Here is a 70,278-nt window from a genome sequence, read left to right as displayed (position 1 = left end):
CTGTGGAGGAGCAAGGCCCTTCCTGCAGCTAGAAGGAACAGCTCAAAGAGGCTCAGGCAGGAAAGTCTCACATTCATGGCCCAGTATCTGCAAGGTCCCCCCAGAGTCAGCAGTTCCAGTATAGGAACAACACCAAGGAAGAGGGCGTGCTCGTGGACTGGACGGTCCTGCCTTCAGCTTCTCTACTAAATGCATTTTGATTGTTTTTTTCTTCTATAAAAAAATGAAAAAAAAACACTAAAACAATAGGGAAACTGAGTTGGAGACTACGAAAAAGCCTACATGCAGAGTGTAGATAAGGATATGGGGAAAACAAATGGTAAAAAAGCCAGCACCAGGTACCGAAAGGATTACAATTATTGTGCAAGGTCAGTCACAGCGTGGCACAAATCTCCTAGGGGCTAAACAGATGTCAGTGGGAGCTCAAGGTGTTCAAAGCAGAGCTACCTGCATGTAGATGTTTATGGACTTAAGCTGTAAGCATAGAAGAGTTATACTGTCCCTGTCCTGCGAAAGAAAAGGAATATAAAGCAAAGTTGGGACCCCAGTAGTGAGACTGAAGGATGCTCCAGCCTGGAAAGCTTAGATGTCAGTTCGTCAAAGTCCCTCAGAGTATTTGCCTCTTCTCTTCCCATCAAATCTTATTCTGGCTCCTCTGCTGAGAGGCAGCACTCTCATAGGGAAGTCGCTGCTCTCACCAGACACAGTGTTTGTTTATGGCAAGATGCAGCTGCATTTCCAGTGTCCTTGCCCTGGAGGTTCACCAGGAAATGTCCTCATCTGGTAAATCCATCAACTGTCCCCATTGCTGATGCTTGCTGTTTATACACTGTTATTACCTTCGCTTTAAATTACTAACTCTGTGATGATGGTTTGATGCTTTCTCTAGTTCTTGCTGTTTCAGAGGATACCAAAACAATATGTAAACTCATGGGTTGAAATTGGAGGACTTCTCACAGTCAAAACACTTTTCAAAGACAGTTGGCAAAGCTTTCTGGAGCAGGTTCAGTGTCTGTTAAAGTGACCTAAATGCACCCACATCTGGGGAGAAGTGTGGGAGTTATCTGGAAAGCATGATGCGTAAATGGGGAAGGGCTCGTGAAACAAGTGTAAAAGGAAAATTCAGGACCTTTCTGCTGCCTCCCTATTTCTTGCTGTGTGTAGAAAGCTGCTGCTTTTCTACCTTATGGGCACTGAAATGAGTGCAGAGTGGGGTATTTTTTTTCTTCTTTATATTTTCTCTGGAGGTTGGAAGTCTGGGGTCTTTGTTTAGCCACAGTTTAAAACATCAGGGCTGCTAGGTCTTTAAAGAAAACATTTCAGGGTCATTCCTACTGTTAATATTAAGTCTTGCATAATCCCTGTTCTCCTCCAATACCAAATTTTGCAGTGCAAACTTTATACAAAGCAGCTTGCCTTGCTTCATAGTAAGTCCATGGGGTTTTGAGTGGCAGTACAGTTTCCGAGGCAACTTTCAACTCTGAGCACTGATGGCAAATGCTTTGGCTCGTGCTCTGTCTGATCGTTCATGTGAGCACTTAAGGCTAGAGGTTTAAGTCTCTTGACAGTGAGTGTGAAGTGTCAGTGCCGTTTCATGAGCCATCAGTTGGTGCTATTTTCTCTCTGTTTTGTCACTGCCAATATTAATGGCAATTGTAATTCTAATCTGTCTCACTTCAGTACGATGAGTGGTTGGTTTAGAAAAAATTAATACATGCACTCAGGTCAAATTCTTCACTGCTGTAAGTTCATCAAAGTCAACCAAGTTCCTCACTGCTGTAAGGTCTTCAGAGCCAACGAAAGTTACAGTGGGGTGAGAATGGGCCTTGATGTCCTAGAGAAATATACTTTATGAACAGTATTTTAATTAGCCTTCTTCTCCTTAACTAGTTGATGGCTTCCAGTGCTCCTCTTTGCTAAGGGGAGAGATGTTGCCCTCACTCCTAATTGTCAAATTAGGAAAAGAGCAAACATCACCAGTAGCACCATGGTGCGTGCTATAAAAGTGGGTCAGTCCAGGGTATGGGTTAGGCACAGGATCAGAAGGTCAGCTGTGTTCTCCCTCATGGTGCATGAACCCGCTGCAGTCATGAGTTTGTGAATTTGGCTCTGTCAAGCATTTCCTCCACAAACAGCTGGTCTGCTGGAAGCTGTGTGCTGCAAAGGTGAATCAAAGGAGGAGGTAGCAAAGTTAGGGAGATGCGAAGAGCAATGTGTCGTGGCGGGCTGCACTGACAGAGCTGACAGTTTGGACTGGGTCTCAGTCTCTGTAAATCAGATTCTTGCCCACCCAGTGCAGTAGACTATGTTACTGAGCTGTTCGACTCCCAGCCAAAGCATGTTGTGGGTGCTAAAAATTGATGTAGTTTCAAAGGTTAATTGGATAGACTCATGTAAGAAAAAAATGCATCAAGAGCTGTTAAATACAAATCATCATCTCTGACTCAGTAAGTTCCCAAGTGCAAAATCACCAGTGTTTGGAAAGATGCTCTTGAGAGGTCCAAACTTCCTGTGATCCTCTGCTGTTTCCTAGACATTCACAGTCAAAGATGTAGCTCCAGCACATCCACTAGGTATAATTTCATCTGACTTGACCTAGCTGTTCTTATGCAGCTGGCTAAGAGAAAAGGGCTGCCACATGGATCTCCCCCCAGGAATGGTTGTTCTCTGCTGATCTGCTGTCACAGCAAGTGGAAAACCAGAAGGAAAATGAGCAGAGCTTTTTCTGTTGGGGACTGGTAAGCCCAGGAGTGTGAAAGTTGCCCTTTTCACCCATTGCAGCTCAGGACTTGGCATCCTGCCTTGACACTGACTTGTTACGTGGCCTTGGGCAACTTACTTAACCTGCTTTTCTTATGTTTTAGGCTTAGCTTTTGCATCTGTTAGGCAATAATGTGAAGTCTTCCTGCTTTGTCACAGTAAACTGGAGAGATTTATGAGCTAACATCTGTCCAGAGCTGGGATTACGTGGAAGTTCAATCTGCCATGGTACATTGCCAAGAAATGTCCATCTCAAGTGCAAACTTGTTTATTTTCTTGAGTTTACTTGGCCCTTTGGCAGCTGCTGAGTGATTTCTTGTTCCCTGCAAGGAGACTTTATTGCATTCAGTGCTCCTGGCATTAGCTGGCTGTGACATTGTGTGTCACGCTCCTGGAAATAGCTTGGTTGCCTTGAGAAACTTCTTATAACATGTGCCGTAGTGCAAATACTGCTTGTTTATATAGCTTTACGCGAAAGAGTGATTTAATCAGGGTAAATGATTGATTTATTTCCCTAGCAGGGATAGCCTGCCTTTTTAAGGTGTGCAGGAGAAGTGAGTAGGTTGTCAGCCAGCTGTTGGAAAGTTTAAACTTCTCATAAGTCATAAGGCTCCTAATAACTCAGCAGTGATGAGATAAGATAGGTTGCAGCCAGAGGAAACATCTAGGATTGGAGAGAGGGAAGAGAATGGTATGTTACAGCAGGGCAGTCCTGGCTGCTTGAGACAAACCAAGCTCAGAAGATTTCCACTGACAGCGGTGTCTCCTGCTACCTTTCACCCCCAACAGCAGCACTGTGAAAGCTGAGAGTTGGATTTGCTCACGGTGCCTGGCTTCAGCCCTCGGCGTCTGCCCAAATACTGCTAATAGAAAGCAGTGACCCCTGTGCTGGTGCCACGCTCCAACTGTCCTTCTGTCTGTGTTGTCCTTCAGGAGGACTGTTTGGCTCTGGAAGGGAGCTTTCGGGAAGTGGGTTTGTCTTTATTCCTTGGCAGGAGTGGTTTGGATCCAGCCTCAGAGATGGCAAGGTGGAGGGGGAACTGCCCATGTCCTGTGCTGCGCCTTAGCAGTACTCAGAGTAGGCAGCAGGAAGTGAAGATGCTGCAGGGGTGAGGACCCCAAGTGAGGACCATCAGGTGGATGCTGTCTTCCCAAAGTTGGCTATGAGCGTGGTGGACTTCAGGAGAGATGCTTAGAAGCTTCTGGCCAAACGAAGTAAAAGCCCATCCTGACATAGCAGCATTTGAACTCGTCGTCCTTCACTCAATATTCCAGTTCAGCATCTGGCAGGGAAAGACTCTCTCATTCCTTTGTCTTGCACAACTCATCCTGGAGGCTGTCAGAGCTGGGGTCACCTCCTGCATATCCTACCCTGACCATAGGGGTCCTGGATGAGGTCTGAGATGGAGCAGTGAGGTAGTAAAAGTACTGCAGAGAGGGAGACACCAAACCTCTGGGAGAGCACTTGCCAGGGGTGCTGAGATGGCTGTGGCTGCCCTCTCAAACTGCAGAATTTTAGAGTATTTATTACCTACATATATCATATAGCCAGTGGCAGGTAGATTACTGTAGTTTTATCCCCTGCACATAGATAGGAAAAAAGGCCACTGACCACTTGGTGCTCCATCCCTGGCCTCCCACACTCACTAGCTGTTGCTTGAGTGGCTTTTTGTACTGAAGATGGTTTCCTGTTACAGGAAAAGGAAATGTATGAATTACTACATCTCAATTTGCAATTCAATGTTGGCCAGAGCTGAGCCCTGGAGTCTTGGTCGTATTTTTTTCATTTTAACACAGTCTTGAGACTGCCTTGTTTTCCTTGCTCTCATCTCAATGAAAATATTGTAGGTGTGCAGTTGGCTGTCATGTTGAGGATTCACTGGGAAGTTTTGGGTGTCAAAGTCTGAAATACGGGCTTGTTGGAATGAACCTTCCTGAATCCTGATAATCTAAGAGAATTCCTTACCTCCAGCCTTGTCTGTCTAGTGTGAAAACAGAAGGGTTGTGTCTGTGTGCAGGCTGCATAATGAAATAATGAAAAATGTGTTTTTCTAGCACTGAGAAACATTCAAAGCACAGCAGTCTCTGCAAAATCTGTTGAAATAATTTTGCAGGAAGGAGGCTAAGAAGAAGAAGAGGGTTTTTCTCCCCTTTATCTATGGGCTGAGAACATTTGCCCCAAATTCTTTGTCCTTGTGGATTTATTTTAAGCTGCCTGGAAAGATCAATCATTTAGCTGCTGACTACCATAGTTCCAGCTTTGGGAATGACCCAGCAGGAATCAATGGACCACCATGATTAACTTCCCAGTATTGGGAAAAATAATGTCTAAAATGCTCCTGCTTGATTTTAGCTTTATTTGCTGGATATTTTCTAGAGTCCTGCTTGAGCTGGAAAGGGGAAAATGTGCGAGGGGGAACATTGTCAGGGCAGGTTTAGCCCAGTTTGTTAGAGCATGGTGCTGCTAATGCCAAGGTCATGGGTTCAGCCCCCTATGGGGCTCTGCTGAGGGTTGGACTAGATGATCCCCAGAGGTCCCTTCCAACCTTGCCATTCTGTGATTTGCTGGTGGTTACTTAAGCTTATATGAGGCAGAATTTCTCCTGGGATGACAAGCAAGGTCCCATGGCAGATTTAGCAATGTGTCGCTGTCCGCTGCTGGACTCAGCTTTGCTGCTGTGATGCCTCCTGCTTGGGGACCTGGTACCGACTGTCTTCCTGTTTCTCTGCCTTGCTCAGCACAGGAGTGGCTTGGTCCCAGGCAGTCTGGCTGCAAAGGTGTTGGATTGAATTTGGCCATGTGAGGACCTGAGCTCTTCTTCCTGTTGTGCAGGCTGGGAACTGAGGTATAGAAAGGTTATGAAGAACATACCCACTGCCATGTTTTAGGCTCTGAATTAGCTTACTGGTGCCCCAAAGCCTCCCTTTACTGGTGGAGGGAGAAAAACACATCCAGATGGCAACTGGGGCATGTAAAATCCCTATTCTGAGTGACCGCATCTTCACCCCAGAGGGAATCTAGCTGTCAAGGCTGAGGAATATGGATATTTTGGCATGCCTCAGCCATGGGAAGGCCTTTCCTTCCTGTTGTGGTGGATCAAGAGTTAATCAAAGTTAAACTGCAGCTGTTCCCTTGGGTAGGCAAATGTGTCATGCAACAGAGGCAAAATGAGGAAGCATGAATCAAATTCTTCAAGGCACTGTGGAATTACGCATGTTTTAAAATCCAGTCAGCTACTGTGCTGCATGCTAGTGTGCCCTCCACTGCTGCTCCTCTCAGCTGCTCACTTCCTTTCATGGGTGGGGGAGTCTGTAGGCAGGTTTTCTGCATCCTTTCATCATCTTTTTAGCCCATCCTCTTCCCTTAACTTCGACCTGCAAATGTGGAGAGGGGAAAAGTGGTCACTTTTAGTCTCTTCTAGAGGAGAAAAAGAGGAGGAATGGTTTCTGATTAACACAAAAGATGATGCTTTGTTTTTTTTGTCTTAGATCTTGCAGAACTTGGAAAACTCGGCAGTGGCCTGAGCATGGCTGAATGAGGAAGGGCATCAGGGCAAGGGGGAAGCCATAACAATTGGGCAAGGAAGGGACTCTCAGCTCAAGAGAAACTCTTCAGCTGTTTAGAATATATATATATGTATATTTTAATGACAGAGTCCAGTGGGTTGTTCATCAACATCGATATGAGATATGAGCCCCTGACTGGGTTAGAAACATCACCACTTCTGTGTAGCTTTCCTTACACTCTGATGCTCTTGCATATGGCAAGAGCAAAGGCAGTGAGCAGTAACAGTAGACTGTGCTACCTCAGCCAATGCATTGTGTTCAGCAATGAACTGAAGTAGCCCTTAAATTAAAGGCTATTTTTACTTCATTTTAAATTTCGAATCATTCCTCCAAGACTCTGTCTCTCAACTGCTGTTCCTCTTCTTCCGAATAGTTGCTGTAAGTAAAAGAGAAGAGTGAGGCCCAGATTCTCAAGAGTATTTAGGGTCTAGAGTAACCTCTCATCAGGTTTAACCCTCTAAAGGTTAGGTGTCTGATCCAAGCTGGTCACCCAGGTGGCTTTAAGAGAGCCCTTCCAGAGATAACTGGTCCCACCTCCAGGACATCTCTCCTAGGGTGCCACTTCTGCAGTGTTCTCAGCACTGCCAGCAGGATGTAGGATGCATCCCATATTCCCCATGTTCCTTTGGGTGCCAGGAGCTGGAAGGAGACTCTCCCCATAGCTCTGATGCTTGGAGGGGAGACCGCAGCTCTCCCTTCCTCTCCTGTGGGGCTATGCATAAGCTGGTGGCTGCACTCTAATCTGCAGATGCTCTACAAGGCAGAGCTATGTCTTCCCTCTCTGTTTTTTTTTGGAATAATGGTCAAACCTCTAAAGAATTAGCTGGACACATATAGTTCTCTGTCTTCTGTTGATAGCTTTAAATCTCCTGATAGCCCTAATGTACAGAATTCCAAGTGGACCGTGGCTTACTTCAAATGCAGTATAATCATTCTCCGTTTCAGGACAGCCAGTGCAATTCTCTCTTATGCATTCATTTACAGAGTGAACCTGAGAGTACAGTCTCTGTGTCTTAGACTCTTGTCAAAGGCATGGCTTGGGAGCAGTTAGAAAGAGCTTGGTTAGGTTCTAATTTATATCCCATGTAAATGAAGAGGAAAATGAGCAGTGTCTTCTGCTGCTGTTTGGTGCTGTTGGAGATGAGCCTATGCTGAATGCCTTCTGACAATAGTACTTTGTCAGTAACCTTGAGCTTGAAATGGGAGAATTTGCTTTTCTTTGAGTCATGAATGGGAAATGCAGATGGTGGAGAGGTGGCTGGCTGCTGAACCAGGACTGAGACTGGACTCTGGTGTGAGAAGGTGCATTGCCCAGGTCAGCGGGTTGTTGGCAGGTTGTAGTAGGTCTCAGTCTAGTGGAAAGGGGTAACACATGTTTCCTTTGGAGTGTGGCATCATCTAGATCTGATCTGGCATCAACCAAGAGTGAACTTCTTTGTTTTGTATGTTTTGCACAGAAGTAACAGAAATTGGGAAGTTCTGCGTTGGCTTAAACCAGCAGCTAGTGTTGGGGGCTATCTGTGGCTGCCTGGCTGATCCTTTCTTGTCAGCACTGTAATTGCAAGTGGCACTGTGGTTTCTCACTAGGAAGAAAACCCAGCTGGATCAGTGAGCTGAGCTAACTCGTCCCACTCCTGCACAGTACTGGAATGGCGCTAGAGACCAGGGACACCCAAGGTGGTGACCAGCCTGACATTAGGTCTGGCCCCATATAAACTGAGTGTAAAACCACTTACTAAGTATTCAGAGGTGATGAGCAGGCCAACTGAAATATTCAGTCCTCTCTATGGGATCTGTCTGGGCTTCGCTGCATCGTTGGGAATTGCTGCCATCATCTCTTGTGGAATAGTTGTTAATGGTGTCTTGTGGCTGACAGTGGGGGATTGGGATCCTTTTATGGAGACATATCAGCCCTTTCCTTTACCTGAGCAAGAATCAGGCATGGATTCTGCATGTGGATCTGCTGGGAGCAACCTACAAGGACGGAACAGCCCTGTATATAGACCCACTTTTGCAGACCTTCTGGGAGTGGTGGACTGTTTGAATCTCCTAAAAGCATGACTGGCTTGTGTATCCATCCTCAGCTGTTGCCATATTCCTTTGGCTATTGAGGCAGGTTTGGGCTGAGGCTTGCAACAGCAAAGAGTGCTTTTCATACTTCATGAGCCAGGGCTTGATTTGCTCTCTTTTAAACTGATCCTGCTGTGGAGAATAGTTGGAAAGAAGAGGAGCTTTGCTCCTGAGATCCTTGGAGAATGTACCACCTTCCATCCTGCTTTGTCATGTCCTGGAGGCAGTGGGAATTAATAAGTTATAAGTGGACATGGAGCCAAAAGGCCATTTGGAGTCAGAGATGGGGCATGCAGAAGCCCCAAGTTCAGCCTTGGAGTGGCAGCCACAGCCACAGATACCCTGAGCAGTGCCAGAGACTCTCCAAACACTGTATCAGCTCCAATACACTGCAGAGAGTGGTTTTCATACAGAAACAGGTCAGCAGCTAGATTGCTCAGCAAAACATATCCTGCAATGCTGTTTTTTCCAGCCCTTCTCTGCTGGCTTGATGCAAACGTGGTTTTAGACTACTGTCAGCAAAGAGCCATTTTGTCAGGCACTGGATACAGTGCAGGACCCTGGCCTCAGACTGCTTTTACATTCATTGGGAGAGGGTGAAGCTCTGGAAGGGCTCTGAAGGCAGGCTGTGCTGACTTGAACCTGATCCAGACTCTGATGGAGTTTTCTGGAGGCTGCCTGTTCTTCCTGAGCATGGGGCAGGCCCCAAAACTCAACTCAGCCTTTGCTGGCTTCAGAGGTATGGCCTTTTTGCTTTGGACTAAAGTTGCAGTGAGAAGAGCAGCCAAGAAAGATAAAGAGGAGGCAGAGGCATGCAAAGGTGAAGAGCTTGCCAAAGGAGTTGCAGGCAAGACCTGGAACCCAGGTGTCCTGAGTCAACTGCTATCTTACTGGGCTCTGCCGCATCTTGTAGGATTTTTCTGTGTCAAGAGGAATGTGAACAGAACTGGGTTGCCTGCCTATCTGCAGATTTCAAAGACCCTGAAATGTTTAATTCAGTTTATTATGGTCAATGTTTTCCTAGAAGGAAGGAACATTTTCCTTTGCCTTAGAAGAGCGGAGTTTAGTGGTCCATCCAGTTCTTCCCTATCTCTGACAGTAGCCAGTACTGCTGTGTTGGGGGATGCCAAAGGACCTACTGGACAGCAACAAGCCTCTTCTATTACTCATTGGGTGTCTGTAGATACAACAGTCAACAGGAGGTGGATTCACCATAGTTATTCGCTTCCCCCAGCCTGTCTCCCTGTTGGTGAGGGATGGAAAAATGGTTGGAGAGAGGGTCTTAAATCCACTTGCTTCTCTCCTAGATGGTGCCTTAGGTATTGTGGTGACTTTGTACCATTTGCTAATGGTGATTTTCCACTTATAGTAGCGTGTTTCTCCCACATGGCTCCCAGGATGCAAAGCCTAGTTAATATCCTATAAACATTCTAAAAATGAGGTGCTTTCGGGGGATTTGGTGGTGTTATCATTCAGTGTTTCTAGTAGGTGTTTAATGCATTAGTTGGCAGAAGCAGAGTGGTGTCCAATGGTTTGAAAAGGAGATGACCAGGTTTAGAAGGAAAACTACTCAACAAATATCGTTAAAGCTCTTGTGTGAAATTTGGAAGGAGCTTTTGCATTGCTCAGAAACAGTTGTCAAAGAGCACATACCACTCTAGCAGTTTACTGAAAGCATACAGGACTGTTAATGCAAATATTACTGCTATCATGAGCTGACAGTGTGCCCCACAGCACAACACATGGCCATTTCCAGCCAGGTGTTTTCTCACAGATGGCAGGAAAAATGCTTAGGAAGAGCAAATGATATGTAGAAAAGGAGCTGTGGGGCAGAAATGCGTTTATGAAATTATGTCCTTCCTGACAAGGAATGGGTTTAACAATACTGAATCTTTTAAGCAGGATTTTCTTTAGGTTTCAGAGTGCTGTGCAAAACCAGAAAAGTGTCCTTATTGTCTTTTGGCATGGGAGAATACAGAGGCTCATCCAACTTATGGTGGACCACCGGTAGTGCTGAAGGACAGCCTAAGTCTTTGTTCCAACTTACGGCTTTGGCCATCTGTGTTAGTAACATTCCTTGAGTTAAAAATAGTCTCTTGGCTTCTAGCAACCATACTGAGTAGTTGAGATTTGCTTATGGAAACCCCAAAGAGAAAGGGCCAGACTTTCACCTGCTGTGGAGCACATTAGGATTTGCAAGGAGCTTAGCCCTCCATGCATACAGCACCCATCTGCCTTCCAGGTCCTTCCACAAACTCCAGCCCTGATTGTTGAACTGTAACAAGAAGCAAGTTACTGTAATTGCTCTCAGCAGTGTCTGAAAGTGGATGCCTCTAAAACATTTCAGCAGTAAGATGACAGTATCTTTTCTTCTATTAATACATTTTTCTTGATGGACACGGTGAGGGCTGAGGATGTTCTAGCTAGCTTAAATGCTTGACAGTTCCCACATGCTATGCTTCCTTTCAAACACCCACATGCCCTGCTTTGCTTTTTCATTTGAGTAGCATCAATTAACTATCAGGGGAAAATAGGTTTTAAGTATGTTAGTGAAATAAGTGCCTCATGATGTCAATTAAAGGTCTTGTACAGTAAGTCTCCAGAATTAAAAAAAAATCATTAAAATGTATGAATAATATAGCCAAAAGAGCAGAGATAGACGGGTAATTGTGTGAGATTAGTCTTGTGACTGCTGAGTTATGACTCTTTTTTTATTGTTTTTCTTCTCTCTTCTGTACCTTTCCATTTCAAAGAAACCTGCCTGCCTTGTAGATCATCATCCATTTTGCAAGGTGAGCTCATTCAAAGACTTTGCTGCTGCCTGTCCTGGAGAGTTTATTTTCATATGTTCTTGTCTTGTTTCTCTTTCTTTGAAATAAACACTAATTTGCTGCAGGATAGGAAGTGCTTGATGCTTTCTGTGCATGGGAAATGCTACCAGACTGCAGATAGGGAGCTTCTGAGGTAATTTGGTAGAACTTTCCTAAAACTGGGGTAAAGCAGCCAAGTCCTTCTTGAAATATTTAGGTGCCTGACTCACCTTAACCCTGCTAGAGGCCAGACTGTGCCATAGTTGCCTAAGTATCTTTACGCATTCCAGCCTGATGTATCTTTATCACTTTTGTAAAAGCAAAGGAAGATCCTAACCGTTTAAAATTGGATTCACTTCACAGAGGTGTAGATATGAGCAAGTTGAAGGTCTTGGTTGCTTGGATGAGGAGGCGGAACAGCACCATCCTCATCCCTCTTTAGACACTATGTTGTGGTGTCAAGTTGGTCACTGGAGCACCCAGCTTCTCTCCACTGGTGATGGAGGGAACCTAAGTGGTTGATTTGTCTTCAGAAATTTAGTTTGCTAGAACTTAGAGTTGCAAGAGATTAGTCTCCTCCCTAAAAGGTAGAGAAATACTGCTTTTTAAGACCAGAAGAGCTTGTCTCAAGCTTGACTCACCCTTATAGGTAGTATCAGTCATAGACCTTCACCTGGAAATCCTGTACTTTTCAGTTATGTTTCATTTCTGAATAACATATCTTGATTTAAAGTCATGTGGAATTAATATTGTATCCAGGTCATGTTTTCTAACATTTGAATCCTCCCTCAGCTTGATGTGCACAGAGTATTTTAAGTATTTCAGATTTTGAAATGGATTTTTTTTGTCCCGTGTGACAGGACAAGAGGCAATGGGCAGAAATTGAACCACAGAAAGTTCCGCCTGAACATGAGCGGGAATTTCTTCACTGTGAGAGTGACGGAGCACTGGAGCAGGTTGCCCAGAGAAGTTGTGGAGTCTCCTTCTCTGGAGATATTCAAGGCCCACCAGGATGCAACCCTGTCTAACATGCTCTAGGTGACCCTGCTGAGCAGGGAGGTTGGACTAGATGATCTCCAGAGGTCCCTTCCAACCCTACTGATTCTATGATTCTATGGTTTATATACCATAGTGGCCAGCAATAACAAAGACCTATACTTGCCTATGCCAAGAAACCTGCCCTCTTCCGGTACCGTTTAAATTCCCATTTGCTGAATCTTATCTGCCTTTGCTTACTACAAGGCGTTTTCCCCTGGACAAAAGGACACTTGAATGGTCAGTTGTCTCGTGAATTACCTTTGTGTTTAAATCTTATTGGGAAAAAGATTCCCCGGATATTAGGTCTTCCCTAAAGTTTTTTTCTTATCTGACAAGGATTAGGTTTGAATCAGAGCTGTGACGTCAAAGCTATGACAACAACTGGGAAATTTAGGCTAAGTTGTGATCCTGTCCTGTTAGCTTGGTGCTATCCAGGGAAGGGAGGATTTCAGCTAGGCCTGCAGCTTGTGGATGTCCCTGTTGACAGCAGCATAATCAGCACTCGAATGTGCAAAGTGAAAATGATTTTTCCTGCTGGTAATTCACCCTGAGGTTTTAAGTCTTGTTTTCTTTATTTGTGTTTTATTTATTTCATTTTATAAAAAACATGTTAATGCTCTAATGAAATACAAGTAACCCATTGTCCCTGCTGTGGAGAGCCTGATTCTGTTTTTTTTTTTTTTTTTTTTTTTTTTTTTTGCTTTTTTTAACAACAGAAAATGTCTTTATGATTGGGAAGATCGAATATACTGGGGTTACCCTGAAGAAAAAAGTCAAGATTAGATGTTTTCATGTAATTTGAGCATGTCTACAAAAAGCTATTTGCTAGCTTGTGCAATGTTGGCATCAGTGGAAAGTCAGCCAGTCCCTGTGATCCTAGGAGCTATTGGTTGTAGGGCTTTTCCTGACGTTCCTCATCCTCATGACTATCACAACTTTATCTGGGGGAAATAATCATCCTTTTATTGGCAGCAATAGTTGTGGTCTGTCTTCAGCCTCCTCCTTGGGCCTTCTAACAGGTTCCATGGGATAATAATATTTATTTTTCTTTCTTTTTTTTTTTTTTTTTTTTTTGTGGGTCAGGAATTCAAATTAATTTGAATAACATATATATTTAACATATTTTTAGCATCAGCAACATGGTTCTGGTCAGAAAATGATTTTAATTTTGCTTGACTTACTACATTTTCATTATGCTGCAAGATTTGCTAGTGTCTATTACAAAAAGCCAGAATGCAAGAAAGTCCTTATTTGTTCATGTATGGACATAAATGTAGAATAATTCTAGTGAAGAATTTGTTTATCTGGCTTAGATAGATAATCTTATCTAATGTGGTCATTGTATCTGAATTTACTTGGGATTTTCACTTATGAAACTCAAAGTATTCACCTCTGTCTGCATTAACTGAGTTGACCTCAGCAAGCAGATACTGAAGGATAGAGAAACCTGCAGATTGAGATGTGCACACACCATATAACATATACATATACCATATAACATATACATATGTGTACTGCTTGAGAAAAACTGAGTGATTGAAATCACATCAGGATTGAAGTGATTTATTGATTTATTAATGACAGGTAATTAATCTGCGATCAGTGGATTATACATTTGCCCCCCGCCCAAACTGTCAGGCTGCTCGCAGGACCTAGTGGGATGGTGATCCAGCAAGCTTGGGTGTAGGCTACAATGCCAGTGGAATGACTTCTGACAGTATCAGACTTGGAATGATTACTGCTCTGTTCCTTTTCCCTATTCCAAGGTCTCTTCCCCCTCCGGTCACAAGTGTTCAGGTTTTCTTTTTACTCCTTTTCAAGCTGACACCTTTTTAAAAAATTCTCTTTCGAATCTCCTGGTCTGCAATAAATAAACAGGAATGAGTGCAAAATGCCCTGGAGTGTCCAAAGGCTCCCAGCTCGGGGTTTTGGGGACCTCTGAGCTCCTTCCAGTTCTTTGCTTCTTTTGCTAGTGCTGTGTGGCTGATCATAGGATCTGAAAACAAATGTGCAAAGCCGGAGACAGGGCTGTGTTACCAGCAAGAGCTATGTCAGATACAGCCAGGACTGAATGATTCCATGGTGGAGGGACAGAATGAATGGAATGAATGCTTTTGAATGGTGTGCTCTTCAAGGGCCACCTATGGTATTGGCTTCTGCTCTGCCTCTGCAGGAAGAGGCTTGCCAAGGAGAAAATGCCTCCAGCATTTGCCTGTTGAATGCAGTGAAAGCCTTCCTCTCCAGGGGCTCCTTTGGAGAGGCTTGGAGAGCATGTGGAGTGATGTTGTGTGCATCACACTGGTTGGAGGGGTGCAGCTGGCTGCTGGCAGAAGCTGATAACCTGGAGCCAGGGACCCTTGTCACTGATCCTGCTTCCTCAGGAAAGCCTGCCTGGCGGGTATGGGTATGGGGCAAGTGTTTTGCAGGCAGCTTTGGGCCCAGTGGGCACTGGGGCTGGGGAAGACGCATTGCTCCAGCGGGGAAGTGTCCCAGCTAGCTGGGACCCTCCATGCTGCTGGGAGAGGCCATCTACTCACAAGGGTTGGACAGGCGACACAGCCTTTCTGCTGCTTCCATCCCCCTTTTCCCTCTACCATGGACTCATTCATTCTTGACAGTATCTGACACAGCCCTTACTGGCAACACAGCCCTATCTCTGTTTTTTCATGATAGTTTACAGACTCTCCTAGCAAAGATGTTTTGCTTATGACACAGTTGCTATCACAGAGCATTTTTGCATGGTATGTTAATAAGCACCAGATAGCGATAGCTTTTGCATACTGCTCCCCTGAGCCACTAGGCTTCCCACTCCAGGACAATCCCTGTGGACAATCCAGCTTCCCAGTTACTGGCAGATGTGGAAATATAAGCTTTTTTCTTTCCTGGAAATAGGAAGAAAAGTCCTAGGAAATGTGGCAAGGGAAGAGAGATGGCTTTCTGGCAGATGAGGGGAAGAAGAGTACCTTCCTCCATTTTTTTTGAAGGAAAATTTGCTGTTTAGGAGAGGTAGGAGTTGAGATTTGAATCCTCAGAACAGAGACCACGTCTGGTTTGGATGCCCAGGGCAGGCTGACTCCAGCTGTGAATGGGGTCTGAGACAGGCCAGCTGCTGTGTTGTGCACCTGGAATGAGATCAAGCCTGCTGGGAGGTGGATTATTCTGGATGTGTGAGCACTTTATTGCTATAATGAGGCAATAAATCAGCCCTGATGTCTCCCCAGTTGTGCTGGGCTGAGGCCGGTGGAGGTGGTGGGGCCAGAAGGGTGTGTTAGGCCATGCAATTCTTTTTGCAAGGTGTATGCCCTGTGCTGCTTATTGCCTTTCTGCCAGTGGTGGCAGCTTTTGGAGCCCTGCTAAGCTAGCAGCATGCCATCTCACAAAGGCAGCCCTGGTGAGCCTGCGCAGGGGAGCTGGACCCTCACCTGCTGCACATCGGCATTTTTCTAGCAGGTGCAGGCAAGGCAAGCTCAGAGGAAGACTGTCTCACATCTGCTTTTCAAAGCGACTGTTAATTTTATCTTTTTTTAAGTTTGGCAGAGAGCAAGTTACAGCCCTTCCCCACAACGAAACTTCACAGCTTCCAAAAATCTCCCAGCTACTCATGAGCTGCTTCCTTGGTACTTTTTGCAACGTAGGAGGAGCTGGGAGGTGCATATCAGTTACCATGCATAGGATGACCTCCTTGCTCACTGTGAGTAACTGCTGAAACCTTGGGAATGTGGGAAGTTTCTCCAGAGGGTGGCAAAAGCCAGTGGCACCCTGACTTCCCCTTGCGTCTCCGTTTTCCCTGAAGAAATGACAGCCTCACAGGGAAGGAGCAGCTCTTCTGCAGCAGCGGGGCAGCCTGATATGGCTGGGCCAGGGCAGCCAGTTTGGCACTGGCTTTGGCATCTCCTCCTGCGGCCAAATCCGTTCCTCCTGCATGGATTGAATTCCAGCGGGGGATAGCTGAGGGCACCAAGGATACAGGCAGCTGTCCCTAGTACTTTGCTTGCTCACGCAAAAGCTCAGCTTTGGATGCTCTAAGCCTCCATGGTGACGTGAGGATGTGCTTTGCCCTGCTGCCCTCCCTCTCACTGCCTGCAGGCTTTTCCCCTGAGACAGATCTTGCCACTCCAAGTCCTTCTCCCACCCTCTCCCCCTCCTTCTCTAGATCCTAGTGAGCCTTCAAATAGATCTTGGCATTTCAAAAGGCCATTTTCTCCCCCAGCCTACATGTCAGCACTAATCTGGGGACAAACAGCCGCATTTATAAAAAGAAAATAAAGTCGTCTCCCACTCGGCAGCATAATGCAAGGGGCTGTTTCCAGCATGCTGAGGATACTGCAGGAATTCTTTCGTGGACAAAGAGGTAATTGATGAACTAGGTCAGGCTGAGAAGGGATGGTACGTGGGAAAAGCACAGAACAGAGGGGCCTCTGAAAAGGAAGCCATTCCCTGTGGAAGGGGCATGTCCCAGGCAGCTGGTCTTGCCCTGAGGGGAGCTGTTGTGTTGTACCCGGTCATTCTGGAGGCAGGACAAGCTCTAGTGTTGCCGGGGGAGGAGAAAGGCACCTGCACATGTGCTGATCTGCTATGGAAAATCTTTCTCTGTTTCTGTTTTTCTAAAGCATGGTAACATTGAAGGAAGGACTTTCAGAGCCTTCTGAAGAAGTGCTTGTGTGTTTAGTGGTTAAAGCGGCAACTGGAGGGCCACAGCTCTGCAGGTGAATGGCTAGTGCTTCAGGATAAGTTTGCGCCTTGCTCCATGCCTGTTTCTCTGGCCACAGAGCAGGAGAGGACAAACCCCTGCATCCCAGGATTAGGGAGAGAGATGAGTAAGCCTGGAAAGTGTGTCTCCCTAGAGGCTGAAAGGCTTCTTTGATCCTCAGGGTGACCCTTTGCCATTCATTCTCTTTGTTTCCTTGGTGGTTTGGAGTCAGTAGTATATATCAGACCCTTTCAGCACCTCTTTATGTTGCGGCCAGTTGTGCCAGATGTGGAGGAGATCTGTTGCATCTCACTCCCTCAATGTAAAACACTGCTCGCTTGGCCTTGACCTCCGGCATCTTCAGTCCTGTATCCACTCTTATGCCCCATGACCCTTGATGCTACCCACAGCCTTGGGCAAAAAAGGGCCCCTTGCTCCACCTTGCCACCACCTTGTGGCAGTGCCTTACTTTATTCCACCTCTGCCCCAAGTCCTACCAAAGCAGTACCATTTTGCATGTTAGAGAAACAGCCCCTTGTGGGATCTGGATGAATTGTCCCTTTGGAAAGGAAATGTTTCAAGGTTCCCATCTAGAGCAAGGTGACTTTAACAGAGTCAAATGTAATTGTTTCATCAGGTTGGTTCTGCCACTTGCTTCTATGCAAGCCTCTTCTTTCCTTGCATCAATGTGAGTGGTTCCTGGGCCTCACTCCAGCAGGTGTTTGCCATGAAATCAAGCAGGAGCCCATCTGTCCTGTTGGTTTTGGTGAGACTTCGTTTCTGCAGTCCATGAGGGACTGTCTGATGTTGGCGGCTTTGGGATCTGGCTGCTTTCTGAAGTGTTGCTTGTTATTCATCTGCTTTGCAGATCCTTGAGTCTCTACCTGGAGCTTTCTTACTGTTCATGTTGGTGATCCCTGAACTACTCTGTGCCATTTGCCTGCCTGCCCTGCATGCTAGCCATGCCCTATGCTTCAGCTCTGTGCTCTTCTTGAATTCCTGCTCCAACGTAGCTCTGCCACCACATCTCACCGTGCTTGGAAGTTTTGTCTTTGAATACTGGTTGCAGGAACTGTTCACTTTGGACTGTGAGTGGATGAGGCTGCTACTGCAAATGTTTTATTCGTGTCTCAGTGCAGATTTTGCCTAATAGTGTACAAGCAATCAAGACCTGAAGTAATACACCAGATCAGTGGATGCTGATACAGCTCTTTGTTCAGTGCAAGACCTAGGAAAAGAAATTAGTGAAGGCAGAGCTTTGCTTTGCTTTAACTGGAGACATTGAAGAATTACATTTCAGTTGGTTCTTTTCTTGTTTGGTTACATTTTGGCAAAGTAGGAGTTGTAAACGATATTAGCAGCGGTGCATTATGGCTAGCTGAGATCTTGGGGCCCAGGGAATCTGACCTATCTGTGAACATGTACTTTAAGTGGAAAGTGCTCAGACAAGTGGAGTTTGTAACAGACAAGTGATTGTTTAAAATTATCCAAAAGCAGATGCGTTATTCAGACCTCAGTCAGACAAGATGCCAGAAGCCCATTTTCTACTTCCTCTGGATTTGCTTTGCCTGTATCTTTGGAAGTAATTGGAGGCAAGAGCTGTGGGAGAAGTAGGGAGATGACATATGGCTTTGGAGGAGTGTGAACTTGATGCTGTAAAAAGTAGAAAGAAGAATGGAAAAAAGGGTTTGTAGAGGAAAGTGTGAGAATCAGAAGAGTGGAAGAGAAAGATAATTTAGAAGAGGGAGCTGGAGGGTTAGAGGCAGATTTGGGACAGGCAGACAAGAAGAATGTGTGCTGAAATGCGGAGTTAGAGGGATGCAGGGACATTGCCTTGTTTTGCAAATTTTTAGGCCTTTTAACAGACAGGCCTGCATAAGGACCCTTTTAAGATTGCCAGTTTCCTGGCTAGTGTGCTCAAAGCCACAACCCTCTAGCTGCAATAGTAGCTAAGTCCTGCCTTGAGCTCTAGGGTAACCAACATGTCCTTAGTATATGCTAAGTGACCTGTACTATAGCCCAGTTTAGACAAGGTGTGTTTTAGCCAAATTCAAAATAGCTGAGCAAGGCAAAGTTCCCCAGGCTTTTCCTGGGCTACTGTAGCATGTGTTGAAGATAATGCATCCTATCCACCCTGGACCTTTGAAAGGTATAAAGGAACATGTGGTAATTCGACATCTTTAAATCCTACTCTGAAAAAATCCAAACATAATCTGCATAAGGCAAGCCTAAACCTAGACTGATTTATCAAAGAGAAGGCATCCAATGCTTCCCAGTGCAGTGTATGCTCTGGAGTACTTCATGGCTGAGCAGTGGCTTGTCTTCTCTCCCATCACTCTTGTGGCTTCATCCAGACCAGGTCTCTAGTGCAGTTGTTTGACATGTGAGTGTTGCTATTGGCTTACCATAAAATGTGTTGTGTTTTAGTTGCTGCCCCATGATGTGCGAGACAGGGCTGATCGCGCCAGAGCCCGCTAGCCCCATGCAGTACTATGGTGAATCATCTGACACCTACTACCATGTTGACCGCTGGCAGAGGCTCCGCACGGCTGTCAGAAAACTGGAGTTCTGGGAAAATTTCAACGCTGAACTGATAGGTAGTGGCTTCTTCTCCAAGGTCTACAAGGTAAAAGGTCTGTGGGTGACCCAACACAGTGTGGGGTGGTCGCCCTGACATGCAAGCAGCCCTTGACCCACATGGCAGCAGCATAGTAGTTGGCCAAATGTCCATGTATACAATTCCCTATCTCAGGAACCTGTCCACCAGCCTGTTTTGTTATCTTCCTCCGTGCCTGCTCACCCTTCAGGTTGCCTGGGATAAGAGAGAGGAGACACCCCCTCTATGCACCCAACATATCTCCTCTGATGTGCATCTTCTTTCTGTTAGGAACCTTGAAGGGTTTGATCTGCCTTTCAATGAAAAAGGAGACAGGGCAGGACCTGACTGAGCAATGTTCGTTGATATTGTAACCTAACAATACAACAGGCTTGTTAGGGAGCTAAACATGGATATTGGGTAACCCCAGGATGCTCTGTACAGGTTTTGTTGTCAAAAATAAAGTAAAACATATAGAGAAAAAGAGCCCAAAATTAAGTTCTGTGTGTGTCCCAGAATACCTGCCATCCACGGCTCATGGAGACACCAGCTCCTTCATCTCTCTCTTGGTGCCTTACTGCTCCGCGTTAGAGTGATACTGGTAGAAAGCAGGGGACCTCTGTGGTAATGTCAGGCAGGGAAGGACTGCTGATCTGTTGACTTCTGCCCTCTGCTGCCTTCTTGTCAGGAAACCCGTAGATCTCTGAAAGCTGATGTCTAATGCATGATGATTTATCACCAAAGTAAAGCTGCTTTTCTCAGTGGGGTTGTTGTGAGTCATTCCCTGCACAGAACTCCACTGGTGTGGAATTTTGTTTAACACTCTCTGGGCAAGCACAAGATCCAGAATGTAGCTTCTGATGCTGACCTTGGTAGCTGGGATGTGACACAAACCCAGTGGAAACAGATTTGGGGCCTGAGTCTACCATCTTCCTTGGCTTCTCAGCTTGACCAGGCCCTGGAATGGACCTCATGACCACGTGTTTTTCCTGGACCAACACAAGATGCTACTGCCAAAGCAGTACTTTGATGTTATTCCGGGTGAGATCCCTGGCTGATGTAAGCAATGTGGCCCTGTTGCAGCTAGTCAAGTCAGGCTGACAGTATCTGGCCTTGGAGCAGCAGAAAGCATGATAGCAAAATAGATAGATCACTGTATTTTGCTTTCTTAAGCCTTTGTCTTTGCTAACCTCCGCCTCATCCTCTGTTGTATATATAGTCTATGGCTGGAGATTCCTTTTGAACAGCTTTACTTCACTTCTCTGAGCCTAAAGTTCACCCATAGGTCTATGGCAGCTCTTTTCACACTGCAGCAATGGATGACACATACCTCTCCCTACCACGCAGTCTCCCTCCAGTAACTGCTTTCCCCACCTACACAAGCTGCTGTTGCTGTTGCTTTCTCTTTCTTTTATCTAGCAGATTTTCATAGTAACAGTTGCTGTTTCCTCTGCATGTGACATTTTAATCCTGCCCTGGCAGTGAATGAGATTCCAGTAGTAGGCAGGCTGGAGGCACAGATTGTGAATGAATGAAATAACTTTTTGAAATAGCAGGAGAAAAAATAGTGTAAAAAAAAAGTTTGAATTAAATGTTATGGGTCAAAGGGTCAGAAGACAGTGGAGGAAGACTTGGGATTGTGCTTTTGGGGAATTTGACATTTGTCTGGGGACTCAAGCGCAACTGTAACCAAGTACGTAGATTACTTGTGTTCTCAGTCAGCCAGTCTCCTTCAGATGCTCAGCCCTGATTGGCAGCATTCCTGTTGCACAGCATTACTCATGATGATCCTTTAAAGCTCTTTGCCAATGGATACTGTCTTTCAAAGAGCTCCAGCAGGGTGGACAGAGCCTCCCCAAAGCCACATTTGCGATACTGGCACTCAAACACTGCTAGTTGCTTTTGCCATCCCTTGTCCTTCAGTTAAGCCCACATTCAGAGGTTTTTCTATGTAGGTTGGCTAAAGAAAAAGGATTCATTTGGTTCCATATGTAACTCAGAAACAAGAAACAGGCATGAGAAAGTCAGTGAATAATATTTTGCATGAGCTGGGTATAAGGTACTGTTCTTCCTTTTCTGCTTTTCTAGTGTGGAATAAGGAGCTATTTGAGTATGAGTTTCTCATGGAGAAAACATGAGTTTTCATTGACAGCTATCTAGTGTGCAGAGATCTGAGATGCTGGAAAGCAGGAGAGAAATGCAAAGTGAATCATTTTTTCTGGAACTAGTTTAAAGCATTGATCAAGAGGAACCTCTGAGCACTTCTTTTATGTGGCTCAAAAATCTTCATATGTATTAGGAAACAAGATCCCACTTCCTGTCATTTTGCAGCTTTCCAGTGTCAGATTTTATCCTTTCACAAAGACAACCTTAATCTTCTTCTGATCTTCTCCATTTTAGCAGCTTGTTCTCTAGTTCAAGGTAAGGATTGTAGTGGAGAGTGAGTCTGATCATGTCAGAGCAGAGCAGGAATTCATCTCCTGCATTTTCACTCCAGCGGTTTTTCTAAGCTAATAACAGAAGAAGCTGATAGAAGACTATGACTGAGTTATGAACTAATAAAGCAAAGAGCTGTATGTCACAGAATTATGATGGCTAGCATTATGGGATTGCTTCATTACCCTGATTACGATGCCTGCAATGAGCTACTGCTGGAGAGGAAGGAGTCAACAAATTAAAAATGAATACTTGGAGAAAGGCATAAGCTCATGGAGTTCTCTGTCGCCACTTGACAGCACAATCTTTGTGTGCAAGACAGAGCAATGATACCTGAAGTCTGATTCCTAGTGATGCAGACTGGGTCCTGCAGTTTAGAAGAAAGCATTTTCCAACTTCGCATTTTTTGAGGTGGCACATTTTGCCTCTAAAGAGGCCTGAAGGGTTTGGCATCACAATATATTTGACAGAGGTATAGGGTGAGGAGCGGGAAGGAAGAACATAGGACCACACTCTGCTGGGGGTTTCATGTTTGTTAGAGGAAACGATGGGTGTTGCTCTTGGTGCTGGTGCCTAGTGAGGGTAGGATTGGCCTTATGGGCTTGACTGTGTCTCTTCTGCTTCATTTCTCCAGTGTAGATGTGCTCCTTCCTCACTGTGCTGCTGTGTAGAGCTATTGGACAGTTTTTTCCCCCAGTTGTTTAGTCATCCTGTACACATTTCATTCCCAAATCAAAGCATAGATCTCAAGTCAGGAACTTGGAAAAAGTTTGGATAGATCTAACCTCTTTTTATTTTTGGTTATTCATTTCATCTCTCTGCTTACCCTTCACCCATCTCTCCCACCACTTTTTTTTTTTTTTTTTTTTTGGATGTGTCCTTGTTTTTCAGTTATTTCTTCTCTCTGTTTTACTGGGTTTAGACTAGGCTGCACTTTGCATTGCCATGAGTGCTCCCTGCAGACAGATCATCAACTCTACCTGTGCCCAGGCAGTGCTTCTAAACTCTGCTGGCATCCATCTGGAAAACACAGCTTTAAATGGAAGCTCAGTGTAGATCTCTACTAGAGTTTGTGCAGAGCTAGTAAGTCTCACTAGAACTCAATGTTAGCTCCTTTTAAAGCATTTCAGAGCTTCCAGATTACTGTTGCTTGTTGTATTCCATCCTGGGCATAAGGGCACACAGTCTTCAGGCAAAGACGCCTGATAGCATCTTTTATAGTTATAGCTGTACTGTTATGGTTAGTAATCAGTTCCATCTGATTAATGACTCATACTCTGTGGTTATGAAGTCCCATTAGGTGATATTGTCAGAGCCCTGGCTTCTTTACGACCCATGTGAATACAGAAGCAAGGTTTTTCCAGTGATAAGCATCAGCTATTGGGTTGCATTCCTTCGGGAAGGAAGCAGCAGTTCATGTGGTTCCCAAGACAATTTGTTTTGTGACCCTGATTAAAATGAGCCTTTCTGTTTTTCCAGCACAGCTGAGTCTTACATGCAGCTCTTTGTTCTCCTCAGCTATCCTGGTAACCTTATCCATAAGTGGCCTGCATGGAGAGCAATGAGTGCAGGCTTTGGGCTGCGGAGCACTACTCTTAAGCCAACTCAAGTTGTGTTTAAACTATTTTGATCTTAAAATAAATAGCAAAAAAGAAAAAAAAAGTAAGTTAAACATATGGCTGGATTCTTTGTCAGCCCTGAGAGAGTTGTCAGGACATCAGTTTAGGCTATACCTAGTACCCACCAGTATGTGGCTCTCTGTAAAGCAGATTTTAACTGAGAATGGAAATACTAAAGGTATCATGGTGCCCCATGATGTGGTCTGGAAACTGCTGTTTGGATATTCAACCAAAAGGTCATGTGTGACAGTGCAGGGACCCTGGATGGTCCTGTTGGGAGGTGAGTGTCAAGAGATACTTGTGTGTCCAGTGGCCCACATCAAATTCCCACATTCAGTGTTGTCAAGTCCTGATACCTCCATTGTGAACACCAGATTTCCTCCTTGAAATGCTTGCTTCAGTCTGTTACATGTTTTAGGGTAGAGGAGCAGCTTTTTATTTTCTTTGGCTTATTATATATGTGCCAGAGGGAAGTCCTAGGAACAGTGGAGTTTCAGGTTAACATATGGCTGGGAAGGCTAGACTTGGAGCTTCCATATTAGGGTCTGGGGGAGAAACAAGCTGGTGCTACACTTCCTTCATTGTATTTGTGCAGCAGAGCCTGGGTGCAGGGGGCAACTGGTCATGGGAAGGGGCCCTGGAGACGGCAAGGAAAAGGGTGGTGTCTAGTAGCCTTGTGCAGTGATAAGATGCAGGCAGGAAGGGGTCAGGAGGGTTGGGAAGAAGGGACGGAGACAGAAAGACAGACTGTGGTTGGGAAGGAACATTGAATGGAGGGCATCAGAGGGGAGAAGAGCATCTCTGCAGTACTGCAGTTTAGATAGAGGAACTCCTCTGGCCAAAGTTACACCCAAATTTTGGCTGGGAATGAGGATTGTGATATGCTGGGACAGGAGGAGCCTGGCTGCTTGTATGTAGGCATGACTGCAGTGGGGCTTAAGTGGGAGGGATAGTACCTTGCAGTTATGCAAATGACTGCAAAGCCCATGGCAACAAGGAAACGTGATCTGGGCCTTTGGCTGGAAAGGGATGCCATTGCCCAGAGAGGCTGGCAGACCCCTGGGAGCTAAGAGGTCTCCTAATCTAACCTTGGCTTCAGGTGACCCAGGCTGCCACTTGCAAGGTGATGGTGGTGAAAATCTACAAGAATGACGTGGACCAGGAGGTGATTGTGCGTGAGATCAGCCTGCTGCAGAAGCTGTCCCACCCCAATATCGTCAGGTGGGCATACCCCTGTCCCTGAGTGGTGGGGACTGGTAAGGGCTCAAGTATAGGTCAGTGTCTCTAAGGCAGTACTATGATAAGGGCTTGTTACCCTAATGGCTTGTTTTTTCTGGTGTGTCCTTCTGCCTTAGGTACCTTGGAATATGCGTGAAGGATGACAAGCTGTACCCCATTCTGGAGGTAAAGATTTCTGCTTGTAACTGTGCAGCGGGCAGGCAAAGACCCTTTAGTTTTTCGGCAGAGAGGATGGCAGATAACCTGTAATGCACATCTGGGCACCTCTCACACCTTGGCCTGTAAATGACTCTGGGCTAGCAAGATTTCTTGGTACTTACAGAGGCTTTTGATCTTTCCACCTCCATAGCTTCTTACAGAGGGAGTAGGGCACAGTCACTGCAGGGCCAAGAGATTCAGAAATAATAACCAAGAGGTGTCCAGGATGCCCCAATGCCACCAGAAGGGCAGAGTGAGCCAGCCAGGAGATATTAGAGGAGCCAGGAGGTGGAAGGGATAGAGTAGAAAACAAAGCAGATGCAGGCTGACAGGACTTCTAAGGTGGCTCTGGCATGGTGCTGTGGCCTAACATAAAAGCCTAAGCTGGTGCTGGAGAAACCTTGCCTTGTTCTCTATACTGTTAGTGGTCTGCAGCTCTTGAAAGAATCACTGCAAGTTTTTTTTGCCTCTGCTTTGCTGCCTGTAAGTGAGGACTGTGGTAGTGAGCCCTGTGGCATAGAACTCTAGGACATAGTGAGAAGTGCTATAAGAGAGTAGGTTTCAGCATACCATTGAGGGACAGAGCAGACTGCTGCTAAATGAATAAGACTGAGAATGGGAGCAGATGACCACTGGATGTGAAGAATACCTGAAGATAACAGAGCAATATGTTAATATGTAACACATCTGATAGCAATGTGCAGAGGCGAAGCACTCCGTGGCACTGCCAGGCTCCAGACAGACACCCAGGAAGGGGCTGCAGCGATTGCCTGCAAGTTGTGAGAGAACAGCAGAGCACACATCTTGCTGCAGGTGCAGAAAGTTGTTTGCTAAGGGGTTAATTTGCTGTTGCATTGCCGTACAGGCTTATGCTCATGCAGTGGGGCAGGGCCCAAAGAGCTGCTGTGACTCATCATGTCTGGAGGCATACTTGTACTACTACATGGAGCATAGGGATGCCCTGATCTTATTTAGGGTGCCTGTGTTCCAGGGCACTTCAAACCTCCATCTCAAAAGAGGGATTCTCAAGTCTGGTGAGTGACTAACATCTAGGCTTCAGAATTGCCTGTGCCCAGCTACAGAGCCTCCCATTTTTTCTCTCTGTTCACAGTATGTGAATGGGGGATGCCTGGAGGAACTTCTGGCCAGCAAAGACATCACTTTGACCTGGAGGGAGAAAGTGGACTTAGCTTCTGACATCACCAGAGGCATGATCTACCTGCACTCCAAGAACATCTACCACCGAGATCTTAACTCCAAGGTAGACAGATGGAAGGGGATTGCTGAAGGCAGACTGAGTAGAGGGACCAGTGGCCTTAGTTCTTGCGCTGGTCCTCTGCTCCATCTTAGCTTGGCAGGGAAGCTTGATGAAACCTTTAATTCCAGTGCATTCATCACTTGCTAAACACGAAACCCAGACAGAGATAAAAATATATTCTTCCTAGCGTGGTTGCTGTCAGAAAAGGAACTAAATGGAAACATGTGCAGGATTGCAGTTTTTTTCTGCTTATGATTACAAGAGAAGCTCTGCCCAACCTATGTTTTTCTTTTCCTGCTCATAGCAAGGAGGAAGCTGTTGTTAATAAGAAGAAAGTAAGAAGGTTACAGGGTTACAGGCTCTCTGAGTAAGTGTTGTGCGGGATGATGCTCTGTCTGCATTCAGAGCAACACTGGAGCTCTGGAGATGTGCCTCTCCTCCTTCACATGGTGAGAGGTTGCACTTCCTATACCCTTATGGTTCAGTCCCCAATTATAGGTTAGTGACCTGCTCAGTAGTTTCACACTCTGTCAGCATGCAACCAGTGAAGACTGGTGTCTGAAGACAGGCCAGTAGCTTTGGGTGTAATGCAAAGGCACATCATGTTTTTGGTGGCTTGACCATCTGTCTGGAAGGTCTGCCTTGTGCCTCAACCTGGGCATGTGGTACTTGGATAGAAGCAAGAATAGTGCTGAGAATTTACCACTCTCAGGTATGTCTGTAGGGACAGCCTTTGCTGCTGCCGTTCCTCTCCCACTGATGTGGAAGTAGGAACATGGTGGAGCAGTGCTTTGTTGTCGATTACTCTTGGGCAAAACCTACCCAAACTTCAGGTGAGTCCGCAGTGTGTCCACAATATCAGAGAGAGAGAGATACATTAGTGTATGTGAGTTTCGGGGTTGGCCACCAGCCTGGACCATATCAGAGTCATCTGAACCCACAGGCTGGCCTGATCATTTATGGAAACTGAAGCTTGCAAGTCCTTGCAGTTGATGCCATGCAAGTAGTGGTGTATCTCTTACAGGCTCTTTCTGTCAGTGCTCTGTGAGCTTTTTAAAGGAAACTTGAAATATTGATGAAGCATTGGTGAAACCAATCAAACCTTACAGTCTTGAGAGACGTCAGCACAGAAAGCAAACTTACCTTTTTAATCTCAGAGCTGTCTGCTTGGACCAGTTACTATCTATGAAATCGTGAACACCAAGGGAAGGACTAGGTAACAGCCTGGTTCATTTTGACCACAGGTTTCTTGGCCAGTATGCTCTGAAGTCATCTGAGAAGTAATTTCCTATTTGGTAATGACTGATGAACTCAGGAGCTTTCCAGATCTGCTTGTGGAAAGTTAATGAGTGTCTGAGGTCAGTGCTTGTTCATTCTGTCTCACTGCAGTGCTTGAGCCCTGGGAGAGTTTTGTCCTTCCCCAGGAATCCTGGGCTTTCCTGCAGTGATGGTTTCTAAAGATACGAGAGGGACAAGTGTATGCATTCACTTGAAATCTGGTGTTAGTGAGAGCCATCTGGAGAGGTCTTTGTTGCTTGTGTTAGCTCTCTCAGAGCAGATGAGGAGGAGGAAATCCTGGAGAACTGAACAGGCTGAAACCACTAGGATTTTCAAGAAATCTTGAGAGAATTCTACAGAAATTGTACCAAAAGGACAACAACCAGCATATGACTGAAGAGAAAATCAACTTTATAGGTGGTTTGGTTGAAACCGATTTGTCTGAAGACAGTACAACCTGATCTGTAATGAACCTATTCTCTTTTTGAGTTTGTACTATGGTACAAAAGCCTACCTGATAGTCTAGCTTTTGCTTTGTACTCTGCAGGACTATGCAGGGCACTGCAAAACAGTGCCAAGGGCCTAGGAAGGTCACAGCCAGCATATAAGGAACATACAGTCCTGGTCAGTAAGAAAGGTTGTGGATGTAATCCTGCACACCTTTGGCTGAGCAGTAAGTAAAGCTGAAGCACAGACTTCTAGGTCTTTTTCAGATAAAAAGATGTGGATAATCATGTCCCAGCCAAGCAACTTTGCAAATTTCAGTGCAGGTTTCTCAGGACTAAGGGCCAGTGCTGAGCCCTGAGCTTGTATCATCAGGCAGTTGGACATGCTGTGGTGGTGAGTGGGCAGAGGTCTCCACATAATGAGGGCTCCTGCCAGAGCCCACACATGGAATGGACAGTGAACCAAAAGTCTTCTATGGACACAAGCTGAGGAGCAGTTCATTCAACAGACTTTTTTTTTAGGCATCAAATCTCTCCAGGTGTGATCAGTCCAGGTCTAGCATCTGCTCCATGCTCATCAGTGTGTGCTGCCAGGATGATGATGGTCTCTGGCAAAGAGAGAGCCTGTAACAATGAGGTGGGGCTGAGCACTTGCGAGGTGCCATATGGTAGAATTGCCAGGTTCTTACTTGCCTGGGCATTTCATGCTATGTCCTCATGGACTGCTTTCAGAACTGCCTCATTCGAGTGACCCCACGGGGCCGTGAAGCCTTGGTGACTGACTTCGGGCTGGCCAGGGAGGTGGTGGAGTTGCCCATGAAGGATGTGGAGAGGAAGTTATCTCTGGTGGGCTCAGCTTTCTGGATGGCTCCTGAAATGCTGAGAGGAGAGCCTTATGACCGGAAGGTATGCTACTGCTTCCCAGCTCCTTGATCATCCTCAGAGCTCCTGAATGAGCATGGGGAATGCCTCCTCTGCTTGTTGGTGATGTGTCCCAACAGCAGGAAAGCCCTTCCCTCTGTCCCTGGGAAACTTTGTCCTTGTACCTGGACCTTTGCTCAATAATGTTCTGTTTAGACTTGAAAGTTGCTTATGCGGCCTCGCTAAGTTAAACTCTTAGAAGAGTGTGTTCTTGTTTTGGACAAAGTCAGCGAAGTATTTCCAAGAAAAATGATTGAGGAGTTACAACCCAATTAAACTATTGTGGACTATTCATGTGGGGTGTCAGGCTACGGTAGACGTGCCAGCTGTTGAACCTATTGAACAAGGGCATGGGACCACATTTCCCAAAGAAAAGACTGGGACCCAAGTGAGGTTGTGGAGTTTCTGGATGTGTTCAGGAACCTACCAGAAGTTCAGCTGCAGAAGATGGGTTTGCCACTTCTATTTCCAAAAGACCTTTGATGGGTTTTTGCATAGTTAATGGAAGGATCATGTCATAGGTACTCCCCTTTCTGATGCTTTACTTCTGTGCATACCAAATCCCACCTCTCTCTCTCTATCCAATCCTCCTACAGGTGGACGTGTTCTCCTTCGGCATTGTCCTTTGTGAAATTCTGGGCAGGATACCAGCTGACCCTGAAGTGCTTCCTAGGACTCAGGTAAGGAATTCTGGAGCCAAATTTAACAGTCATTCTCCATTGCACCAGAGAGATCTGGACAGTATGGGCTTGAATCCAGGACAGTCAAGTGACGTAATGCTGCATGTGTATTTGTGTACATAGATACACAGGTATGCATGGTCTGATTTCTCTCTAGAGGGTTTTTTTGATGAGATAATCGTAGTCAATTTTTTTAGTTGACGAGAGTGATCATGTATAGTTTCAGTGCTTTTGTTAGATCAACCATCTGAGATAAAATATTTTTGTTAAGCAAACTGATACAAAATACTTTATTTGGCACTGATGTTTCAGCTTTTACATTGAAGTGGCAGGTTAACTACAACTTTGAAATGAGCTGTGTTGGAGTTAATAGGTAGTTCATGTGGAAACAGTGGACTTCCCTAGAAAACATGGCCTTTTTTATTTCAACATTTGCAACATTTCTCTCCCACAAAGGGTTATGCTCCTTTATTTTTGTCCTGAGCAGGAGTGAAATGTCCAGCAGAAAAATCAAATTGTTTCTTTCCAAACAATCTTGTAGGAACAAAGCAGAGAATTTGCAGTGACCAGAGATTATTCTATGTTTCTATCAACTAAACGGGAACTAACGCTCCATCTGTGTGTTCACAAGATGAAGGAGAATTATATATGAGGGACTCTGAAGCCTCAAGGAGTGAAGCTGTAGTTAGGAAACAACTTGCCCAATCCTGTGAATTCTCAGTTCTTGCTGGAAGACCAGATTATCTTCAGTTCATGATCTTGGCGTTAACTGCTCAGCACCTGACCTAGTGCTGGTTCCTCTACCGGCAGTTTTCCATCTCTGTGACCCTTGTTGCTTTACCATCTGAGTTTTTCCTGGAGGGCACATAACTGCCCAGTGGGGAGAGCACAGAGCAAGCAGAATGGCACTGCAACTTCTCCCACTTCTGCTAATGACTTACCATCTGTGCACTCATGGTAGGGCTAATGTTCTCCCAGGTACATTTGCATAGCCATCAGTGACAGAGAAAGAGCCATCAGTGGCTGTGATAGAGAACCTAAATGCTTTAATACATGAGATTTTATGTGCTTTGATACTTTGAGAACGGCAAAAAGTTTTCAAGAAGTTTATAGCTGAGTCTCCTCTACCTTTTCATTGCTTCTCACAGTAAATACTCTTTTTACTAGTGGTTTTGAGTAGAAAGATGGCATTTGCAGCTAAGAGGAGGATAAAACCCAGGAAAGGTCTATTTCAATATGCAGATGAAGTGTGGGAAATATTATGAACAACAGAGAGGTTTGGGACTTCACCAGCCTACTTTCCTTTTCCTGTGGAAGCTCCAGCCCTGATCTCGTGTAGCTGTGACCAGTTCCTCTCTGCCAGATTAGTTACTGACCCATGCTCTCTCCATTTCCCACAGGATTATGGCTTGGATGTCGCTGCCTTCCAAGGGATGATAAGCGAATGTCCCAAGCGGGTGATGGACCTTGCTGCTTGCTGCTGTCGAGTAACATTCTTGCTAGTTTTTTTCCTCTGGGTTTATTGGGTTTGTATCACACTTTATGATAGAGCCTAGAATTCTTGTGACCTGCCTATGAACCTATTCTTCAGTGACTGCACACCAGGCTCTGCCACCCAAGCTGTGAAATGACAAGACATTCTTGGAGCAGTAGTATGCTTTTATCCATCATGTAGTTTAGCCCCTAGGAGAAGGTGTTGAGTTTGTGTATTATGGCAAAGCAGAAAATCAGAATGTGAGACAACTGGGCAATGTGGCCCTAGATTTTGGATCAGCTCCTGACGTTTCCCCTTTGCATCATTAAAAGCAGGCCAAAATGTTCCAAACTGCTACATATCAGCCCCAGGGGAGGAGTTTGAGCTGGTGAGTGGTGTCCAGTTCCTACAAGGTCAGGTTACAGGCAGAGGTGACAGCTGACCCTCTCTGGAGGATGCCAGCTTGCTGTTACTAGCCTTGCTGATACTATCAGAGCATGTTTCTCCAACCTTTCTTGTTTTGACATAGAAGGTAATAGTGAAAGCTGGAGACCCTTGCCATGCTGCCTGAAGCCTCAAGGGGAAAAGCAGAAAGCAAGCAAAGATTCAAGTTAATCTCTTAAATGAAAAGAAAAACAAAGGCTGTTACTCTGCCAGAAAGTGGAGAAGCTGGGTGATTATAATGCAGCTAATTGCTAGGTGCTTGCAGCAGCAAATGGATGTGGATTCTAGCACTGGTCCTAAGGACATGTGAATAACTTACACTAAATCAGAGGAGTGGTTCACATCAGGAACTGACTTAGATTTATATATATTCAGCTTGTATCTGAAAAGCAGTTTTCTAACACAAGTTGATCTAATAACTGGCTTCTGCCAGAAATGGCCCTCAGGTCTGTTCTTTTCTGCACTTGCATAGTGTACAGGCTCAGGGAGCTTTTTGGCTCGTGTAGTTCCTCATACTGCGTCCCTGTGGGTCAAGCAGATAGCATGCCCCTTAGCAGCCTTAACCCATGCAGAAGGAGTTGGTGGTGTCTCCTACAAGATATGAGATCTGGTCTGTAGTGTAAGAGATGGAGGGGGATCTGGAGTTCTCTAGTTCAAGAGGAAAAGGGGTGAACCACCTCTCTGGGGACTCCAGCATTCCCTGATAGAACTGGCAGAGCTGGGGCATCACAGCCCACAGAGAATGAGCTATATCTGGGAAACAAGACAATGAGACCCTGAATATTGTGAAAAGGCTGGGGGAACAAGGCATCTCCCTTCTGATTCCACCCTCAAGTCTTTCCCTTCTCCATAACCTCTGGCCCTATATGTTTCAAACAGGCTTTGGGATTGACATTTCCCACTCCTTGTTGTGGATACTGGGAAGCAAGCTTGGCCTGGTATGTTGGGCTGTTTTTCAGCAACTCACTACAGGCTGCCTTTCCTTGCACCAGCCCACAACATGGGATCTGTTGTACAGCTGCTTATTTGCAGCAGCCCAGGCCTTGACACTCATGCAGTGATGCCAGAAGACCCACTGCTGGAGATGTGGCCTCCAGGCCTACATTGATGCCGGATGAGTACTACTGTCCAGCCTTGATGGACCCAGGAGACCCGCTGCGTGACAACCACCTCCTGTCCTCTTCAACTTCTCATGTTTTCTTCCAGGTAGATGCATTTAAGAGGCCGTCCTTCTCTGAAATCCTGGATGAGTTGGAAGATGTTGCAGAGAACCTGGAGCCTAGGAAGGACAATCAGCTTTCGGGCTGACCTGGCTGGCTCCTGTGAGGCATGATGGAGTATCACAAAAACTGTAAATTAACTGTCTGAGGGATCAGGAGTGAAGAAGGAAAGTGGGGAAAGGGAGAACAAAGTGATGCACTGGTATTTATTTAATCATAGTTTCTAAGTTGTTGTATGGAAAACATGGTTAAAAATGGAGAAGGGACTTACCAAGAGTACATTTTTCCTAGCTAAGGTTTTTAACAGATGTAATTTGGAACTGAACAGCTTTGCTTGTAAAAAAAACAAATGATCTTGGAGGGCTGGCCGGGGACCTAATTCCCTCAGGATGCTTTCCAAATTTCCAAAAGAAATGTAGATTCTCTCCTACTTTCCCTCCCCACCTGGTCCCAGGGCCTTCCTCTTCTCTTGCTCCTCCAGCCTTGGAGAATAGCCTCTCTGGAGACTGGGAATCAGTGCAGTGTGAAGGAGAGGGGCTTTGGGGTACTCAGTGAGCCCTCAAAGTTGTCTTATAGTTCAAAGCCTTAAAACACCTGTCCAGTAACCTTGTAGGGACAGATCTGTTCTTGCAGTGTTTCTAGTCACGTGGCCTTCGGGATTAGGGTCTCCTGGCACTGCATGCAGAGTATGCCCAAGTGCTGAGGTGCCAGGCAAGCATGTGGAGGTCCTGCAGGCTGTTCATGGGACGCTAGCCTGGGACAGGTTGAGGGGTGGGAGGATGTGCCTTATCAAGATACAAACTAACAAACTAATATTTCTTCTCAGAAAAGCTTTGTCAGATGTGTGTCATGTAAGAGCCATGTCCCAGCTCAATGGCAGTCTAGATTTCTTCCCACTGTCCTTACCCAGGACTCAAAGATGGAGTGATCTGCCTCCTCCCTCATCATCCTGTTGCAAATGCACAGTGACAAGTACAGCAATGACAGCTTGTAAGGCCAAAACAGGGGAGATCTGGGTCCACTGTGAGCTGGGACTTTGTTTTGTTGCCATGTTTCCTCCTGTGGGCTGGAGGAGGGTGCCAGGGCTGCAGATCCAAACTCGAAGTGGAAAAAATTGTGGCTAGAAATGCTCTTGCATTGCAAATTAAGAGAAAGAAGTGAACAATCAATTCCCAGCCCCTAGATCAGCTGCCTGCTAGGCCATGGTTCTGAAAAACTGATGTTCTACTAGGTCCATTTTTTTGTGGGTGTAAGTAGGTGTAATGTCTAGACAGCAGTGGAGCTGTGGCTCTGCTCTTATAGACTGTAAGTTCTTGGAGCGAGGATCTTTCATCCATCCAAAAAGTGCTTGTACAGTGTTTAGCCCGGTGGAGCCTTCAACTGAGGGTCTTGCTGCTGTATGGTGGTAGACCTACATGGAGGCCTCCTCTCATGCTCTTGAAGCCCGATGTAGTGTCCTATGGATCCCAGTGTCTCTGTGCCATGGTGCCTATGTAGGAAACTGTCGGTAGTGTGCTGGGACAGAGGCATTGTAGAAGAACATTATGCAGCTTTACCAGGGACCAAAAGGAAATGGGAGCTGACATGAAATGCAGTGTGTGGCACAAGGATCATCAGCTCAGCCACAAGTCTGGAGATCATCTGTTGCTCCTCATTCCTCAGAGCTGTCATAAAGCTTTTGTTGTGTGCTGATGTTTGAGTACAAGAAACCTTCTGCTCAAGAGCAAAAGTTCCCAGAAAATATCTTCATTCCAGCTGGATTCCTGTACTGCTAGCTGAGAGGAGCAAAGCATCAAGGAGCAGGAGAGTGAAAATAAGGAAAATTTTCAGCCTGGAAAAGGGAGAATGGCCTCTTTTTGACTTGTGCCAGTTTGGTGGCTTCAGACCAGTGGAGTGAAATGGAGTACAACAACAGTGAAAACAGCACTGATATACATGTTTATCTTCAGTTAGAACCAGCCATGACCTTGCATATTTGATTATCAGAAGTTGAACTGACAGAGCTAACTACAACCTCCCAAGATGCCCCAGGCTCCTTTGCGCTGAGTGAGAAGAAACTTTTCTTGCACAGTGGTATAGGCTCAAGAATGAGGAACTCAATGATATGTCCTAACACCTGAAACATTAAGGTAGGAAACCTTTCCCAAAGGACACTGAAGACAGAGGATTGCTGTCCAGCTTGTGTCAGACCCTGGCTAGGTGAAGTGCCTTCACATAGCCTTTCTCCAGCTTTCTCTATGCTGCCTAGTCTCCTTGGCTGAAGTCTACTCTTCCTCTGCTCCTCCTGCACAAGAATGGTGTAAAGGAAGACAGACGACTTACAGCCTATTGTGGGGTGAAGGTATCTTGTTTTGGGAGGCTCTTCTGTAGTGATCCTTCACTGCCAGCTGCCCCCTCTCCAGGACCACGAAGACTTGGTGCTGGTGTTGGTGTGTGCCCTACCACAGATTGGGCTGACCCTTCCTCCAGCAGTGCCTCTGGTTCTGGTCCTGTGGAGTAACAACTGTGGGACTGAAGCACAGTAGAAATGGCGTGTAGTGTTGTGGATAGTTCAGTGAGGCTTTAGTATGAAAGAGATTCTTTCAATTTTATTTGTCTGCCCAGGTGTAAGAGGCCTGCTCCCAGATTAAACAGGTCTGTGGGAATATTATTCTTTGCACAGTGTACAAGGGTATTTGTCAACATGCCCTGATCTGAGATGGGATAGCTGGTCCTGCAGAGCTGGCCAGACAGAGACTGATGCCAATCAAGGCCATAAATGATGCTTTCACTGGAACTAGTAGTTATATCAGTACTTTTGACTAAAGAGGACATGGGTCTGTATGCTGTCTTGCCATTCCTCATAAGATTAACGTGTTGGTGACTCCCTGATATGGAGTTGACCCCAACCACCAGCACTGTCCCCAGCTTTCTTGGTCATGATTTGAGAGTTAGCATGAGCCAGGAAACATTCCCAGTGGCCTTCCCCAGTGGGATGTACAGGCTGTCCTGAAGGGAGAGAGAGGTTGGTGGTTTGGACACAGCTAGGCTAGACCATGTAGCCCCAGGGCCAGACAACAGGCCTTGTTCAGTCTCCCGGGGTCAATGTGGCTGGTACAACTAGGTCTATATTACACCTGTTGCTCCAGGCGTCCATGGGAGCAGTCACAAAGGCTGGACTCAGGGCTGTGTTTCTTTGAGTTTCCCCTGTGTTCCATCTGCTCCCATAGTGGGAGAACACATGTCAGATTTCACATGACAGGAAAACCCTAGGTCCTTAAAAGAAGGACCTTTGGTATCCACTAAAAGAATATTTGGGATTGAAACTATCTGCAAGCACCATGTGGACTAGCAGAGCCAATACTGGGAGCTCACAGAGAATAGAGAAAGTTTGGGAATTTGGCTGGTGAATCTAGAGGAGCAAGGGTTTCTACTCCACCATTCAGAGTTGGAGGAAGAGATGAGCCCAGGTAACCAACTGAGATCCCTTTTAGCTGTGAGCCCTCACTCTGGGACTGCTCTCCATAGGAAGCAGGGCCAAGTTTCCCCACAGCAGTCTGGCACAAAGTTCAGGTCAGCAGCTGACTTTCGTATTTCAGTGTCCTGGCTCTGAATTGAAGCAACCATGATAGTGGATGGAGATTCTGGGTGACACAGCAGGCTCAACTTCACCGGATCTGAGCAGGAGCTTCCTCCTCTCCCACTCTCTCCTCTGTTGACTGTTCTGCTCCGCAGATGCCATGCTGTGCCCCATGGGCCCATAAATTTCCATGTCCTGCAATATATCTTTGTTAGTTTTTTTAAATACCATTTGGGAATAAAGTTTAGTGGTTCTTTCCCGTATCAATCCTGGGCTGCTGTGTGTGTTTCATCATCCTGGTTCTGCTGAGTGGTACCACTGAAATTTGTGTGTTTTTAAGCAGAGTCACCAAAGACATCTGAGCGACCATCTTCATGCTCTATTTCAATGTAATCAACATTATAAACCTTTAGTTAAGGGACATTTACAGAACAGTATTAACTGTGAGATAGTGATATTCTGAGTCTGTTGCCCCACTATGACCTTGGTTTGAGGTGAGGTCAGTCGACTTCTTAAATCACATCCTTCACTTCAGTTAGGCTGGCACAGGATAACAGCAGCAATGCAAACATAGCATAGAGGAACTTCAATTCACATATTTTATCTAAGCAGCCCATGGTAATCCCTCAGGACCCAGCCACAGTGAAATGATTTCCCTTCCCCAGCTGCAGTTTGTTTGATGCTCTCTGACTCATATGTGGCATTAATTGCTCTTCAGATGCAGGTTCTTCACAAGAACACCTCAGAAAATTGGAGGAACCTGTGCTCATTTTGCCAGAAGGTTACAGACCACTGGGTCTGCTGCATCCAAATGCAAATCATATGGAGGTGCTGAACACGTGTTTTTTTTTCTTTTTTTTATTTTTTTCTTTAGCCCTTCACATGAGAAGTCATTTGTGTTGTGAGGAAAGATACTTTTCCTTTCTAAGTCCAGTTTCTGGAAAAGAATTTGCATTGAATTATAGCTGTGAAACCTTTGGGTATTTGCACATGGCAGAACTACTGAGTTCCTCCCTGGAAAGAGTCTCCAGAGAGCCCTCAGAGGCAGGGACTTACAGTCTTCCCATTGAGGGATTTGACCTGCTGTGTCTTCCCAATATGGTGTTTGCATAAGCAGGGTGCACCAGAGGCAGAAGCATGGCTTGTAAGTATATTGCACAGTGCTGTATTTGCACTTTCCACGGTGTGATAATTTGGGCATTCACAGAGTCTTTGGATCAGAGATGAACAGCAGAAAATGTAGGCAGTGTGTGAAACAGCCTTGCTGTTGGACACTCCTGGCCTGCTCAAACAGCCCTCAGGGGATGCTAAATGGGGACAGACAGTTGGGTTTCCAGCTGCTTTTGTTCTATTGTGGCTGCTTGTCAGAGGTGGCATGTAGCATCACATGCCCTAAGAGGGTGTAGCCCACCCCTACTTCCCTGAGTGCTGCCTCTAGTGCTGAGGAACAAGTTGGCACCCCAGCCCCTGGGGTCCTTCCCACCTTGGTGCTTTATTAGGGTGCACCCTGAAAAAAAAGCAGTCCTAAGTCCCCCCCTCGAGGTCTCAAGCATGGCTGCACAGTGCTCAAAACACAAGGGCATGCAGTAGAAAGGTGGAGTGGTGTCTGTGGGGAGAGTGCAGCTGGTTTGAAGGGCAAAGGTTTGAAGAGTGGACTTGGAGGCTAGTTTGTTCCTGGGGCACATAGAGAGCCCTGGCAGTGGCAGGTAGGCAGGCCAAAGCTGGGAGATCAGCCTTCCTGAAGAAGTGAAGGATGGTACCCAAATAAGTGTATCTCTATAGGTATAGGAGCTGTCCATCTGCCACAGAAAGGAGCAAGTGGTCTCAGCTGATGGTCTTTGCTGCCTGGAGCAGATCCTCTACTTGGAGGGTCTGCTTCTGAAGGATAATGCTTCACCATTATGATGGCTTAGGTGCAAATTAAATTGGCTGGAGAGAAAACCCACCAGTGTTCCACCACATACTGCCCAGAGAAAACCAAAGCAAGGTGACATAGCCAAGCTTGACCAAGCAGGGAGCATGCAGGGAGAAGGCCATACTCTGACTGAGACAGATGGCTGTCCTGTCTGGTTTGATTCAAGATGCAAAATAGATAGGGCCTGGAGCCAGCAGGGTTCCAGTGCCAACAGGCCAGTAAGGCAGGAAGAGAATCTCTGCATTTCTGCCAAGGCCACTGCAGAAGACCACATCCTAGGAGTACAAGGCTGGGGGTGGGGGCACATTCCTTTGGGATAGGCTTTTCTTTGTACTTTAAATGACCAAGGTGCGCCTGGTGATAGGAGAAGCACAGCAGGCCAAGGCCATCCAAAGCAAATGACGGAGAGGGCTCATCCTCCCTCTGGAAGAAGCATGGAGCAGGCTGTGATGATGGGAACTATCTCTTTACAGTGCCTATGGCAGGTCAGTGTTCTCTCTACCAGAACTGGCTGCTGTGATGAACCCTATGACCTTTCAGATAACCTCGCTCCACACATGTGCTGGGCTGGAGGACTGGATCTTGCTTCACTGTGCTAACACAAGCAATCAGTGGATGTTTCCCACCTGGATTAGTTCTCCATGGTAGCATCCTGTTGCCTGAATGATGGAGCCAAAACAGGAGAAGATGATGGTAGGCTAGGAATGCACATAAGGACACACAAGAAGGAGGGCTGCGACGCTGATGCCAAAAAACCCAAAAGCGATCTGGCAAGGCAGCTCTCATCTGCTGTTTTGTCTTTGTGCCAAAGTGACATAGCACATGAACATCTAAACTACTGTGACTAAATGACTTCTGACCCCTGGACCAAGTTGTATGTGGGGAGTGATGGCTACTACTCAACAATCTGTTGGATCAAGGCACTATCCAGTCTAGAGTGATGCTTTTAGCACACCTGCCCTGGATCTGTCAGTACCCAGCCTAGAGGGTTTCTGCAGCAAATACTTCAAATTTGGGCCACCAGAGGTATTTAATGATCTTCTACATCCTTGAACACTGAGTCTTGCAGCCACTGACAAAAGGACAAATAGATGAGGAGGGAGAGCATGATATGTTGCAGTGCCAGTTGGAAAAGCCTGACTACTCTGGATGTTGCCTGTTACAGACAGATTAGGGGTGATGGCCCTAATGTGCATAGACCTTATCTGACACTGGAAAGGACATAGCAAATGAACCCAATGAGCACAGAGGGATAAAACTAACAGTAGATGCTTGATCATATTTGATTCCTTGGGTTTTGTGTTTGTGTGGTGTGAAGAGCTCATCTGATCTCACTGGAGTCAGTGCAAGTTCTCTCTGTGCCTGCTGCAGATGGGTGTATGTGATGGACCATCAGGATCGGGGCACTCCCTTCCTCTGTGCCTGTATCAGTACAGGGAGCCTTCACTTGCCTTGCAGTGGCTATGACTTGTGCTGACAGGGATGCAGTGCCATCTCATGGCTCACTGCAACAGCTCATGGGATGCAAGAGAATTTAACTCTCCAGCCATATCTAAACCACTTCACTTATGGCTGATAATGGCTTGTCATATCCTCCCAAAATACCTGAATATTTCCTCTGTGGAGCTAAGCTGAGATCTGGGAATACTGATCAGATGGGCTTGGTTGGACGTTTCTTGGTGTGTTCTTAATTCCTCTAACAAGAGTGTCCTTCAGGGACTAAATTTAAATGCTAAAACTTTCTGTATATTAAGACGGGAAGGTAGAGGGGAGAAGAGAAAAGGTAGTTAGTGCTTTCAGATGGGTTAATACAAGGAGTGTGAACACTAGCTCTGACTAATGTCTCAGTGGAGGATCCTGTGGTTCAGCAGACCTGTTTGTAGAAGTACTTTTGGCTTCTCTGTGAGGCAGATCTTGGTGGCTTATCTGGTCAGACAGAACCAGATGCTGTGGGAGTGGGCTCCTGCTGTGGACATGTGAATCTGATTGCAGTAGGAGAAAAACTAAGGTGAACCCCTGAAAATAGAGAAGTGAAAGTAGGAAATGCAGTGCATGCTTCTCTGCTCCAAGATGCACTTTCTCATGTACCTAAAAAGGAGAAGTGAGCACAGACAGTACCTAGTGAATGAGGATGTACAAAACCTGGGCTTTATTTCTCTGCACACTGTTGACCTGCTGTTTTGTGCTGAGGTCTATCTTTCTTTTTTCCCATGCACATGGTTTGTATTCAGTGTTGTGGGATGGGGCTGCCCTGCTACATGTCCATGCATTAACCATGTGATTGCAGTAGGCTCTCCTCCCCTACATAAGCTGTCAGGGAGGAATCCAGGAGCAAGAAATTCTCTTTTAACCAGTTCTATTCATAGCTAAATAATACATCAAACAAGTTGTTAATGAACCTCCATCCATCAGTGGAAAGCCCATCCTCAGATACTACTTTAAGTGAGGTGAAATGAAAGATAATGCCATCTATTGGCCATTCACATGTTGTCTACTTGTGTGAGGCTTGACTCAGGACTATCATAATGGTCTCAGTACCATACATGTCACCAGACAGACTGTCTTCTATCCAGCCCTTGATCCACAGAGGATAAAGAATGTGATCTAGCAAAAAATGCCAAGGATGAGTGATTGAAGCTGGGCCTTGCTGCTGCTGTGTTGCTGGTGGGAAGGGCTGGGCAGTATTACTGTGCTTCCAGGACTTGAAGTCCTGAAGTAAAAGTCATGGGAACCAATGGTAAGGGGTGAAGGATAGGAGTAGTGTCGATAGCCTTGTGATGGAAGTTCAGTTAATTCCAGGGTGATCTCTTCAGTGGCTCTGTTGTGGCCTGCAGGAAGGAGAGAATTCAGAGCCTTTCAGGCGGCTCTTTGGTCCAACAGAAAAAGGCTGCAAGAAAACTGGTGTCTTCACATATATAGATTAGAGATAAAAGTACCAGTATTTACCAGCAAGGATAATACCATTTGAGAGTTTTGTTGAGATGCAGTAGCCTCACCATCACTTGGTCTTCAAATCCAGGTAATGCACTTTTCAAGAAAATATGCCCAAGCTCAGTCAGCATCTGTAAGCATGCTGGAGATTTTCCATGGTGAGGGTCTGGGGGTTACAGCAGCTCAAAGCAGTACCATCGTCTTGTCTTGTTAAACTGGCCTAAATTTCATTTCCGTCCTCTTATGGGAGTAATGGTACTCTTTGCTTGTCTTCCAGTTTATGCCATCAGCATAGCTCCCATGAACACCCAGCCAGTACATCCCATTCAGGTTGGAGTAATGACAGTCATTGTACCACCATGCACCCTTGTAGGCTGTAGCACAGTTAAAGGAGCTCATGTCATTGTCCTGGTCTGCTGTTGAAAATGGCATATCCTTGTGGTATGAGAAGGAGTCTCCTGCACAGAGCACAAGTTCAAATTTATTGCAATAGAGAGAATACAACAGGGAACCTAAAGCATCTGTGCACCACTGGAGAGTGGCATCTAGGCCTTGCTGAATGCAAGGCAAGTTTTACAAATCCTTCTGTTGTCTGGGTAGCCCAGGTTTCTTCCTTGGTTCTGTGGAAAAGAAGCATCCTGATCTCTGCTAACACACACAGGATTTATCTGAGTCTGTAGGTCAAATGGATCAAATTCTACTTTCAGTTACAGAGGTGTTACTTCTCTCTGTACTGCACATGTTCTCTGCAGACATACTGAGATCTGGACTATCAGGCAGAGTTGCAGTCTACAGAGCCACATAAACCCATGGCACTGCCATCTCAGGTGTTGGCTGCACTCTTACTCTTGCATGAGGTGTGTTAAGTTCTGAAGAGGCTTTATTTGTTTTTTAAAGAAAAACAAAATGTTGGGAGTTAGGAGGCTGTAGTGCTGATGCCGTAAGTGTACAGTAGCCAAACCCCACTGGCAAATATTTAGTCCTTCAAATGTTACCAAAGCCAGAACTTGTCCTAGATGCCGCAGAACTGTGAGTGTGCAATGCTGCGCATAGCTCTCTAGAAAACATCCTTTACCAATGAACTGCTAACTTACCAGCATTTCCACCAAGGTAGTCTCCTAGAATCAGTTTGTATTTCTCAGGCTCTCCTAAAATTCTAAATGAAGCATACTTGGCAAAATAGTAGTTGTTTTCAAAGTCTCCCAGGTCAATTCGAAGTTCACAGGTTTCTAGAAGAGAAGGTGAACAGAGGTTATGCCAGTTGGACAGCATGTTGCAGACAGCTCTCCTCAGGGTCATCTCTTAGCAAGGATTTTGGACCATAAGGTATAGAGATGGAATTCAGGGGTTAATATTTTAAGAAGCTATGAGCCAACTTGGGAGGACCTACTTGTACTTGAGAAAATGTGATTTATTTCAAATTCCTGCAGAACTTTCTATACCCTTGATGGTGTTTTTTCCCAGCCATGTGAGGACCTTTTTCTGATTCTGCATTTGCTATAATCCTGGACATTAAGAACAAGATGTGCAAGAGTTCTTGAAACAATTGTGAATCCAAGCCTCTGAGTGAACTCTGTGACTGTCATCACAAGTAGTCCTAGTAGGTAGATGTCTTAGCCTACTGTAGTCATGCAACTACTCATTCACTTTTCTGACTTCTATTTTTTCTCTGTTATTTTTTTAGAGAAAATTTCCCTGTGTGCAATAGGCTGCAGGAACCCAGATGCTATTTAGAAAGATCTGTTGGGGCCCAAGAGGGATGCAAGAAGTTCGGTCTTTTAATAGCCCAGTACCCTGCAGCAATTACATTCTGAGTATGACAACCTCCAACATAGGGAAAGAGGAACACCTTACCCAGGGAGGTGAGGAAGTGAATGTTGTCATTACCCAGCCAGAACTCTGTCAGCTGGTTGCCAAATCCTCGTTTGTATGAATTCCAGTCCCGTAAAAAATTCACTGACCCATCCAAGCGTCTCTGAAAAACCTGCAGGGAACAAGAGATTCTTGGCACTGCCAAGTAACTTCTTAATAAAAGAGTCTCAGCACCACCTGGCAGCTAGAGGTGGGTGGTACAGCTCTCTTCAGTAAATTCTCCTATTAGGCTATTCCTGAGTGTATCTGGGAGGACTGAACTTGAAAAGTAGCTCTCACAGATCTGCTCCATTTGAGCTTGAAAGTGAGGAGGGATTTGATGACTTAAGCAGGAATGGGAGTGGGCCTGAGGTGCTTGTCCTGCTATCTGATAAATGTCCTGGGAGAATACCTTGCATTCAGGTGGATTTACCTGAATGACATGGACCTTCATGACATGGACATCAGCTATTCCTTCTATAACTCTGCCTTGGTCCATATGACTGTCAGTATGTGTTTTTCCTGTCTTGGGTGTTTTCCTTCCCTTGTGTTACTATTTTGGTGCCATCCTTTGGAGCTTTAGTGAAAATCACCATAGGCATATATAAGTCCCCTTTGCCTCATTCTACTCACAACCCATCCTCCACCATCCGTGTCCATATCACAAAAGACCATTGTGGCATTGCAGCCTTGGGGATAGATGGTGTACCAGCCACTCAGGATCTTCCCTTTATCCAGCAGCTCTTGGCAGTTCCTGGCTCCTATGCAATTCAGGGAAAGATGTGAAGTGAAAGTCCTATATACATATGTAACATATATGTTATATACATAACATGCTCAACATGTCCAGAGAACATACCAGCCTTGGGACCTGAGCCAGTTGCTTTGGGCTTTTCAGCCTCTCAGCTGGCTCTTCACACTTCACGATTCTGACTTGCACCTACTCAGAACCAAAGCATGCTGCAGTTTCTCGGCCAGAGCTGCTCAGAGCAAGATGAAAAATTCATGATCCAGGAGCTTGCCTGGGCTTGGGGATGGGAGGCCCTGAGGGCATATGGGTAGTTGGCAGCAGAAGAGTGGTGAGACAAAAAAATGCTTAGCTGTCATACAGAAGATATTACTCAGATCATCTTACTCCTGAAAATTGGACGGAGGACTCTTGAATATATACATATATCTCTATATATAAATTTATTTTTTTCCTCCCTAAGCCATACCTGATCACAATAACTCAGATTTCTAGGTGCCAAAGGACTGACTGGAAAGGTCCCTATCAAACATCTCAACTTACAGCTGGGTATGTGGCTTGGTGTCATAGGAGAGGGCTTGGGAGATGATGTGAGATTGATCATCCTTGGTGAGTCAGATGAAAAGGACCTCCTGGCCCCAGCCTACCCCAAACCCAGTTCTGGCACAGAGATCCATGAATGGCAAGAAGTACTGTTCCATGGTGAGATGTACAACAGGCAGGACTTCCTGTGCTCTACAGGGTCTCTCTGTGACAGAGTGTTGCTGGTGGCTGGTTCTGCAGACATCTGTCTGAGTGGGCAATATCTAAAGCATGAGCTCACAGCTGTATAGCTTGACTGTCCAAGTGGGCTGGATAGTGAGTGGCTAATGGCTGGTCATTGGACTTGTCCTGTTGCTTATTAGTCAAATCCTTTTTCATATCCAGCCAATATAAAAAGGCAGAAGAGTGCATGGCACAGTAGTAGTTCAGTTTACTGGTATCTTACTCTCTCTCTTTCAACTGTTAATGTAAATGTGGTGGTTTAACTAGCTTTGAAGTAGTCAGGTGCCTACAGAAGGCTTTCTAGTGATTCTGAGAAACATGGATACTAAGGCAGTAAATACTAAGGTAGATTTCATCTAGATCATGAAAAAGTCTTGTCAGGGTGCAGGAAGGCAAATTACTTGACTAGCACCCAAAGCGCTTTCCTGTCCTGTCTGGAGTGACAGAATAGCCACTCTGAAGCTGTGTTGCTGTGAGAAGCAAATAGTTAATAGAATGATATTTCCTTAGTCTGTCCTGTATCGGTCTGAATTTGTTTTTATTACTGCCCTTCCCTGACTTCTGGTGCAGGAGGTCTGCCATCCTACTTGTTATCATCGATCTACTCTGCAAAGACAATGTGGTGGGAAGGCCCCAAAGTGAAACTCACCCAAAGTTTCTGGAAATCCAGGCTCTCCTTTCGCTCCTGTTGGATAAACAACACTATCAGTTGCTCTCTGCCCTTTGTACCAAGAACTCCCCTCTTCCATCCCTTGACATTGCTTGCTTTTCAAGCCGAGTCCTGCTGAGACAGTGTTGCTGGTGACCGATATGATTTGTAGCAGGGAGGGCCAGATGGCAAAACTGATGCAAGCTTTGTTTCTGTAGAGTTGACTGCTCTGTCTGCTGCTGGGCCAGTCAAAGAAGACTGAAAGGAGAAGAGCAGGGGAGGAAAGCCTGAGAGGGGGAACAGTTGCTGCTGGCAGAAGGCTTTACTAGGTGGTTTGGAAGCAACTGTGACAGCTGAAGGAAACGTGCCAAACTGGTGACCAGATCAGTGCTATTTGTCCTGTAATTATTATAAGCCAAGATCTAATGATAGAAGCTGTAGTGTAGACAGTGCTCAGATATAAATATCATTGGCCCTAATACTGGGGATGATGGAACCATGAAGAAAACATTTCCCATCTACGCTATTGCTATTGCTGATAGAAAGACATGTTCCTGTTGCATTAGCACTGATGGAGCTTCATCTGTGCCTTTCTGCCTTTTGATGTAGCATAGGTAGTTGAATGGTCTACCAGACCTAGCTGGTTGCTCAGGCTGGTATGTGTGAAGCCCTGTAGTTTTGACAGGCAGCAGTGCTATGCAGCAGCATCAGGCAGCTCTGGCTCCTGGGCCTCTGTCACCATACGGCTGGCTTGATGGAGAAAGGCTTCTCACACTGTCTCAGCTGGGGCTGAACATCACTGAATGCCTCTGCAAGGTGCTTCAGCATTTCAGGCTCTGTGCTTGGGGGACAACTATTTTCAAACCCGTGGTGAGTATTTTCATTTACTTATAGTACTTATAGTTGCTCCCATTTGTGTGTTGTTCCCAAACAATATGCAGTTCCTTTGTGTTCTTAAAGAAACCCATCCCTGGTCATGCTGTATAGTTTACCTAAACAGGTTGTAAATCTAAATTCAGCTCAGCACTATTTACCTTTAGGTCCTGGTAAACCAGGCTCTCCAGCTGCTCCTGTGGGAGAGAAGAGGAGACTGCTCTTCAAAAGTTACTCAATGGGAGTGAATTAATTGGATTCCCCAAAGGGCTGATCTGGCCCCACCACATTTCCAAAATGTACAGGTGAGGCTGTCACAAGTGATGGAAAGCTGTGGTGCTCTGCCAGGTTCCTCAGCAGAAGACATGGCTGCTGTATGCCATTCCTGCCTGCATAGTCCTGGCTTCTGTCTTAATCAGCAGCATCCTTCAGGAATGGTAGGAGTAGCAACTACCTAAGGGAGAGAAAATTGCTTTTCCCTCTGTTAAGATGTATGGAAGATTCACTGCGCTGCCTCAATAACTTTTTGTGTAGGCTTTCTGTTTTTAATCAGGCACCTGTAGGATTTTGGGCAATTGCAACATTTCAGCATGTTCACCCATTTCCTGCTGGGTTTTCTGCTTAAGTCTTGAGTGCTTTGGGCTGTGAAATAGATACATAATCAGCATGATTTTGCTGCTAGTCTGTGCACCAGTGCTCAGTCCCTGGGTGACAGCTTGTACTGCTAGCTGAAGTCAGTCTGAAATTAAAATATTTGCTTCCTGAGACCTTGGGCCATGGTATTGAACACTTTGGAGGCAGAGTACAATAATCTTGGGCTATAAAACGTTTCTTTCAGCTTGATTCTGGGAAGAAGCTGAAGCCAAATACAGCCTAAAATTCAGATGAAAGTGGTCCCTGAAGGCTTTTCTTTTCAAGGAAGACATAAAAAGGCAGGGAAAATATGCGCTTTCTCTCTCTCTCTCTCTTTTTAAGAAGAAAGACTGTTCCAACATCTGGAACACACAGATCCTTCTGAACACCTTAAGCACTATCTGTATGGAAAGCTGGTTTCGTAGCAGACACACTCTTCCTCTTTTGTGGGTTATTTCACAGCAGAGAACCCTCCATTCCTTTCTTGCTTCACCTTGTGCCATCTGTTCCTAGGTAGTTTGATCACCAGCCTCCTGGTCAAGTAGGACATAAGGGCATCACACCAAGAGTCCAGGCCTGGAGGATGCTGGAAGCCCTCAGAACTCATGTCTCTGCATTAGGCCTCCTGGCAGAGCTGGCTGAAGACTCCTTAGAGAGGAATGGCGTTTTGGCAGGTGTGTCATGTTGGGGCATGTTGAGGGGGGGGACAACACAAAACTGAGAAAAGTATGATTTTGGGTGACTAGAGGGTGAGAAGAATCCATGGGGAACTTTGGGAAAAAGAGAAATGCATTTCTCTGAGATGTGTTACCACTGAAGGAGACTCTGCTCCTAGTATTCATCCCATGCCATATTCCCATATCTTGCTTTTCCTATGCTGCTTCAAGGCTGCTTCTTGGACTGTGATCAGCACCCAGATAGTTAAATTTGTAGACTCATTTTCCCTATGTGTACTCTCAGCCTGTGAGATTTTATGGATTATAGCTAAAAATTTTATGCATTACCTTTTGTACCAGGTGGTCCTACTTTCCCGGGGTTTCCCTGTGCTCCCATTTCTCCTGCAAAGAAAAGCTCTGTTTATGTAGGCACATTGCAAATTAACTAGAGGGAATCACAGAATCACAGAATGGATAAGGTTGGAAGAGACCTCTGGAGATCATCTAGTCCAAACTCCCTCGGGTCAGCTAAAGCATGTTAGACAGGATTGCGTCCAGGCGGGTTTTGAATATCTCCAGAGAAGAAGACTCCACAACTTCTCTGGGCAACCTGTTCCAGTGCTCCATCACTTTCACAGTGAAGAAATTCCCCCTCACATTCTGGCAGAACTTCCTGTGGTTCTGTTTGTGCCTGTTGCCTCTTGTCCTGTCACATGGGACTACTGAAAAGGGTAAAGCCCCATCCCCTTGACACCCTCCCTTCAGGTGCTTATACACATTGACAAGATCCCCCCCCCTCAGTCTTCTCTTCCCCAGGCTAAACAAGCCCAGCTCTCACAGCCTTTCCTCGTAGGGCAGGTGATCCAGTCCTCTGATCATCTTTGTAGCCCTGCGCTGGACTCTCTCCGCTAGCTCCATGTCTCTCTTGTACTGGGGAGCCCAGAACTGGATGCAGTACTCGAGATGAGGCCTCACCAGGGCTGAGTAGAGCAGCAGGATCACCTCCCTCGACCTGCTGGCAACACTCTTCCTAATGCAGCCCAGGAGATCATTGGCCTTCTTGGCCACAAGGGCACATTGCTGGCTCATAGTCAACTTGTTGTCCACCAGCACTCCCAGGTCCTTCCCTGCAGAGCTGCTCTCCAGAAGGTCAGCCCCCAGCTTGTACTGGTGCCTAGGGTTATCTTTCCCTAGGTGCAGGACTCTGCACTTGCCCTTGTTGAACCTCATGAGGTTCCTCTCCGCCCAACTCTCCAGCCTGTCCAGGTCTCTGTGAATGGTAGCACAGCCGTCTGGTGTATCAGCCACTCCTCCCAGCTTGGTATCATCAGCAAACTTGCTGAGGAGGCACTCTGTCCCCTCATCCAGGTCATTGACGAAAAAGTTGAACAGGATGGGACCCAATACTGAGCCCTGGGGAACTCCACTAGCCACCAGCCTCCAACTGGACCCCATACCACTGCTGACAACCCTCTGAGCTCTGCCTTTCACCCGGTTCTCAACCTACCTCACTGTCCACTCATCTAACCCACACTTCCTGAGCTTATGTAGAAGAATGTTATGGGAGACAGTGTCAAAAGCCTTGCTGAAGTTAAGGTATACAATGTCCACTGCTCTTCCCTCGTCTACCCAGACAGTCATTACAGATGACTGGATGATACAAAAGCCTTGGAAGCTGGTCCTTGATTTCTGCCAATACAAGGAAGTTGGTTTTGTTAATTAAAATAGACTTTACCACAGATCTCACTCTTTACCTTCCACTAAAGCTACACTACACAGGTACTTCCAGTGAAAGGTGCTAATTTGAAGTTCATGAATGAATTCCTGTGAGCCTTCTTCATCTTGACTTTTACCACATGTAAGCTGCTTGTTTCACTAAAGTGATTTGGCTCCCCTGTAAGTTGGCTGCGAAAACCCTAGAGGACCTCCCTCTCCCTTACTTTCTGGAGCAGAGGTGCCACTACAGTTCCCAAATGATGCACATTCATGGCCCCATGTAGATATGCAGGAGCATCCTAGACTTATTCCCACCCTGTGATTGACCAGACCATGGTGGTGTTCCTTGGGAAATAAGGCCACTGAAGCAGGCTGCTCCCAGCTAGTGTGCCAGTTCCACACCCAAGTCGCCTTCTAGCCTTCTGGTTGTTTTGCAACAAGAGTAGACTGTTGAATAAAAGCTCAAAGAGGAAATGGACATTTTTAATGTAAAAGAGGTAAGTGGGTTTCACACACCAAGATCGCTTCTGATTTGTGATAAGACTTAGAAACACATTCTTTGTGTATCAGTACATTTCTAGTTAGGGTATTTTGCCTTTCTATTTGACTCTCTGGCTCCTTACAGAAAAAGGTGCTAGGCTAGCCAGTGCTCCAGCCTCAGCTTCCCTCTACTTAAAGCAACAAAACAATCTAATACGAAAACATGCTTTGCTGGCTTTTGGGATCTTACCTTTTGTTCCTGGGAGACCTAGTTCTCCTTTTGGGCCAGAGGCACCTGGTGTCCCTGGACATCCTTGGAGGACAGCAAGCCGGTCGGCATCACCCAGCCCCACTATTCTTACACCTGTGGAAATGAAGACAATCATTATTAGGACTCTGAAATGCATTGGTGAGGAACCTGAACTATCTGGGCTTTGGGAATTATGCAGGCAAAAGCAGTATCCCTCCTGAGTTGAAGATGTGAGTTTGAAGTTGTGTGGATTAAAAAATGCCAATGAGGAACTTGCATATCAGAGGCGCTGGGCAAAGGTCCAGTTCTGCTATCTTCTTCTACTGTTTTGTTTCTACAAAAATTACTGAAATCAATCCTAACAGCCCAGATCTGGATGGGTAACTCACTCTTATAGGTGGTGCACAGAACAGGAACCAATAGCCTCTCTCTGCCAGACGGATACTTGCAAACAACCAAAATAAATCCTACTTTCACTTTTATTGGTGCAGCTCCATTGACTTCAATGTTAAGAGGTATTTCTATTAATGTCATATTTCCTATTTATGACAATAGGAACAAGCTATATGTTTCTTGTGTCTTCTTTGGCTAGCCTCTGCAGTTGATAGCGCTATTCCTTTAGCAGATCTGTCCAGTAATCTATCATAGCTGGATTTTTTTCAGCAATATCTTTGAAAGATGAAAGGGACCAGGTTTATTAAATCATCTAGAAAAAGTTGCTGTGCTAGAGTTTCTCATCTTCTCAATTAGTTTATTGGATACCACCCAGACTCCCTGGGATGATCAGTACTATCAGGTTGGTCAAAAATAGGCAGACTTTACGGCATGCCTGTAAAATACTTATGACCACTGCCTGATAGGGACTTCTGTCAGCACTGATGCACTGGCAGAAGTACAGGAAAGGTGATCACTCCAGCAAAGTCCTTGTGCAAAAAGTCCCTGTTCAGGTGCAGATACAGAAAAAATGGAATAGCTTACTGTGTTTGAGGATAATAGTATCAGTAGAATGTGTTGCTTTGCTGTTGTGATGGTGTTTGTGTTAGAAGAATCACAGAATGGATAAGGTTGGAAGAGACCTCTGGAGATCATCTAGTCCAAACTCCCTCGGGTCAGCTAAAGCATGTTAGACAGGATTGCGTCCAGGCGGGTTTTGAATATCTCCAGAGAAGAAGACTCCACAACTTCTCTGGGCAACCTGTTCCAGTGCTCCATCACTTTCACAGTGAAGAAATTCCCCCTCACATTCTGGCAGAACTTCCTGTGGTTCTGTTTGTGCCTGTTGCCTCTTGTCCTGTCACATGGGACTACTGAAAAGGGTAAAGCCCCATCCCCTTGACACCCTCCCTTCAGGTGCTTATACACATTGACAAGATCCCCCCCCCCTCAGTCTTCTCTTCCCCAGGCTAAACAAGCCCAGCTCTCACAGCCTTTCCTCGTAGGGCAGGTGATCCAGTCCTCTGATCATCTTTGTAGCCCTGCGCTGGACTCTCTCCGCTAGCTCCATGTCTCTCTTGTACTGGGGAGCCCAGAACTGGATGCAGTACTCGAGATGAGGCCTCACCAGGGCTGAGTAGAGCAGCAGGATCACCTCCCTCGACCTGCTGGCAACACTCTTCCTAATGCAGCCCAGGAGATCATTGGCCTTCTTGGCCACAAGGGCACATTGCTGGCTCATAGTCAACTTGTTGTCCACCAGCACTCCCAGGTCCTTCCCTGCAGAGCTGCTCTCCAGAAGGTCAGCCCCCAGCTTGTACTGGTGCCTAGGGTTATCTTTCCCTAGGTGCAGGACTCTGCACTTGCCCTTGTTGAACCTCATGAGGTTCCTCTCCGCCCAACTCTCCAGCCTGTCCAGGTCTCTGTGAATGGTAGCACAGCCGTCTGGTGTATCAGCCACTCCTCCCAGCTTGGTATCATCAGCAAACTTGCTGAGGAGGCACTCTGTCCCCTCATCCAGGTCATTGACGAAAAAGTTGAACAGGATGGGACCCAATACTGAGCCCTGGGGAACTCCACTAGCCACCGGCCTCCAACTGGACCCCGCACCACTGCTGACAACCCTCTGAGCTCTGCCTTTCACCCAGTTCTCAACCTACCTCACTGTCCACTCATCTAACCCACACTTCCTGAGCTTATGTAGAAGGATGTTATGGGAGACAGTGTCAAAAGCCTTGCTGAAGTCAAGGTACAAAACGTCCACTGCTCTTCCCTCGTCTACCCAGCCAGTCATTCTGTCGTAGAAGGCTATCAGTTTGGTTAAGCAGGATTTCCCCTTGGTGAATTCATGCTGACTACTCCTGGTCACCTTCTTTTCCTCCATATGCTTGGAGATGACATCCAGAATGAGCTGTTCCATCACCTTTCCGTGGATGGAGGTGAGGCTAACTGGCCTATAGTTGCCTGGGTCCTCCTTCTTGCCCTTTTTGAAGACAGGAGAGACATTGGCTTTGTTAAACTGATTGACCTTCAGGGAGCACCTCCTCAAAGTAGAAAAATGGCCTGCTCCAATATTCATGTTGTTGAACAAGCATGGCAGGAGCCCAGCACAGGGCTCAAATTCAAAAGGAAGTGCCAGAAGATGGAAGCAGGACAAGTACCCAGAGTAACATGGAAATATTGTTCAAATGTGGAGGGATGGTGGTAGGAAAGCCAGAACTCAGCTGGATCTGTACTGCTGAGGGATGTGAAGGACACTAAGAGCTTCTGTATACGTATCAGCAGCAAAAGGAAGTCTAAGAAAAATGTGGTCCCATTGCTTAGTGAGGCAGTAGATTTGGTGCCAAAGGATCTGGAAAGCCCTTTTTTGTTTGTTTTTCAATGGCAGGGTCTGCCTTTGCACATTCCAGTGTCTATTCCTGTGCAGAGTCAGTGGGAGCAAAGCATTGCCCACTGTCCAGTAAGACTGAGCTAAGGATCCCTCAAGCAAATTAGACACACACAAGTCTCCAAGGCCAGAATGGATGTATCCAGGGTTGTTGAGGGAACTGGCAGATGTCATTGTGAAGCTGCTTTCCACCCTCTTTGTCAGGTCATGAAAATCAAGGATGTTTCTAGTGACTGGAAGAAGGCACATTTCAAAACCATTTTCAAGAAAGGCAGGTAGGAAGACCCAGAGAACTACAGGCTGGTCCACCTAACCCTGGTTACTAGATACATGGTGGAAAAATACTTCCTGGAAACAATTTCCAAGTGTATGAAGACAAAAAGGGGCCTGGAAAAAGCTAGCATGGATTTACCGGGGGCAAATCGTACCTAAACAACCTGTAGGGCTTTTGTAAAAGAAGACTTTATTACTCTGGCTCTGTGGAGAAGGGAAGAGCAGTGAATGTTGTTTGCTGTAGCTTTAGTATGGCTGTTGAGACAATCTCCCTTAGTATCCTCATAATCTAAATGGTGACATATGGATTGGATCTGTAGACTGTAGGATGTGTGGGGAAAATGGACTTGGAGAACGAGCCATTCAAAGTCCACCTGGAGTATGATTAATAGTGGCATTCCTCAGGGATTTATGCTGGGATCAACACCAATTAACGTCTTTATTAACAGCCTGTGTACAGGATGGAGTGTACCCTCAGCAAGTTCACAGATAATACCAAACTTGGCAGACTAGTTGATACACTGGAGGACAGAATAACCATTCAGAGGGACCTTGACAGGCCAGAGAAATGAAGTGACACAAACCTCAATTCAGCCATGGCAAATGCAATGTCCTGCCCTGAGATAGGATAAGAGGACATGTGGCAAGGGGACAGGCCAGGACCAGTTGGCTAGAAAGTAGTTTTGCAGAAAGGGTGATGGGTGCCAGGAAGGCAACAAGCTGAAACTCAGTCAGCAGTGTGGTGTTGCAGCAAAGGCAGCTAACAGCACATGAAGGTGTAGCTAGTATGTTAAGGGAGGTCACTGTTCCCATCTAATTCAGCACTTGTGAGACCACATTTGAAGTACTGGGTCCAGTTTGTGGCGCTCAGTACAAAAAAGATGTTGGTGAACAGGATCCATCCATTCAAAACCAAATTCAACATCCCCTTAAGGAACATGATATAAATTAACTGTGCTGAAGGAAGGAAGGCTTAGACTTGAGACCTCTGAAATCCCTTCCAGCTTGTGTGATTCTGTGATTCCCGTTCTGGCACAGCACTCATAGAATCACAGAATCAAAGAATGGTTGAGGTTGGAAAGGACTTTTGGAGATCATCTACACCAACCCTCCTCCTGAAGCAAGGTCACCTAGAGCAGGTTGCCAAGGACCCTGTCCAGACAGCTTTTGAATAACTCCAAGGGTGGAGATTCCACAACCTCTCTGGGTAATATATTCCAGTGCTCTGTTATTCTCACAGTAAAAAGTTGTTTTCTTGTGTTCAGATGAAACTTCCTATGTTTCTGTTTGTGCCCAATACCTTTCATCCTGTCACTGGGCACCACTGAAGAGAGTCTGACCTCATCCTCCTTACACCTTCCCTTCAGACACTTACACACATTGATAAGATGAGCCTTCTCTTCTCCAGGCTCAACAGGCACATCTCTCTCATATGAGAGATGCTCCAGTCACTTCATCATCCTAGTAGCCCTCCACTGGACTCGCTCCAGTAGCACCATATTGCTCACCTACTGGGGAGATCAGAAGTAGACACAGCATTCCAGGTGTGGCTTCACGAGGGCTGAGTAGACGGGAAGGATCACCTCCCTTGACCTGCTGGCAGCACTCTTCCCAATGCAGACCAGGATACCTTTGGCCTTCTTGGCTAGAAGGGCACGTTGCTGGCTCGTGGTCAACTTGTCCACCAGGAATGCAGAACTACTTTCCAGCAGGTCAGCCCCCAGCCTATACTGGTGCGTGGAGTTATTCTTTCCCAGGGGCAGACCTCTGCGATTCCCTTTATTAAAGGGGAGTTTCCCTCTAGCAAAAACTGAACCACAGGAAGTTTCTTCACTGTGAGAGTGACAGAGCACTGGAACAGGTTGCCCAGAGAGTTTGTGGAGTCTTCTTCTCTGGAGATATTCAAAGCCCACCTGGATACAGCCCTGTCTAACATGCTCTAGGTGGCCCTGCTTGAGCAGGGGGGTTGGACTAGATGATTTCCAGAGCTCCCTTCCAACCTTACCGATTCTATGATTCCGTGATTCTATGATGCTGCCCATCTCTCCAACCTCTTAGGGTCCCTCTGAATGGGAGCACAGCCCTCTGGCATATCAGCCACTCCTCCCAGCTTTGGATCATCAGCAGACTTGATAAAGGTGCACTCTATTTCTTAATGCAGATCACTGATAAGCAAGACGAACAGTGTTGGACACAGAATTGACCCCTGGTGTACATCACTAGTTACAAGTCTCCAGCTATACTTTGCACCACTGATCACAACATTCTGAACTTGGATGTTCGGCCAGTTTTGAATCCACCTTACTGTCTATTCATCTAGCCTGCACCTCTTTAGCTTATCTATGAGGATATTATGGCAGACAGGATTGATCACCTTACTGAAGCCAAGGGAGACAAGATCTGCTACTATCCCCTCATCCACCTCCTGCTGGCATGGCTGGGTCCTGCTGTATGGTACCTGGTGTGATACTCCTGCCACATTTTTGTCCCTCAATGGTTGAGGTGTAGCATTGGCAGCAACCTGAATTAATATCTGTGAGGACCCAGCTTGAGGTGTGTGTTGGGGAGCAATTTTATACCAACATAGAATCTCTCTGGCTTCAGAGGAGTTCAGTCTGAGAGGAGTCTATTATATACAACATTGCATGCATGACAAATACACTGTAGTTTAATAAAACAAAAGCCAAGAGATGTCCTGTGTGTTATTGACAGCAGAGATTAAGTGGCATTGACGGATTAGTGGACAGTAAAGGCTCTGCTAAAGTTCCCAACACCAGATCATTTTGGAATTGCTGCTAGCACTCTTCCAGTGAATGTGGACAGAAAGTTGCTTTCTGCTGCCAGAGTGCCTGGCATCCTGTGAGCACTCGAATACTCCTTTATATTGCTCTGAACCCTTCATTAACTGCAGCAAGGCACTCCAAGGTAGGGTGGGATGGCTGCTGAGACCTCAACTCTCCCTTGCCCTCATCCCACCTGCAGCTGAATTAAAATGATGCATATAAGGGAAAAAAAAGTCCAGTCCCAATTTCCTTTTTACGGCTCTCATATTTTAGAGCTGGGGGATGAAGAGGGCTGTCTCATCAGAGAAACAGTGGGAGTCACACTCCACTCACCTGGGCAGGAGTCCTGGGCATCAGAAACCGCCACTGTTAGGCTGAGCAGAGCAAGGAGGATTGGGGCTGTCCTCCCCATGGCCAGCACTGGTCTACGCACTCTGCTCAACTCTCCTCTTCCATGTTCCAGGCTCTGTGGTTAGCATCGGATCCATCTAAGCCTTTATATCTAGCAACAACACACACACACACACAAAAATCAATCTCTAAGCTCCACCTCTGCACTTTACCACTGCATGCCCATCAAGTGAGGCTCTGGTGAGTTCTCTGGGAGCTGTTTCCCAGATAAGTAGTTTCCCAAATTCTGATGGGGAAAGTTCTTGCCTGGCTGTTCCAGCTCACCCCTCCTAGGTGGTTAGCAGACTTTAGGTATCTTTCCCTCCCATATTTTATTTCCAGAAGAAATGAATCAGTAAAAACATACATTTGATTAAAGTAGACAGCTTTTCTGCTTCTGCCTGTTAGTGGCACTTTACAAAGACAGAGCTTACTTTGCAGATAGGAGAGCCAAGACTGCTTGGCAGAAGCTGAACTTGTTGACTCATGCTCTAGTGCTCTACCTGTCAGGTGGCACTTTGCAGCCCTTCAAATAGAGGTTTATAGGTGATCTAGGACTGATTCAGAGGTAAAAGTTTGTATGTCCAGGCAATGCTAGGTGGGCAGAGCGTGTATGATTTTTTTTTCCCCCTGGTCCCTATTCATTGTAATACTGAACAAAATTTCCATTTTGCTTTGCTACTGCTATGCTGTGCACTCTGTCCATCAGTGGCAGCATTATGTGAAGTCCAGAGTGCCTGACTGAGTTTGACCCTCATGTTACCTTCAGATACAGAGCCCATCAAGTTTATGAATTTTATCAGAGGACAGAATTTAAGTTTTTTCTCCTTATTGCTGCATCCTAGTTCAGATGAAATTGTGATTTCTTGGAGTCTCTCCCACATATTGGGACATCAGAGGCAGAACATAGCTTCCCCATAAGCACTTACTTTCTTGATGAGATCCCTCTAACATCCCAAACTCTATCCTGAATTCTAATGATAAGTGAAAGCCTGCTTTAAAGTTAAGTAAAAAGGAGTAGAGAGAAGAGAGGTAAGAAAAGTAATTGGTTGCCACTTAAATTCCATATTCCCACATAGTCAGTACATATATATGTATATAAAATAATAATAAACCAGAAGATCTTGTGATCATTGTTGCTTCCAAGACCTAATTCTAGCATGGAAAAGCATACATCCTTTCCATGCCCCTGCCTGAAAAACCTGCAGGGAAATGAGAGGGACTGTGATCAGACCAGTCCCATTCAAATTTCAGGTTTGCTTCAAGTGTGTGTGGGAAAAAAAAAAAAAAAAAAAAAAAAAAAAAAAAAAAAAAAAAAAGCTATCCATGCCAATTTCTGTGTATGCAACTCCTGAGGAAAATCAAGAATACCTTTTTTACTCATCAAAAGGAAAGACAAAAAGAATGAGCATATGCCTATGAGCTCCCTCTTAGGGAGGGAAAGGTTTAAGCACAGCAGCGAGAAGTTGACTAGGGACGTCTGTACCCCCTCTTCTCTTAGTCATACTGCTCCATGCACTGCAAATGTTCCTGCAGCACAGTTGGTGTACCCTGATCTGGGTTGGAGTTGTGTCTGCCCAAGGGACAAGCAGTGATGTAGAGCCAGCTCTTAGTACTGAGAAGCCTTCTCCTGCCAAGTATGCAGTAATAGCATGTGCATGTCCTACAGCCTAGAAAAGGCTGTATTACCTTGTTGAGGTAGGAGCTCCTCCTCAGCTGTTACTTCTGGTAAGTCACTCTAAAAAGCAGTGGCAAAACTAGACTCATAGATTCACCCAAATTTACAATCTTTCAAGGGCTCCTGATTAGATCTGTCATGTGAAAAAAAAAGTAAGAATGAATTTGCCCAGCTTTTTCCAAGCTTCTCCCTTAAAAGAATAGAGAGTTCAATATTGGACTGAGAACGCATTTTATGGAGGCAGTTGTTTTGATGTATCTACCCAACACTAATGGATCAATTTAGGTGTATTACTGGCTGTGGATTCCTTGCTGCCTTGTAGGCTTGGAGACATCACATCAGCTTTCACTCTAGGAGGAAATGCCAGTCCCTTGCAGCAGTGTTCCTGCAAATGCAACTACATTTGAGAGCATATCAATAAGCAAGCTTAGTCCAAAATAGATCAGGCCCCTGGGGGTAGCTTTTGAAACTGGGCTAGTGATCAATATGTCCTAAATTACTTTTCCTCATCTAGTGAAGATCTCAGAGGGATAATGATTTACAACATCAGCAATTCTTTCTTCTATGTAGATTCATCCTTGACGCCCGGGAAATGACTCCACCTTTTCCTTAATTCCAGGATCAGTTTTGGGATGTGGTAACAGGAATTTAAAGCATTTTAGGAGAACACGGAGTACCTCTGAACAATGCAACATACCTCTTCAACTCTAGAGATATAAATATCAAAAGTTAAGTCCCCAAGATAAAACTGATCTGTCCCCCCCCCCCAAATAAGCTTAGCAATTTAGAAGATTCAGTTAGATAACAAAAATGCCTGAGAAAGTGCATGTGGAAATGTGATTATTGTGCTCAAGAGATGATTTAGCACTGATAAATGCAAAACTATACATGGATTTTTGGCTCCCAGCACATTCTTGGGAGCTTTGCCATTAGCTTCATTGCCACCAGGATGTTAGAGCTTCCCAGTGGAAATGGGGAAAGCCCCTACCAACACAACAAGCAGAGAATGCCAGTCATTGCACTCCTGTTGTGTGCTAACCTAAGGAACCCTGAGCATCTCCTAAAGTTAAAAGAAAGGCAGACAGTTAGCATTTTGATGCTGGGAGGTAAACTCTCTGACAGCTCTGAATTTGAGAAAGGTGAAATAAAAGCTTGTTTGAGAGAGCCGACATCACTGTTAATGCCAATGGCTGAGCTTCCGTGTACTTTGGAGGCTTGGCTTGCTGGGAAAGGAATGATGTCTGCAGAGCAGACCTGCAAAGGCAGGTTGTTATCCAAAGCAGCAAGGAGAGATTTTCTTCTGGCTTAGCCTTGCCTGGGTCATGCTATTTGTAGCTCTTCACTAAGCATCCATCATAAAGTTTTCAATTTCTTTGGGTGAACACTAGCATTTCCCATAGGAGAATTTCTCCAGTCCATGACCAATCTTAGCATTTATGGAGGAAACTTTTGCCTGAGCTAAGAAGGCACTTTCTTCAGAAGATGTCACTTGCTTTTTTCCCTTTCTGCTCCTGGACTTTGTGAATATGGAATGTCTTAGTTGTCCAAGTCCCTCACTGCTCGGAAGAGTTACACTGCACATTTCTCTTATCCTTGCTACATGATGTGCATTTTATCTCCTGGCTCAGGGATTCCTGAGGGTCCAAGGGGGCACAGATTAGAGTTGTATTTTCTAATGACAGTTATGCTCGCCAGTGAGTAAGAAACATGGAGAAGCAAAGGGAGGAAACTTCCCCTCCCACTCAGTCCTTTGGCTTCACACTCTGCTTTGCTGAACTATTTTCTCTCTCTGCTTTCCCACTGCAGTTTCGGCAGGAGTTCCTTGCTGTGAAAAGCTCAAGCTGTTGGTTTCACTGGTCTTAACTGGTGTCCACAGGTCTTTCCTGCAAGGCTGACCTTTCTGCTAGCTGGTGTTGACCAGAGCGCACACCTCAGCACCTGCACAGCCAGGCAGTGCAGTGATTTATGAAGTACATAGAGAGCACCAACTTTGAACCTGTGAACCTAGGCCTTCTCCACTTTCCCATATGGTTTTTCTTTTTTCTTTTTTCTTTTTTTTTTTGGGGGGGAGGGGGCTGTAAGGGGCAATATTCAATTAGAAAACTGCTCTATCACTTATTGCACACTATCTGCGTGCCCCTCCTGAATATTTGGTTTGGTATTTGCTTGGTTTCCTCTGGGAGCTGGTGTTGGGTAGCCTTTGTTTTACTCTCCGTTTGGAGATAAGTTGAGAGTACCTACCAGAAAGGACTCTTTCCCATCAGCCTCTGTACCAACCTGTCACTTTTTAATATATTCTGTAACCTCTGGTAACACCTTTTCTGTTCTGTGAAATGATGGTAGCCTTTAATCACTGAAAGAGCAGGAGTAGTCCATATACAGAGTAATCCCTGCAGGCAAAGATATGATTCATGGAGTAGGCAGAGGATGTTCTGTGCCCTCCCTGTTCAGATAAATCCTTAAGAGCAGAAAGTCAATTCCCAAACCCTTTCTCTTTGCTTATTGTATTTTTCTCGTGTACAGAGCTGCAAAGATGCAGGTGGATTGGTCACTCTGGCACAACCGGTTTCATGAGGAATGTGCTCAGGAAAGGGCAAGGGAGGCTGTATTACAATGGCATCTGATCAATGCACACATGCCAAACAGGAGCAAGGATGGCATGAGGTTAATGGCAGTATAAGGTGTTGGACCAGAGCAATATTATGCAACTAAAAGTGAGACCTTCAGGAGGTTAACTGTTTGGTTCTTTGTGATACTTTTGCTGTCTGGTTGTCCTGTTATTCTCATGCATTCAGGCTTCAGATGCCCCATTTTTGAAAGAGACTTTTCCATAACAATATTTTCTTCTTCTCTCTCCCATGAGGGATTTTTCTTGATCTCCTGACTTACCTCCAGTGGCTTTGGAGAAGAGTTAAGCAGGCACAGAGCTGGGTGGGAAGCTAGTTCCCATGACATGCACTGATATCTGAAATGTTGTATGTCAAACAAAACTGTATGAGAACAGCTCCCTCCATACATTGCGCAGTGGAGCCTATAGAAAACATGATGCATATTTTTATACAGAGAATAAGGACCAGATTTTCAAAAGAGCTCAGAAGTAGACTTCTCCAGTTTCCTGACTCCCTCTCACTTGCATGGCCAGACCACGGTGTGGGAACAAGGTTGGTATCAGGCAGTTTCCACTCTAGGACGAACAATGGAGTCAGGATGAGCCAGCAGTCACCTTGTTGAATCAAAAACTACCTCAGAGCAATGATGATTATGAACCAGTACTTGATCTTCTGGAATGTGTGGCACACTGTAAATACAGTAACTATCATAGACACAGGACAATAGTTTATCTAACTGCCATGTTCCCAAAGGTTTTCCAGTAAGTGCTCTGTACCTTTGAAATCCGAATAAGGCTGAATGTTACAATAAGCTCCTCTATTGTAAATCTCTTCAGACTGACTTAAAAGTATCATACAGACTGATACTGTTCAGTTGAGTCTGAAAATGAGTGATGCAGGTTCAGTATTAATGATTTGGCTTATGAATCACTCAGTCCAATATTGTGTTCATTGATTTGATTTCCATTGCGGCCTTGATAGGATTACTGAATGACCTCTTCTCTTAGCAGGGTACATTGCTGTTTTAATCATTTAGTTTAGCTGAGTTTAGCTTGTTTCAGTTTAAATGAAATTTGTGAAAAGTGACTTTTATTTTGCTTTAATATGAGCTATGAAGAAAGACAAAGGGCTGAATGGCGCTTGAGTTAGATCATTGTCCCTCACTGGGAGTACACTGCTAGCTGAAATCCAGTTACAATGGCAAGAAACTGATATGGAAAAATTTCTTAAAAGCCACAGATAAGCCTGCAGGGAGCTTCAGGGAGAGGGGCATAGAGAAATGCATGGTTGAGGTCTGGGGAGAGGGATGACTGTGGCAACCAGAGTGAAAAGCACACTTCACTCCTCAAGTCATGTTTGTGGGAGAACAGGATCTTCAGTTTAGACTGACTAACTAACACCTGCCTAGAATTATTAATTACTCTCAAGCCCCTGCCATTCATCAGTCAAAACATAAGTCCTTATGGCTCTGCAGAAAGGCTTGTTTTGAGATGCTTGGGAAGGAATGTGATTTCTGTGATGGCACTAGGAGCCAAAAGAATTTATGACTAGAAAACAAGTGGCATCTCTCACTCCCTCTTTCTCCTCCCTGTATTTCCCTGGCTGAAGAGTGAGAAATTCTCTTGGAAATTGTGCCCACTCACCTGATCTCTGAAACCTGTCAGTCAGAGAAATAGATGGACATGAGAGGCTGATATCTTACTAGCCTACCACAACAAGCTCTTCCAGCCTCATGCTGGATCATTGCAGAGCGTTTCAGCAGGTGATGAGAATTCATTTTTCATCTCTAGCCAAACTGTATATTGGAAGCCCACCTGGAAAAAGTCAAAAACCCACAGAGGCAAAGAATATACTCCTTGAATTAAGGGTCTATCCTGCCTTGATTGGATCAGCCTGCTAATCCCATGGGACCTAGCTGAGCAAGTATCAGAAGATCCTGGGTAGGAATGTCTTCCTAGTTCTGTGCTTGGAAGAGAGGGCTGTAAAGGGCTGGTGTTACCTGTGCTCTGGCAATGATGTTTTGTTAATGTTTAGAGCCCTTTGCTGCAGCCCCAAACTCACACAAGTTGAGATTTATTTCCCCTCTAATAAGATCAGTGGCATTTCAGTTAGCAGAATTTGCCTTTTCTGTAAACATATCTGAGATCATCTTATTTCTCTGCATCACCAGCCACCATTTGCCCCCAAACCAGCTTGAAAATTTCAGGTTCCTTCAAAATCTGGAAAGACCTGTACTTAGCAAAATATTTCTTCTCACCAGCCTCCTCAAAATCTACGTGCAGCTTGTTATTTCCTAAGGAGCATGGGAAAAAGTACCAGCCAAGTACCTTTCCTAGTTGACTATCCCTCCCTCTACCTCACCAGGTACCTATTGTTTCACTTAATAGTTCTTTGAGAAATCAACTCTTTGATAAGGAACTTTTCCCTGGATCCCAGAGTCTCATATAGTTGCCTTTTTCATAGGTGGTGATGTTGTAGAAACAGATTCCCCACTCTGATGCATCAGCACATCCCAGTTCATCCAGAACTTCACTGGGAGATGAGTGTGCAGTTCTGAGTGCTCCTTCAATGATGTGTTCTGTGATTGCAGACAGGCGAACTGGCTTTTCAGGCAATGCACTGGAGGGATGAATGCAAGAGCTGTAGGGAGCAGGCCTTACTCTGTATTTTTCCACCTCCCGACTGCACAGATGCCTGGTAGACTGCCTGCACGCAATCTGCCTTGTCATGCCTGGTAGCTTATAAAGGTTTTTGTGTCATGTGCTCTCCAGAGCAGTCTCTGCATGGTGGGGACCAGGCTAGAAGACTGTCTGCACTGTCAGAGCATCTGGTCATAAGAACTGCAATAGCCTCATATTCATGCTGAAGTATGGACAAACCCTCTGTGCCTCTGCTTAGACTGGCTTTTTTTTTAGTCTGGAAATGAGCTATAAAGGTTAGTCTGTTCACTAGATAAGATTTAAACATAAGCACTTTCTTTGGAGTTAACTGTAGAGTTTCTGTTTTCCACAGCTTCTCCCATAGTTCTCCCAAAGGCACAGATGAGTGATCGGTTGTAGGTTTTAGTCATGAAGACTAGTTGAGAAGTGCAGTGATTTCCTTTGGCTCACTCAATTATCCCTATTACCCAGCAGAATAAAATAAATGTAGTCTTTTGAGAAGACTGCAAGCTCTTTGTTTACTGACAGTCATTTAATCTAGTTCTACTGTGATCATATAAACATTCCAAAAGAGCTAAACCAGTCTAAAAATCCATAAACAACAAGTCATCTCTACTATTCACCTCTGTAGAAGCCCTGCCATGTGATTACTGTACAAGATTTCAGGAACCATCTTTATTCGAGAGCAAGCATCTAGTTATAAGAAGATTACTACAGCAGCTGTAATTTTTTGAAATCTTGACATTTCAGAGTTTTATTTATTTCTAAAAATCATCAAAAAACAATGAAAAAGCAGCTTACATGAACTATTCAGATATTCTCGAATCTTTTATTCACAATTCTTTTCCTCTGTACTTGTCCTGGACAAGTCCTGAATGATGGAATTGTTAGTTAATAGGGAGCAGTTAGCAATTGCATTCCAAATGGTTGTAAGTATAAGGCTTAGGGAATAAAATAGCACTACACTGACACAGAAATGGCAAATGAAGCTGACAAAACTAACTGGATCTACATTATGCTGTCTTAAATGGGGCGAAATTTCATTTCAGTCTGTTTGTAGGAGTAATAATATCCTTTGTCTGCCTTCCAGATTATACCACCTGCATATGTATCCTGTTCTCCATTCTCATACATCCCATTTAAATTGGAATCTAGGCAATCATTGAACCACCAAGCACCTTTGTAGGTTGTTGCACACTGGTTTGACTGAGGATCTTGCTCTCGGTCTTTAGTTGAAAATGGCATCATATGGTGGACTGACAATGAATCCCCTGAAAGAATGGACCAATATTAGCATTTATGGTAAAATGCATTCAGATAGCCCCAGTGTACACATCTACTACCAAAAGGTGGACAAAACATTTTAACGACAGTATCCAGTCACATAATTTTAGCATTTGAGCGCACAATTAAATCTAACCTTGAATTTGCACAAGAATTCAAAGTGATATTACTTCAGTCTTCATATTGAGGAATACACATATCTTATTATCACAAAAATATTGTTCTTTAGCTTAAGCACAGAGATTGCTTCTCAAAATTTCAGCCAAAATCAAAATTAAGCCTTTGGTCAAGAGAACCCTGTGAGTATACCTCTCAAAAAGCAGCAGAACCTGTTTGGAAAACAGAAAGTAATTGACTAGCCCTTGAGTGTAAACAGGCAATACACAGGAAAAAAAGGAAAATATTGCAAGTTATGTGCATTATATAAGGCTTTCCAAACATATTGCTAACTCCGATAGCAGTAAGTGCAGGAAACAATAAGCATGTTATATGCTTAAATCATTAAAAAACCTCTCTCTCTAACCTTAGTGTTAGAATGTAGGGCCCAATTCTCTGTATAACAAAGTGAGGTCTGCTTTAAAAATATAATCTTAACCAGTTTATCCGCATATAGTAAGATCCTTTTGAAATCCAAATAAATCAGTCACTGAGCTATTGAATTAGTCATACTTTAGTCACACTGATGTTAATGTAAAATGGCTGAGTGAGGGCTAAAGAAGAGTTGATTGTGACTTCAGAACCGGTGTACAAGAGTTTTTTCTTGGAAACCTTTTTGTCTTGCTTATGCTGCAGCTATTCTTCAGTGCTGCTGCTGCATTTGTCAGACCTTCTCTTGCTATGAAAGTTTGTGATAATGCCCAACACTCACCTGCAGTACCTAAAAGGAAACTTCCAAGACTCAGCTTGTAATTGTCTCGCTCTGAAAATATTTTGAATGATTCATACTTGGCAAATGTGCGTTTGTAACTGAAATCCATGAGGTCAATGCGAAGTTCCTGAGTACCTACAAAAAGCAGTTTTGAAAGAGAAACACTCACTCCTTGTTTTCCCTAATCAGTTTACATCTGTAAGATAGGCTTCCGAAGGCAATGTTTGAGTCAGAGTTACTACTCAGTACCATCAGCTTCCTCCTTGAGAAGGGATGCCTTTCCTGCAACTCTGACACCAGCACCCCTTCCTTTCTCCAGAGCTATTTCCTACCTCTGTTAGCTGAAAAGTTGCCATCTGAATTGGACAAAACTGAGGAGATGTACCAGCATCAGAATGTCACTAAGCATGAAAAAGGACATGCTCAAAGCCTTGCCTGGTGAAGCCTAACTCACAAGGGTTTAGCTGGGAGATATTTAAAGATGGTGTCTTCAGAAACATTAACTGAAAAGCTATTAACAACCCTAAGAAGCACCTCCAGTGTGTTGAAAATCTAGTTGATTAAGTGTCTTGTGTACCATACTATGAGTGTCTGGGCATAAAGGTCTTCTTAGCTCTGCTCCACAATTTCTGTGTAGCTTCAAATTTCTTGATTGTGAAAGTAACAAAAGAAGCCTGAACAAGAGACCAGAGCAGCCCTTACACCTCCCAGTTATTGTGCTTCAAGCCTGCCAGGCAGGCTCTCTGTGTAAATGTAAGACAAGGATGGATTTTGACAGATAGGTTATTTGTCCATTGCCTCACAATACAGTTGAGGCAAGTGTGACTGCAGCAACTACTCTGAACCCACTAGCTCTGCATATAATTTTTCTGGCCAAGGCTGCTTATGGGTAATATTATTTGTTACGGCATTGTGGTCCAATATAATGGTGGTCCTCAGGGTTACTGTTTCCTCTAAGAGCCCACCTAAACAAAGTTAAGATGGCAATTCCAGTCTATCTCATTCTACAAAAACACTCAATAATGAACAGTTATATTCAGAATGTCTCTTTTTGCCTAACATGCAGTTTAGGGTTCTTCACCAAATACAATTTTGTATTAAGCATGGAGGGAAGCTAATGGCGTGAAGTGAATGAAAAACATGATACTTACCAAAAGATGTCAGAAAGTGAATATATTCATTCCCTAACCAGAAATCTGTTAGTTGGCTGCCAAAACCTTTCTTGTATTCTTCCCAATTACGGAAAAAATCTACAGAACCATCTATTCTCCTCTGAAAGACCTTTGGAGAGGACAAAGACAGTTAGATGTGGGATTTTTGGACTTTCTGAATCAAATTGTCTTGTTGATTTATATTTTATTGATTTGACTGAAATTTAATTTTGGGGAAAAAGAAAGAAGATGCTGTTAGTATTGTAAATTATCCCAATTTTCCATAGTGTTCAAATCTCATTTAACTTGAAAGAGTTTCTTTGGAAATTTTACCGTTACTGACTGCAGCAGAGAGAAAACTTCCTTGCCTTTCTTTCCAGGTCCTCATTTTTGCCTTATCATTTTTGTCTTTTTCTTGTTTTCTAAGGAAACAGTATTAAGCTAATTATAATTTCAGGTCACCAGCCTCCATTTTGCTTAAACACATCCCAGCTGGTTTGGGACTACAAAGAGATTTGCAGTATAATAGAGGCAGAAGCCATTTTGCCTGAAATTCTGCTTTAGAAATTCTGAATCTTCATAATAGTATGCAGAAAATTGCTTTCATTTTCAGTTTTCAGGAGGTTATTACACAATGCTGACAAATAGGTGATGTCATCTCTAGGGACAAACTTATTCAAATAAAATCTACCCCATCCTTAATGAAATTCGTTAAATGTTTTCTCTATAAGTTCTCCTTTTCACTCTTACTTACTATCCATCCACCTCCTTCCGTATGCATGTCACACAATACATTGATGGCCATACAGTTTGGGAGATAAATGGTGTACCAACCACTCATCCTGTATCCTTTGTCTAACAGCTCTTTGCAGTTCTTTTCTCCTGCACAGGAAGACAGGTAATTGTTATTAAAGTTTGCAGTAAATTCCAACAAGGACAGTTTGAGGACTTCTTATGGAACTAGATTTTTCAAAAAGATGTTTTCTGATTTTCTAAAGCCCAAAGATATGGAAAACTGGATTAAACCAGTTTTCTGAAATCCTAGCTAGTATGGGGGGGGGGGTGAATCAGGAAGCTGCTGTTTACATGGAAGTATCTTCTTCAGATTGAAGATGGTAAAGTATACAAGGATGGGGGGGATTCACAGTAGATTCTAGAAGTCACTAAGCCATCTTCCAGGGTAACCTGTTATGTGTATGAGCTATAGGAGTCCTGGTAAAACTGAATACTTTGTAAGCCAGAAATGCTAATAGACCAGAAAAAAAAAAAAAGAGACTGGAACACAAGGATCAGCAGAATTCAGTATGAATTATATATGCTTTCCAATGGATTTCTATTCCCTCAATTCCACACTTGGCATCTCCAATGAAATAAAGTAACAGCTCACATAATGAGAGTTGGACACACTCACCTGTGATACATGACTTGAGAGTCTTGTCTCCTGTTTAGAAAGAGAAAAAGAGTGGTGGAACAGAACATGTAAAATGGTCATGGGGTAATAAAGTATCTTGTTAGATCTTACTCTCTCACCTGCTCAAGACCATGGCCTTGCATTTTTATCACAGCAGAGTGCACAGATCATAGACCCTCCTTTCCCAAATGCAGAACGACTCCATTAAAGTCACCAAAGCCATTGTAGCTTATGTTAGCGAAAGATATGACCTTCTATCACTGAAGATCATGCTGTTATATCTAGGTACATGGTTCTGAATGTGAATTTTAATCAGCACCATAAGGCAGATTATTAAGTCATTTCCCCTTCCCTGCTATCTATCAGACTCATACTTAGTTTTGGGAAATTTACCTTTGAGGCTAAAAAGCTGAAGTAATCTCATGGAATCACTGGCATCAAGGGTTCCAGTGACTCCTTCAGGAAGAGAGTCTTGTTTATTTTGCTCAGCATCCATGGTTTTGACTTCTGGAGACATAAAATATAATTATAATGGCCACAGCTCTTACACAACCTGTGAATTGCATAGTCTAGCAGGAAGCATGTGCTGCTGCTGAAACCAGACACAGCTCCAGTGGTCTTGGCTAGTAATAAAATGATGCATATTGTGGTTGTGTAGAAACATGAGTACAAGTAGGTTTACCTCCTCCCTTTTCAGCTCCCATCCCAGATTTTTTTTCTCTTGCTCCTCCTGCACACGGCACAATAGGGAAAACTCTTAGTTGCCTCAGCTCTATCCCTCCCCTCTAACAGTGAGATACACATTTTTGATATACCTTCTTGGCTAATCTCACTTGTCCTTTACTCCATCATTCCCTTCTAGACAGACAAGAATGTTAAGAGCTCCCATAGTTAACTGAGATTTGCATTCAAATCCAGGAACTGAACCAAGTGCACAGTCATACAAAGGGAGCACTGAACAGCAGATGTTTTCTTTACCTAAAAGTGAAGATTTAGATAGCCAAGTCAGTTTAACAGTGGTGTGCTGTCAGAAAAATGGTCAGACTCCACTCCCCAACTCTCTATCTTAGGCCATGATCATTCTCCTGACCATTTTTCCTCTGTGTGAGATCCAGTGGTCTTGTGCTCATAGGAGATATCAACTCAGTTGGCTAATACAAAAGCAATTGCTTCTAGTTTTGCCAGAAAAGCCAGAAGAGCCAATACACCCTCCAACTGCATATACACACAATGTAGTAAAGGTGAAACAGATGAGCATATAGCCAATAACAGATGTTTAAATAAGTTGAATTTAAGTTGAATAGTCCTCATCATTAGATCAACTCAACTGTAATGTGGTCCACTAAGAACCAGGTTGTTAGATATATCAGTTTTGTCTCTTACTCACCTAGCGCAATAGCCTCCTTCTTATACACTACTGCTGTGAGGCTGAATAAAGCCAGGAGGATCTGCTGGACAGCTCTTCGCATGGCTAATGCTGGTCTTTACAATGAGGATTTCACTTGTCTTCTCCCCACACTCTCTCATTTTTTTAGTGCTTTAGAGAATGGGAATTACAGCATAAAACTCCTCCTACACAGTTTCCTGTCCCTTCGCTAGCTAAACCTGTTGGTTCTTCCCACAGAGATCACAGTGAAGATAAAGCTTCTTTTTCAAATAGAGAAAACCCCAGTAAAACTTGACTTAAAAAAAACTAAAGCCTTCTGAGGCTCTGATATTCTTGCTACTTTTCAGAGCATTCTGCTACAGCATCACCAAGAGTTTTTTTTTTTATAAAAGTTTATGATGAATTGCTCATGAATCTCAACTTCACACCATCCTAGAAGCTGGTGTACCATGAAACAACTAAATCAGCTGGTAAGTTTGTAATAAGGAATAGCCATCAATGATGGCTGCAAGAACCACATTTCTACAGGCAGAGCTAAAGATGTGAACATTAAACGACATCATCAATCCAATGGGACTTGAGTTTCCTTTTGGTTCTTTCCACTCTTTTTCAAGTTCCCTAGAGACTAGAGCCCTTCTCCAAAGGATCCACACGGATTCCTGTAATCACACCACTGCAGACGATATCCTCTTGCAGTAACACCATCTCATCCCTCCCATACCAAGGTCTAATCACTAGTCCTGCCATTCCAATGAACGTGCCTTGCAGTATTGCCTGGCAGCTTTCAGTGAAAATATAATTTTGCTGGCAAATGTGAATTCGTCAATATTTAGAAACTACTGGCACATGAAGGAACTTGAATCAAGGAACAAACAGGCTTCCATTCAGCCTCTGACTGTCTTCTGAACAGCTTACTTGACAAGCTGCTCTAGAAAATGAATTGGAATACCCAAGTATTGGAATATGCAAGTATTAATGTTTGTAGTTTTGAGGAGCCCTGTAAAAGTGCATATCCATGGTGTCCAGGATTCCTTGCAACTGCAGTAATAATTTGAATTAATCACAACCTAATGAATACAAACAGCCTATGGCATCTGCTTACTCAAAACTGAGAATGTGAATATGCTGGTCTGGGAGTCTGAAAGATCTGAGAGAGACAGTGCTAGTACACAATGCTGTGGGGTTGCCATGGA

General features: G+C 44.9%; 3 protein-coding genes across 3 annotated transcripts in view; 1 reads left to right on the top strand and 2 right to left on the bottom strand.

The window, feature by feature from the left end:
• LOC134148697 (dual specificity testis-specific protein kinase 2-like) overlaps positions 1 to 36,566 on the top strand; it is a 37,614-nt gene extending 1,048 nt beyond the window's left edge. Inside the window, exons 2-9 of the mRNA XM_062591111.1 lie at positions 19,363 to 19,561; positions 24,686 to 24,807; positions 24,942 to 24,990; positions 26,135 to 26,284; positions 28,738 to 28,911; positions 29,523 to 29,606; positions 31,007 to 31,093; positions 32,731 to 36,566. Coding sequence (XP_062447095.1) covers positions 19,373 to 19,561; positions 24,686 to 24,807; positions 24,942 to 24,990; positions 26,135 to 26,284; positions 28,738 to 28,911; positions 29,523 to 29,606; positions 31,007 to 31,093; positions 32,731 to 32,832 — 957 coding nt within the window. The 5' untranslated portion in view covers positions 19,363 to 19,372 and the 3' untranslated portion in view covers positions 32,833 to 36,566. The remainder of the gene's footprint in view (positions 1 to 19,362; positions 19,562 to 24,685; positions 24,808 to 24,941; positions 24,991 to 26,134; positions 26,285 to 28,737; positions 28,912 to 29,522; positions 29,607 to 31,006; positions 31,094 to 32,730) is intronic.
• A 4,793-nt stretch (positions 36,567 to 41,359) lies between these two features.
• On the bottom strand, positions 41,360 to 56,118 carry LOC134148551 (ficolin-2-like). The gene is made up of 10 exons (XM_062590788.1): positions 55,981 to 56,118; positions 49,771 to 49,884; positions 47,673 to 47,726; positions 46,190 to 46,232; positions 45,250 to 45,297; positions 45,163 to 45,215; positions 43,634 to 43,758; positions 43,004 to 43,133; positions 42,244 to 42,378; positions 41,360 to 41,607 (listed from the first exon to the last, which is right to left on the bottom strand). The coding sequence occupies exons 1-10, from the start codon at positions 56,057 to 56,059 to the stop codon at positions 41,360 to 41,362; spliced, it is 1,029 nt and encodes a 342-aa protein (XP_062446772.1). The 5' UTR covers positions 56,060 to 56,118.
• A 7,889-nt stretch (positions 56,119 to 64,007) lies between these two features.
• Positions 64,008 to 69,167, bottom strand: LOC134148800 (ficolin-1-like). The gene is made up of 7 exons (XM_062591293.1): positions 69,086 to 69,167; positions 68,092 to 68,205; positions 67,699 to 67,728; positions 67,042 to 67,235; positions 66,288 to 66,417; positions 65,137 to 65,271; positions 64,008 to 64,255 (listed from the first exon to the last, which is right to left on the bottom strand). The coding sequence occupies exons 1-7, from the start codon at positions 69,165 to 69,167 to the stop codon at positions 64,008 to 64,010; spliced, it is 933 nt and encodes a 310-aa protein (XP_062447277.1).
• Positions 69,168 to 70,278: the final 1,111 nt, after the last annotated feature.

The sequence above is a fragment of the Rhea pennata genome, chromosome 18 (genome assembly GCF_028389875.1).
Source record: "Rhea pennata isolate bPtePen1 chromosome 18, bPtePen1.pri, whole genome shotgun sequence".
Classification (NCBI taxonomy): Eukaryota; Metazoa; Chordata; class Aves; order Rheiformes; family Rheidae; genus Rhea; species Rhea pennata.
The sequence above is the reverse complement of the archived record's forward strand: the minus strand, read 5'-3'. Positions and strand labels throughout refer to the sequence as shown.

Bases quoted from the DNA above. Each gene is read 5' to 3' on its own strand.
- LOC134148551 (XM_062590788.1), bottom strand. From the start codon at position 56,059: ATGGGGAGGACAGCCCCAATCCTCCTTGCTCTGCTCAGCCTAACAGTG. The intron at 46,233-47,672 runs GTAATGCATAAA...TCTCTCCCACAG, and splicing joins AGGACCACCTGGTACAAAAG to GAGCAGCTGGAGAGCCTGGT. The intron at 45,298-46,189 runs GTGCTGAGCTGA...ACACTGTCTCAG, and splicing joins CCAGGACCTAAAGGTAAATA to CAGGACTCGGCTTGAAAAGC.
- LOC134148800 (XM_062591293.1), bottom strand. From the start codon at position 69,167: ATGCGAAGAGCTGTCCAGCAGATCCTCCTGGCTTTATTCAGCCTCACA. The intron at 67,729-68,091 runs GTAAATTTCCCA...CTTTCTAAACAG, and splicing joins TCAGCTTTTTAGCCTCAAAG to GAGACAAGACTCTCAAGTCA. The intron at 67,236-67,698 runs GTGAGTGTGTCC...TTCCATAAGAAG, and splicing joins TCTCAAGTCATGTATCACAG to TCCTCAAACTGTCCTTGTTG.